The sequence below is a fragment of the Pollicipes pollicipes genome, unplaced genomic scaffold, assembly GCF_011947565.3.
Source record: "Pollicipes pollicipes isolate AB1234 unplaced genomic scaffold, Ppol_2.1 Scaffold_7231;HRSCAF=8579_pilon_pilon_pilon, whole genome shotgun sequence".
Lineage (NCBI taxonomy): Eukaryota > Metazoa > Arthropoda > Thecostraca > Pollicipedomorpha > Pollicipedidae > Pollicipes > Pollicipes pollicipes.
Window position 1 is genome coordinate 32,489,074 of NW_023597034.1, and position 50,878 is coordinate 32,539,951.

The 50,878-nt window shown below is 56.7% G+C and overlaps 4 protein-coding genes across 9 annotated transcripts; 2 read left to right on the top strand and 2 right to left on the bottom strand.

Moving 5' to 3' along the window:
- Positions 1-9,084: 9,084 nt before the first annotated feature.
- pyd3 (beta-ureidopropionase pyd3) lies at positions 9,085-22,616 on the bottom strand. 5 transcript variants are annotated; one of them, XM_037234042.1, is made up of 7 exons: positions 22,498-22,616; positions 18,684-18,796; positions 17,196-17,300; positions 16,407-16,561; positions 15,465-15,559; positions 12,931-13,137; positions 9,085-11,261 (listed from the first exon to the last, which is right to left on the bottom strand). In XM_037234042.1, exons 2-7 carry the CDS (start codon positions 18,782-18,784, stop codon positions 10,764-10,766), a joined length of 1,161 nt encoding a protein of 386 aa, XP_037089937.1. In that variant the 5' UTR covers positions 18,785-18,796; positions 22,498-22,616; the 3' UTR covers positions 9,085-10,763. The 5 variants fall into 5 exon arrangements, with proteins under 5 accessions (XP_037089937.1, XP_037089940.1, XP_037089939.1 ...); XM_037234045.1 differs by lacking the exon at positions 22,498-22,616 and adding an exon at positions 22,362-22,443; XM_037234044.1 differs by lacking the exon at positions 22,498-22,616 and adding an exon at positions 22,311-22,414.
- A 193-nt stretch (positions 22,617-22,809) lies between these two features.
- LOC119110018 (heterogeneous nuclear ribonucleoprotein L) lies at positions 22,810-27,931 on the top strand. Its single transcript, XM_037233766.1, has 3 exons — positions 22,810-22,956; positions 25,532-26,110; positions 26,181-27,931. The coding sequence occupies exons 2-3, from the start codon at positions 25,561-25,563 to the stop codon at positions 27,164-27,166; spliced, it is 1,536 nt and encodes a 511-aa protein (XP_037089661.1). The 5' UTR covers positions 22,810-22,956; positions 25,532-25,560; the 3' UTR covers positions 27,167-27,931.
- A 133-nt stretch (positions 27,932-28,064) lies between these two features.
- Positions 28,065-33,028, top strand: LOC119109078 (thioredoxin domain-containing protein 17). The gene is made up of 4 exons (XM_037232617.1): positions 28,065-30,864; positions 31,247-31,396; positions 31,883-31,964; positions 32,495-33,028. Exons 1-4 carry the CDS (start codon positions 30,783-30,785, stop codon positions 32,640-32,642), a joined length of 462 nt encoding a protein of 153 aa, XP_037088512.1. The 5' UTR covers positions 28,065-30,782; the 3' UTR covers positions 32,643-33,028.
- A 23-nt stretch (positions 33,029-33,051) lies between these two features.
- LOC119109076 (putative chitinase 2) lies at positions 33,052-47,696 on the bottom strand. Of its 2 annotated transcripts, XM_037232615.1 has the most exons (8): positions 47,579-47,696; positions 41,350-41,559; positions 40,536-40,695; positions 37,424-37,520; positions 36,549-36,577; positions 36,011-36,185; positions 34,395-34,709; positions 33,052-33,878 (listed from the first exon to the last, which is right to left on the bottom strand). In XM_037232615.1, exons 1-8 carry the CDS (start codon positions 47,637-47,639, stop codon positions 33,600-33,602), a joined length of 1,326 nt encoding a protein of 441 aa, XP_037088510.1. In that variant the 5' UTR covers positions 47,640-47,696; the 3' UTR covers positions 33,052-33,599. The 2 variants fall into 2 exon arrangements, with proteins under 2 accessions (XP_037088510.1, XP_037088511.1); XM_037232616.1 differs by lacking the exon at positions 36,549-36,577 and having other exon boundaries at positions 36,011-36,214.
- Between the last annotated feature and the right edge of the window lie 3,182 nt (positions 47,697-50,878).

Genomic DNA, 50,878 nt, shown 5'->3' on the forward strand with positions numbered 1-50,878 from the left:
GGGGATAACTGTCAGCCGGGTACAAGGCGGCGTGCAAATAGGGCATACTGTCCATCCCGCCGGCAGCCGCGGCTTTGCCATGTGCAACGATGCGGCTCGGTTTGGTGTTGATACGAAAACGTTGAATGCCTTAGCAACAGGACGGCAGACAGATGCGGGGGTTCGGAGACGGAAACGACAATGGAAAGGAGGGGCTTCCACGCCGAACGGTCAGATGGGGTCAGGCTGGGTCAGGCTATCGGTGCCCGCGTGACTCTACGAGCTGCTCCAACAATAACACCACCACGAGCAGGGGTGCTTTGATTCCAGTCGTGGATGTCGACTGCGAAGCGTAGCTGGCCGCCAGAACCATCCACAACCACCGGGACCATCCCACCACTACCGGGACCATCCCACCACCGCTGGGACCATCCCACCACCGCCGGGACCACCCCGCCACCACCGGGGCCATCCCATCACCACCGGGACCACCCAGCGCAGACGCCGGGACCATCTTCCCTCGGACGTGATTGCCTCTCCATTGATCGCAGTGGAAGCGTCTCGAGACTCACAAGTGCCGGGAAGATCTCACCAGAACGTCTCACCCCCGGCACTGGTCTCACCAGCGCCGGGACTGTCTCACACATAGGCGTGGGAACAAAGGGGCCGGGTGGACCATAGCCAACCCATATCTCTTGCGAGTTCGACATTAAAACCATCAAGTACAGTGACACACGAACGAAAAGAATGAGCTCCAGGGCGGTTGTTTGTCTGGCGCACCCCTCGGGCGGCGCCTGCTCTGCTGGTCTCCCCGGCGGCGGGCGAGGGCGATTCCGGCGCTGGCCGTCCCCAGCGCCTCTTTGTGTGGCGCCCGGGGAGCGGGCCGGTCTCATTACCGGACCGGTCGGGCGGGCTGCAGGCGAGCCACTGCAGGCGGTGGCGCCGCGCCGCCGCCGCCGCCGAGATCACCCCCGGTCGGCGCCGCGTCGGCCGCGGGCGCGCCGCGCGCGGAAGACGCCGCGTGCGCCCGGCACCGTTAGGGCTCTGCGGCGATGACGGCGATATCGCACTGCGCTTGGATTGGTGGCGCGCGCGGCGGCGACAGCGGGCGCGTCCGGTCAATGGTCGTCCGGGACGCTGGCGAGGTCGGGCAGGGCCGGGGCAGCGTCCAGCTGCAGACGCGGCCGCGAGAGACGCGAGAGACGCGGAGAGAGGAACTGGAACGCGTCAGGACAAATGCGATTCAGCGGGGCGGCCTGGCGGGTGGAGGGACTGTGAAACGCCTGCCTCGTCGCGGCTGTTGGTGACGGTGCGTGTTGACGGACGCGGCGGTGAAATCGAACGTCTGGCGGAGAAGGACGGACGGAGACGTTTTGAGACCTACTCATGACGGTCGGGAACGCACAGCCAAGCCTCGAGAATCAGCCACTGGCAGCTGCGTGGTAACAGTCGTGGCGTATCCGAATCCGGGGTGCGGTCCACAAATTTAGGATAGAGCCCTGTTTCCCCAGGTTCCGTTAGATTATAATGAGCCCCAAATGCCCGCATGAATAGCCTCAGGTGTGGAAAAGATGACCTGACGGGAGAGTGGGGGAGGAGGAGGGGGCGGCATAGCTCAGCTGTTTAATGCACGGGTTCATGACTGGGACACGTCGTGGCTTCCTACTTAGATACCGGACTACCGTTTTGCTACCCACTCCTACAATCGGCGGGAGAGGTTGGAATGCTTACAATCACAGCTATCTCACGCGTCGTACCAAAGCCAAGAACAGAAACTGACAGTGATGTTCCTATAAATAAGTACTTATATCTACATGGCAACGCATATTCATACATTTTTTTATGAAGATCCCGTCTTGGGTAGCACTTGGACTAGGGAAAGTGGAGGTATCGCCCCGAGGATCCTTGAAGAAAAGCTGACGTTCAGTGCCTACCCAAGAGAGAGCATCAAAGCGTGCCTGATGTGTTAACAATAGGGAGCAAGCGCGTATCATAATACAGAAGCGTCGACTGTCATGCAAGGTGGAAAAAACTGATGCTGTTGTCGTGCTGGATGTTCTTTGACTGCCCGCCTTTTGCTGTCTTCCCAGCATACGCCAGGCGTAATAAGAGCTAATCCATCCTCACGACAATTCCCAAAATGAATTGGCTGCGCGAATAGAAGAAATCACTCCGCATCACAAACGAGGCCGCAGAGCCTGCTAGCCTAAATGTCAACAAACCGGAATGTTGCAGCTTCAGCGGTGGAGCCGCCCCCCCCCCCCCCCTCCAGTTTCGCTTACGATGGTTCTGTATCTTTTTAGCCACCAGTGGCGCCGCGTTTAAGTCTCCAGAAGCCGGCGTCATCACCACAGTTCTTTAGAATTTGTACCGTACAACTCTGAGAGCGATTTGAACACGGGTCGTTAGATCAGGTGTATTTCTGCAACGTCGCGACGGTACCATAATCCAAAGTCCTCACGCGAATGGACGTGGGAAAGGTAAGCTTTCACATCAAAATTTTTGTGAAAAATTACTCCGTGCTCAGCTGCTTAGTCTTTTGAGCATCCGACCTGCGCTGCTCAAAAGACTGAGCAGCGCTGGTCGGCAGCAGGTCCGGATGTCGACAACGTAGAGATGAGATGGTGCCGCTCAGATGGGACCGCCACAGAATGGTGTCGACAACATAGAGGTGCCGCATAGATATGGGACTAACTGGCACTGACAGATTAGGAGGCGGAGAAGCGTGGAGCCAAAAGCGTGGATCAATGTGCACAGACTCTCACACGTGAGAGTCTGTGCACATTGTGAGCAACCCAACTCCGGCACGTCCGGGACGTTTTTAAGAATTGATATGGCGACCCGGCAGCATGAGCAGGTAAAGGCTTGAGACCGGCTGCGCGACGTAGACGGCGCACGGCTTACAAATCCGTTAGTGAAGCCAACACGGTCCGACCATGCACATGCCAGTCATAGCTCGTGATGCCAACAATAATGTCATCGTTTCCAGATCTGGACTCAAACACGATGCACCGCAGCCTAAGCGGGGACGGGTCATAGGCCATGTAAAATGCATAGGCGCGTAGTCCAGCGCATTGTGACCAATATCCTTCAAAATCTTGGCGTTGTTCCAATACTCTCGCCGCTGTTACCAAAACGGGAAAACGCTTCAAATGTATTCATATCGCCGATTTAAATTGTCAGGTTTTGGTTGGCAGAAGGCCAGCCAGTATTCCAGCCGTGTCACTCGGATGGTCAGCATCAGCGCCAGCCATTATTCCAGCCACGTCACTCGGACGGTCAGCATCATGCCAGCCAATCCAGCCACGTCACTCGGATGTTCAGAATCGTGCCAGTCAGTATTCCAGCCAGGTCACCCGGACGGTCAGCATCAGTGCCAGCCAGTAATCCAGCCACGTCACTCGGACGGTCAGCATCATGCCAGCCAGTGATCCAGCCACGTCACTCGGACGGTCAGCATCAGTGCCAGCCAGTATTCCAGCCGCGTCACTCGGACGGTCAGCATCAGCGCCAGCCAGTATTCCAGCCACGTGCCAGCCAGTAATCCAGCCACGTCACTCGGATGGTCAGCATCATGCCAGCCAGTATTCCAGCCACGTCACTCGGACGGTCAGCATCAGCGCCAGCCAGTATTCCAGTCACGTCACTCGGACGGTCAGCATCAGTGCCAGCCACGGTTCCAGCCACGTCACTTCGACGGTCAGTATGAACACCTTTCCGCCTGCCTCACCAGACAGCAGGATATACAAATGCATCGATAGCTCTTATCAGATGGGTTTCTAGGAACGACAGGCTCCATCTGCCTAGGGTTCGGCTTCATCCGTACACTGATAAACATGCGTGCGATCCCCTCGCTTGCATCACTCTGCACAAGCGGTCTCATCGGTACATGATGAGATCCAGCACGACAGCATGCCATCTCCCAAAAGCGTCTGGTCGCCCATGCCGTACCTCACTTCCACAAACGTCTCCGTGCGATTCCGTGAAAGATCCGCGGACCGCTTCCTTGGCACCATTAACACCATGACATATTTCTCCTGACGTGAACTACTCGCGGACTTGACCTTTCAGGCTGCAAACATGTTTCTGGTGCGTTTCCAAGTATACCGGAGCAGCTTACACTGCTCCGAAAAAGAAGTCGGCTTAGTGTGCCAATTCCCCGCCGGATGGGTGACAACTTATCACTTACAGAGCACGATAGTTCACACAGGCTCTACTCCACCCAAGTGGAATCAGCTCACGCTCCGACCGGCATCGCTTGACTTGCCTGACTTGATTCCAACTCTGACTTCGAGCGGCCTAGCACAGTTCTAAGTCGATTACGGCTGTGACTCGATGAGATATGAATGAGATATGACTCGACCCCCACATCCATTCCGACGGAATTAAACCCGGCAGTTACAAGTTGCGGAGTTAGTGAGTTATGAAAACCTCCTTCAAACATGTGCTTTGATAACGCCCATTGTCGGCAAATGTGGTGTTTTGTTTACGGCCCATATGCGAGCTGTCGCAATAAGAATGCAAATTGTTAAACTTCATGTTTCAGCTGGCTTATCCACTGACCTGAGGATGACATGTCATCATATCATCTGACGGGTCAGCAGACAGCTGACCCAATTTCGACTCTTAGCCATTTTCAAACGAATTGATTTTCCTTCGACTGAACGAAACCTGAGTTGATTTCTGAGCCGATTCAAACGCCATCTGGGTCAAACTCGTTCTGTTAAATATTTCCTTGCTATCTAGAGGCCAGGACGCAGAACTGAAACGGAAAGGCCACTGGCTGGTTCGATAAAACTGTATGGGGCTATCGTCAATGGACATCAGTGCCACGGGACCTTTGGCTGGTCAAATGACGGAAACGAAATGCAGGTGGTGAACGTAGACACCTGCTTTATCTTAAGAACTCTGTGTGCTCTTACGACGGGAAACACATCGTGTTTATTCCTCGGCGAACTGCATCGGCTGCCGATAGAAACCCATCTGTCGATATGACCTGTGACATGTCAAATCAGGCCGTTCAGGCGCAAGCCAAGTCTGCACAGATCGCATTCCACTGTCTCAAGAGCTGAGACTGGCACGATGGTAGCAAAACATGAAGCTGGATGACGCTTGTCGAGCTTTTCAATATCTAAGCGGCCTGACGTGCAAAATCAAGTAAAAGCTTCAAACTCAGAATACTTTTAAGTCAAATCACACATCGCACGCCACAAAAGTAAAATATTATTGCCCAGTGATTTCTGAATTTTGCACATTTGACCTACGCATGCTTCGACCCCGAATAAGCTGACCTGGCTGGTCGAACCTGCGCTCAGTGGGGCAAGCGTTGACCTCTTGTGTGAGGTCATTCACGTAGCCGGCGGGGAGCGCCATCAGGGTCAGGAATAGCCACTGCAGATGTCAGTTTAAGGCCAGGCAGGCGCCTTGTCGAAGCGACGCTCGGGTCTCGCACGTCTTCCGACCCACCCTGACCCGTCACGGTTCGTGACGGGCTGATAACCAAGACGGGCCGGCGCTGAGTGGCTGAGTCATTCGCCTCCAACCGCAGGTCTGCTCGCAGTTCCATTTCATAGGATTCCTTCAACTCCCACCGTGATAAGATAGGAGAAATCAGACCGCTTTAGCAGGAGTGTCTTACGGAGAACTCACGCTATCAGTCCCCCGAGAACGAAATGCAACAGCCATGAGTTCGATGAAGTGGTGATCTCTGGGGACCCACCTGAGACTGCGCCTTAAATTGTTGCTGAGATATACGATTATTGTATGCCGGACTGTGACAAATTTTAGCGCGTTTGGTGGTTCAAAAGTTATTCCCGCAAGCTCCTCGCAGGGAGCTCTGAGGCCAGTTTTCAGAAGAAAAAAAATGCTTGAAACATTGCACGTGCCAGTGCCTACAAGTTTGACTTACACGTTGGGATTTTGTTGTTCTCAGAAAAAGCGAGCCATTGTGATCTCAAAGAGCACCTTTTCAGCCCCACACATCCGGGGTGCATGGGCGCAGCAATAAGGGCGGAAAGCCCCTAAATTTATGAAAACTTGGCGGCAGCAATATGGGCAATGACCGCAAAAACTAACCAAAATGGTTAGCATTCCTTCCCCAACTTTTGATGACTTCTGTTCTTCCTGCCAGCACAGAAAGATATTGCTTCCGCTACTCTTCGTCTCAGATCGTACAGCTACGAACCACAACGGTACCTGAAGCTTAACTACTAACTACGCATTGCTAACTACGAGCTGAAAGAGCCGTTATGACGTCCATGGGGTCCATATTGAGGTCAACATTCTAAATAAGGATCACCGCGGAGTAAACTCACGTCAAAAGAAAGATACCGCATGATCAGGGGAGTGTGCCACAGCTTCTCACACAGTGCATTGCAAAACGCCCTTCCTGGTAGCCCCAATCCACCAGACAGTAGATTGTGGTGTAGCCGGAATCTCGCCCAAGAGGGACCAGCTCGCGTCGCACGGTGGCCACTCGGCAAAGAACTTTAGGAGGCTCAGGCTTTAGGACGTTTCAAGCTCTTCGTCGCTATGAGAGCCTATTTATTTCGAAAACCTTCGTATGCTCGAAATCCTATTTTGATGCCTCGGCGGTCGGTATTTATCGGCGGCGGTCGGTCATTCCTCCGGGTACTTTAAACTGCCAGAAGGTATAAGATATTTCGGCAACATGGGCCCACGTTACCTCCAGGGGAACGGGGAGGGGGCATGGCCTCAAAGGCCATCTATTTCGTTATGCCACTAACAGTACACATAAATCAATGCCGCATGGCTGTGCAGTAGAGTGCTAGAATACCTAGCATCACTATAGGGAGCACTGCGCGGTGGGCTGCACGTGACTGAATTACGAGTGTGGTGCAGATTTTGTACATGTTGGCCAATTGAGGACGCAATGAGCAGCCTCACGCAATCCCAAGTACGCCCTAACATAATTTAACATCGAGCTTCTATGGACTATGACGCAGAGGCAAAACTCGCAAATGTCACAGCTACATACACCTTACACCACGAATGCTTAAACCGCAGGGAAAGTGTCACAGTCGCCACGGTCGCATACTGTATGTGTCACAGCCGCATACTGTAGCAAAAGCGCACGGATCGCTGACGCACGTGGGTCGGCGCGCGAAGCGGCGAAAGTCCTTCCGCTCTGACAGCCAGCTGACGCCCACGTGGCAGCAGCGGCGCGACCCGCGCGCCTGGGCCGAGGGCCGTGCTCTGGTACAGACCTGCGCCCAAGTCACATGGCAACGGAGCCGATCGCAGGCTGAGGAAAAAACTACACCGCCTCCCGTGACGTCACAGGCTGTCGCCTCATCATGCAGTCACGATCGCTGCACCGCAGCCGACAGACACGGCTCCCTTCCGGGGAATTGGGGCTTATCTCCACTCCAGCAATGCCGCCCGCGTGCCTTATTCGGGCTTTCCAGCCAGCCTATGGCGTGCTCGTGGAGCTGCACCGCGAGCACACAGTTGACTGAAGTAGTGCATACAACGTAAGGTGCAGTTGATTGTTGAATAGCATGCGGCGCGAGCCACTGATAGTTCCTTCGCTGGAGTGGACACTGATTGATCTGGCTGGAACGATCACGCATGGCTGCCTCGCGGTGGCGATCGCTCATGACTTCCTTACTGATGCAATCACTCATGATTCCCTCATTGGAGCAATTGCTATGTATCTTGCATTGACAGATCATGTCTTCACCGCTGGGGCAACAATGGCTCCCCCTCTGGAGCGATCATGACTCAATTGATGAAACGATTGTTTCCTTACTAGGGCGACCACTCATGACTCCCTTGCTGCAAATATTATCATGACCCCCATCGCTGCAGCAGCCCGTGATGACTCCCTCACTAGTACAATAACCAATCCCGCATTGTATCCAGAGCATACGGCTTCCTCGCTGTAGCGATCATGACTCCCTCTCCAGGGCCTTCACTCATGATTCCCTTGCTGGAGCAATCACTCATGACTCCATTGCTGCAGCGATCACACGCGACTCCCTCGGTGCAACGATCACATGTGACTCCCTCAATGCAGAGGGCACTCATGACTCCCTCACTGCAGCGATCACATGTGACTCCCTCGCTGCAGCGATCACACGTGACTCCCTCGCTGTAGCGAACCTCACCACGTGCCGACGTAGACAGATTTAGAGATTCTGAAAGCTTATCGTAGCAGGCACTACCACTCGTAACGATCAGAAACGGCCTCCCATGTGAAATGCGCTGGTGCATTCCCGAATGCAGCATAACTGTGCTCCGACGTTGCACCAGTATCGCTCGCTGTGGAGCGACTTCACGTGTCACCCGTCATTATGAGCCTGGAGCAAGAGCAGGTTATTGGGAAATGCCTCGCCGGCTGGCCTTCGCTTTCAATTAAGTATGAAGACGGATGCGGATGCCAGCCTTTCATCGCGCTTAGTCCACCGCCGCAATCCTCCACAAACAAGGCAGAATGTGTTTTTACAGATTATCCACAACCCTCGCTCGCGCCGTGGTTGTGATCAAATAACAGCTCACTGGAAGCAAAACATGCGAGACTTTTTGTCGTCGCGTCCGCCTTCACGCGGAGTCACGAACGGGAGCGACACCGCCAGAGGAGCGAGCCCAGCGCCCCTAGCGGGCCAAGCGGTAATGTACCGGTCCGCTCCCGACGCCGGCGCACCTTACAGCGACGCCTGGGACGGACCTAGCCCGCTGCGCCAGCGAGACGCCTCTCCATCGAGGCAGACATGGGAGCCCGTACCCAGGACCGGTCCGGTCGATGCGAGACTGTGCCTGACACAGGCCCCCGCTGACCGCCGCCTCAGCACGCAGTGGTCAGCGAACACGGCGCACGACTCTGCCCGGCTTGATCCCCTTGCACTAAGCCGCATACATGCCATGACCCCGTTACGATTACGGGACCGCCAGTGTACCTCAGCCGGGGTCGTCGCCGGCCCCGCACACGGAGCGCCGGTGTGCTGGGTCCCGCCCCCGTCAGCAGGACGACGGGCCGCGCCGGGAGGGGGAGGTCAGAGACCCCGGTCCGCGAGAGGCCCGGACCCAGGACCGGTCAGCCACTCACGCCAGGAGGGCCCCAAGCGCGACTCAGACCGGCTCTGCCTGGCGCGTCAGTGTATTGGTCACACGCGCGCGTCCGCAGCAGGGCGAGAAGGTACTCGTTACCGCACTGCGGCGGACAGAAACAAAGCCTCAGTTGGTTCTGGTGAGTATTAGTAAGCGCGCTTGACAGCATTACAACGAGCAAAAGCACATCGTAATGCGCCGAATGTGAGCAGCGCTAACACCCATCACAGGTTTACACCAGAACATGGCCCCAAAACGCCTTCGAAGTGTAAATACTTATCTGAGTAAACAAACCGCGTACAAGAATATACCGTAGATATACATCTCTCGCAATCTAACATACTACACAGGTTAACTGAGTGCCCAAACACAGCCGAATACTAGCTTCAGATCCCGGCAAGACTACATAAACGTCGTACATCACCACTGACGGAGATTCGTGTTCGCTGGACAGCGCGATTGGCAAACGCCCCAAACTAGTCCTGTTACGCTAGCGCCCGTGCCACAGCCGGCCACGGGACATCCCCGCGCACCGCAGCAGCACGTGCAGGATAGCCATTAATCCCGCCATGCACCCCACCCACTAACTGCCCACAGCCAGCGGCGACAACACAGGCCCCCGCTCATGAATACGCGGCGAGATTACCCCGTTGTACGAGTGCCGCCAGCCCATTGATAGGCACCGCGCCCGGCACGCCACATCGAACATGAGCACAGGACTCCACACGAAGACGCCTGTCACAGACGGAAGACGAGCCCAGTCCGAAGCCGGAGACGACCTCCGAGGACCTGAGGTATCCTTTTGTGGCACTGCGCACCTGTACTGGCCGGAGGTGGATGCCGACGCATACGGACTCCACATTCCGCAGGTGCCGGCGGGAATGTCGGGTCAGGTACTTTGACACACGTTACCCTGAAGTAGCGAACAAGACGGATTCTTACATCACTCGCCGTTAGTGGTCCCGTTGTTGTCACCGTTTGATAGTTCGAAGGCCCCCCGCCCCGGCAGTGTGGATTCCCGCCAGAAGTCAGCCGCGGCGTCGCACATGTCCAGCATCCGCGGCGTGCCGCCGGTGACCTCGGCCAGCCAGGTGACGGGCGGTCAGTCGTCCCCGCTGCCGGCCGTCCGGACCAGTCCGGCTCGCCGTCACCTGCTGCTGCCACCCAGCAGCTGCACCCGGCACATCCGTCACGGCGTTCGGGCAGCCGAACCGTCCTTCGCAGCGGCTCCCAGCCCGCAGCACGTCCTTGTCTCCCCCCCCCCCCCCTACCAGCGCAGAGCGGTACCACGCAGCCGGCAGGTCGCTCAGCTGCAGGTCACGCCGTCCAGTCGATACTCTGACCCGTCGCCCGATTCGCTGTCTGATATGGCCGACCAGCCAGTCGGAAGTGTTGTGGTGACGTCACGTTCGTCAGCCGGCTTAACGGCGCAGCGACCGAGTGATGAAATCGTCTCTTGGCGCACCGATCGGCAGGTTGCGAACGGTCGGTGACTGGTCTGTCTGTCCCGGCCCCCTCTCCGTAGACCCAGCGGGTCCCCTGGCCCTGCCCTCCCACACCGCTGCGGTCGGTGATCAGTCAGTCAGAGGTCGGTCCGTCTCCGTCCCAGCCGGTCCAGCTCCGTCCACACGTCACGCCGTTCGTCGGTCAGTCAGTCATCCGGCCAGCAGGCCCGTCCGTCCGTCCGCGGCAGCCGAGCCGCCGCCGCCGGCCGCTCAGTCGGCGCGGTCCGGCACCACCTGCGGCCGGAAGTCGGGGCGCGCCGCCGCCGCCAGCGTCTCGGCGTACAGGCCCAGCCGCTGGTTCATGCGCAGACACCAGCGATCGCGCACCTGGCGGCACAGGTTCAGGTCGAGCTCGGCCACCAGCAGGCCGTCGGCGACGCGCGACAGCCCCGGCGAACGGCTCGCGTCCGGCGCCGCCACGTAGCTCGACCCGTAGAAGTGGCCGAAGTCGCGGTGCGCCGGCCGCCCGTCCGCCGACGTAAACTCGTTCGGGAAGCGCTCCGTGCCGACGCGGTTGATTGCGCACGTGAAGTACGAGTTGGCGATGGCGGCGCAGCGCGCCTCCACGCCCCACATGGGCTCGCTGAGCGCGCCCACCGTCGCCGACGGGTTGAAGACGATCTCGGCGCCGTTCAGACCGAACGCCATCCAGTTCTGCGGCATGTGGCGGCCGTAGCAGATGTTGACGGCGATCCGGCCGAACTCGGTCTGCCGACGGAGCAGGCGCCCGGCGTCAGCAGGGTAACACCGGATGCGGCCATCGGCGTGGCCACGCTCCGAGACCGGCGGGCGGGGAAGGGCTGGAGCGGATCTGGAGCGATCTAGTCTGAAATGGTGTTTGAAACAAACCCATTGGGGAAACGGGAATTCACGATCAATGTCGGGGTTGAGTGGAGCCAATGGATCATCCCCACGATTTTTTTGGGGGGAGGGGCGTACATGGTCCGCAGCTTCCGCCGGCTTCACTCGTCAATAAGACCGGGCAAGCGTCGCAGATATCCCGGCTCGGCAATGCTCAACAAACGAGGCGCGAGAAACAAACAGGGTTCAGAGTGACCATCAGCCGGCGAATCTCGGAAAACGTGACCATTCCCGCATGGATCCTCCAGCCCACCACACCGCCAGTCAGGGAACACTTGTCGGGCTGCCAGTTGCTTAAATACGGCCATATCCACACGGCACAGGTGCCCCTGTCCCCCCTCCCCCCCCATTGTTTTCCCACAGCCACCGGCTGAAAAGGGGCCCGGATGTAGTGGTAGAATCCGACGCACATCAGGACGCCATAATAACGGGGACCGTTGACCGATACACATGAACAGCAGCCCGAGGCGGCCTGACAGCTGCTCACTCGTAACGAGCGATTCAGTCAACCAATTTCACATAGGGAAGATGTTAAGGCCTGGCCACTTAACAGCGTGAAAAGCTCGATGCGCCGTACGTCAGACCAGCCATGGGGACGAAGCCACGCTCCTGGCTTCGAAGCTGAATCCCATGCCAAGACAAGGACATGCAGCCGAAGTTGAACGCCGAGCCGGTGGTTTCCAAGTTTGGAACTGCGAAGCCGAAACCGAAGCCAGAAACTCAGCATTCCAAAAACGCGAGGCCGAAGCCGAAGCCAATGACCTAGAGCTTTGCACACGCAAAGTTCGCCACACCCAGGAGAAGGAACTGGCCGGCTCCGTCCCCCTGCCTGCATCAGACCACGTCTAGTTCCGAACCTCGCTACCCACAGCTTTTCCACCCAGCATGCTGAAGGACGGTCGCTGTTGGTAAACGTCATGAGACAAACGCTACCTGCTCGTAACCTGGATGTGGATGTGTGTGGTCGATGTGTCCGAACATTGGCGTAGCTAGGTGCGCATCTTCGGTAACTTTTTTTTTTGGGGGGGGGGGGTTATGAAACACCCCGTTTCAGCTGACACCAAAGAGCTCATTACACAAAGCAATGACTAGCCCAGGCTGGCGATCCGCCAACCGGACCACCCCGAAGGATTTTAGCACGGAAAATCACACCGGCCACGTCAACGCCAGTGAGCATTGAGCGGGCAAAGCCTGTCCAGTAACATAAGCCGGCAATCCACAAGAAGCGGCACCCACTAACACCGGCTGAAACTTGGCCAAATTCACCCACACTCTTAAGTTATCAAACTGGCTTTCGTTAATAAATCGGCACATACGAAAATTACAAACTGCGACTGCGGAACAGGACCCTCCTGGCAACCCCACAACACGCAGGACACCATCTGGCACCGACGTGCGCACGCCTCGCCAACAACGCATCGCGTAGCACGGAAGCCACCACGCAGCCCCAGCGTGCCAGACCAGTCCGGCACGGATCCGGGCGGATGTAGACCGGGCGCAGCGCGTCGGCACCCACCTCGAACACGGGGTGGCCCAACGTGCCCTCCATGTAGTAGGTGGACTCGTTGAAGTCGCCGACGCGCGGGATGTGGTTCTTGCGCGTCTTGCCGATGACGTGGCCGCGGTTGGAGATGATGACGGCCGTGTTCCAGAGCACGTCGCCGCGCGCGGTCTCGCGCTCCAGGATCGGCGACACGATCACCATGTTGTACTGCGTCGCCAGCTGTCGGCACAGACCACACCGGGCTATGACACGACCCGGACCGAGGTGGGCACGACTGGGCCGGGCCGGGGGCGCAGACGGCTCATTTTCGGCCCCGGGCACGCATGGGGCACGGTTGGAGCTCGTGCTGAGCAGGGACACGGCCCTCCCTGGACCGGGCCGGGGTGCTGCCGGGGCTCGGACGGGGCCTGGCTCGGGCCGGACCAGAGCGTCGCTGGGGAGGAGCACGGCGAGCCGGACGCGGACTGGACCGCAGACTATGACGCCACCGGGGACGGGTGTCGTGTGCAGTGGCAGGGCGGAACACAATTTAAGCAGCGGTTTGCTATGGATACGTAAATGACACAGCTGGTAGATAGACAGTTATCATGTACGACCGTGAGATTTAGTCACAACCGCATCCTATATTTATCAGGGAATGAAAACGGCGCCGCCGCCATATACGTTAATGGCGTCTGAACGAGATGGGTCTTCCCTCCAAAGATTCACCAAATCATCACACGTGACTATCTTTTCCAGAGGCGCGCAAACATTACAGCGCCCCATGCTCCGGGACGGAGAAGGCCGGGGAGGGGAAGCAGAAGTGGAAGCGGAGGGGAGGGGGCGAGACCAAGGCTGGCCGTCCAACGTCTCTGAAACAATCGACAGTGACCCTACGACGCGATGTGACAGGGAACCCCAGTAAAAGCGGCGTTCACCATCCACGCACTCCACAGGTCACCGTAGATAGATGTGACATACGCTGCACCTAAAATGCGTATGATATGGTCCTCATAGAAACCAGCTGCGGAAATACGCATCTCGAACCGGCGCATTGATCTTCCGTCAAGTTAGTTCCCACAAACTCTATGGTAGTTACACAGAATTTGAATTTGAATTCATTATCTTCGATGATTCTGTCCCGCCCTGCTACCTGAAAAATGCCATCAACACATTTTCTTCCAAAAGATGCACTTAAAAGTATTTATCACTTGGGGCCACATTGACCATTCAGTACACTTTGTACCTGAATTTTCTTGTCACTACAAAGGGAATTCGGTCACGTGGCCACCATCCGGGTGGCGAATTCCTCGGCCCATTCTCAAACTGCCCGACCGGTCGCCAGCGACGTACAGCCACCGTCACACTTGAAGCGAGCTGGTGCTGTTTGTGGCCATGACCGGCTTTTGTACTTGGTGAGGCTGATTCAAACTGGATTGGCTGTTGCAAGCCTTTGACGACGTAGGTTCACCTTCTGTGGCCAGTTTCCCAAAACAGGAATTCGAAGATTTTTTGAGTAAAATCGTGTAATCCAGTTCCTCAAAGCGAAACATATACGACTTACAACTACAATCCACGACACTCCAAAAATACGCAGAGAGTATGCAATCTACGACACAAATATGCACAAAACAATCTTGCAAGTTTCTCAAAACCAAAAACTAATGTACGACAGAGCTTAATTTTGATAAGTCCTTGACGAATTTGACAATGAAATGAACGTGAGCATTTAGGTCGTAGATCATAAAACTGACCTTAGGGTTGCTACTCATTGACAGACAGTGCTGAAGTGGCAAGCCTAAACATGCAACAGCTGCATAGCACTTGCATAGAACATAGAACTTGAGTGTGAGCAAGTAATAGTGAGTATTCCAATCTTGTCAGTCAGATTGTACTTTCGCTTTGAGAAATGGGCTACTGGTATTATTTACACACAGTGACAGCCAGAACCGCGCATCCAGTGAGGATTTTCCGTTTTTGCGATGAACCCCGGCGTGATGTTCAACCTACAGCGAAACATTCCGCGAAAGCGACGCACTCTGACTAAATCTAAGGCACGCAAGAGAGACGGCTGCAGCCACTAATGTTTATTTCATGCAAATATATTTCGACTAATTGTAGATCAACGGCGCCGGCTTCGACTCTGAAAAGCACTTCCGTCAAATCGTCACAAAATCTGACAACCTGATACCATTGCTGGATCCATCCTGGCGACACGGCCGATTCCAATACCCCGTGTCAGGTAACGTCTCATCAGCAGCTAAAGCAAACACACTCAACCTTGCGCGTCCGACACACACATCCGTGGCAGCGCTCACAGATACAGCACGACCGGGGCGCGCGGGGGCGTACCCGACGTTTCGGACGACAGCACCGCTCCCCGGCCCCCTCCCCCATCCCGTCCCGTCCCGTCCCGTCCCGTCCCGTCCCGTCCCGTCCCGTCCCGTCCCGTCCCGTCCCGTCCCCGTCCCGCCCCGCCCCGCCCCGCCCCGCCCCCGCCCCGCCCCGCCCCGCCCCGCCCCGCCCCGCCCCGCCCCGCGTGGCGTCCCGTCCCGCGAACCACTCACGTCCAGCAGGAACCTGGTGGTGGGACCGTCCTCGGCGCTCTCGGCGAACTCGCACCACGGCCGCTTCTCGCGCGTGCAGAAGGCGAACGGCATCGCTGGAGGCGGGCGGAGCAGCCGTGAGTGTGACGCCCTGCTGCCGGACGCCGTGACAGCAGGGCCACGGACGCCTCTGGGGGCGCGCGCCGCTCTTGCGAGCCGTGCAAGTCGTTGATAGAAAGGTTTTCGTGATCAAATGCTGGCACGTGAATACAAACGCGCCGCAGAAGCCATCGCACATCCATGCAACTCGTTGATAGGAAGGTTTTCGTGATCAAATGATAGCACGTGAATACAAACGCGTCATAGAAGCCATCGCGCAGAAATTATTCCATGTGATGTCAAGCCCATTATAAGTCAAGCAAGCAGAATCTTAGGGGCCTACTCGATCAGTCTGAGACGGCAGCGGCGCACACGTTCCGAGCACTTCAAGGCGAAAGAGCACGAGCATGCGGATCGTGAGGCGGGTATGTGAGCATGAAGTACGCGAGTACATGACGGAAACATACGTCAGTCAGTAATTCAATATCTCAAGTTACGGTATGCCATAACATCGAATCCAAGGCCGATTGATAAAAATCACGACATCTGTTTCAAAATACACAACAGTCAATAATATTGCAGCGGACCAAATCAAACTCGAAGTACACAAATTTCTACGTCGCGTGATCTCAAATACATGTTATGACAATCTACACTAATGGAACGCACCCCATTTGTTTACCTGCATTTCCCCAAGGCTCATTTGCTCACACGCCATAAAGAAGTTCGCCGATCAACCACTTTTCATTACAACCATGCTTCGATCCACACCTCTGATTCACAGATTCCTTCACGTTCCGAGCGGTCCAATGCTCGAGACGGTCCCCTGCCGCCCCGCAGCCGGCGCGGCCCGCCCCGACTCACTCCAGGCCTCCTGGAAGCAGACGACGTTGACGCCGCACTGCGCCGCCGCCTTCACCATCTGGGCGACGCGCGCCCAGAGCGCCTCACGCTGGGCCGTCACCGGCGCCGTGGTTGGCAGCACGATCTGGTTCTGGATCAGGCCCACACGCACCACCCTGCGGACGGGGGCGACGTCGGTCAAAGGGCCGGGGGCTGGAAGGCACGTCACACGCGCTACGAGGCACGCAGAGGCGATGCAGGTCAAATCAACCATTTTGCAGATCGAATGCAGCTCATGTATCAATCAGCGCCATATATGAGGGGTTCAATGCCACCACATCAAGTGTTCATGACTAACAAACCATCAACAAAATCCAAAGTTCAATAAAAGTGGAACAGGTTGAATCGTGATGTGAATAGCATGCACATTCGTGTAGAAGGGGGTAAAATCGCAACAGTGATCAACATTTCACCTGCCTCTGAGTGTAAAGCCCGTGCATGACCAACAAATAAACCAAATCAGATAAACCAATGGCACGTTATCTCACGCTTCAAAACCGAGCAACCACCTGTTGCCAGCCCGTGATCAGTCCAACTCAGTCCAACTACCATCCACTTTCAGCTCCAGAAGTTTCTTTCAGTCTTTCAATAGACTTTCTTCACATTCAGCACAGCACCGTCTTGTCACCATAACGCACCCGCCCGAACGCCGCACCAGCTAAACGGCGCCCCCACGCCGGTGACCACGACCGCAGCGAGCGGCTGCCGCGTGCCGCCGCGCGGGACGGGACCGCCAGGCCGATCTCTCACCTGGGCGGACGCGTCTCCTCGGCATCGGCGGTGAACTTGTACCCGGCCAGCTCAAACGAGGCACCAGCGGCGGCGTCCCGGGCCTCCTTCGGCAGGTCCAGCGCACTGGCGGACACACAGGGGGCCGGTGAAGAGACACAGCAACCATTGGAGCGACACGCCAGCCGCTGGAGCGACATGAACCGCCAGAGCGACACGTCAAGCGACACGGCAACCACTGGAGCGACACGTCAGCCGCTGGAGCGACACGTCAGCTACTGGAGCGACATGTCAACCGCTGGAGCGACACGGCAACCACTGGAGCGACATGTCAGCCACTGGAGCGACACGTCAGTCACTTAAGCGACACGCCAACCGCTGGAGCGACACGTCAACCGTTGCAGCGACACGTCAGCCACTGAAGCGACACGTCAGCTGCTGGAACGATAGCCCCTGGAGCGACGACCGCTGGAGCGACAAGTCAGCCGGTGGAGCGACAACCGCTGGAGCGACATGTCAGCCACTGGAGCGACATGCTAAACGCCGGAGCAACACGTCAACCTCTGGAGCGATGCGTCAGTCACTGAAGCGACACGCCAGCTGCTGGAGCGACACGTCAGCCGCTGGCGGCAATCGGATCGCATTTGATTGCCTCGCGGTGTCGCTGGCAGCTCGTGGCTGGTAAGCTGGCATAAGCCGGACGTTATTTGGGAGCTTCACAATATTGGGATCAGTGGACCGCTGACAGCGGCTTTTAGCGGCAAAAGACGAGCTGATCAGCTTACACCGATAACTTCGTCGTTTAGGATTTATGCACGCCACTGTTCTACGGGTGGGAAAATAGCATACGTTGCTGCTATTCGAGGAAAGTTTTGGGATGCATACCCCAGTCAAGGGAATACCTTCAGCTGCTCAAAGCATGCATGAGCTCGGCCCAAAGGGTGAGCATGCGCTCGGCGTAACAATAACGCTAGGGCGTGGAAAGAAACACTTCGGTAAGGCCATCCACCCGACCAGATCGCATGCTGCCATTTCCCACAAGATGGGGACGGGGTGAGACACCACACCACACCACAGGCCAGACACCACAGCGCGGTGCCTGGCGCCGCCTCTGCTCGGCCGTCCTCGCCGCGGGCTATGAGAGGCGAGGCAGGGCTGGCCGTCGCGCCAAATACAGTCCTTATCGGGAGGACTGCGTGTTTACTCCACGGACCGCACGCTCTCAAACCACAAGGAGACATTCCCAACACAAACAACACATTCAGATAACAATGAGAGCCCGATTTCATCCCGTCAACCTCGTTTGAGCACCCAAATGTCACTTGCATTGTACCCACTTTTTTACCCACAACAAAGCACCGAGCCGATTGGGGGGGGGGGGGGGGGAGAGGAACAGGGCCATCGTCCAGCAAAGGAGAAGATTCTTCGTAGGCCTGGAATAGGGAATTACGTATTTGTGCAGGACACATAGCATCGATACAAAACCAATCACAAAGTGACACTACATACCTTGTCTCCTTTCCAAACAGAATTCGCTTTACTTCAGAGAGCTCATTTCCTTCCAGTCTGCTCTCCAGGATAGATTCGACGCTTTTGATTTCTTCACCCATTTTGGCACACAACTGTAAAAAAGACGAGCATTGGACATATAGACCATGGACCTCATATCTCCAAACCAGCGGCGCCTGAAAACCACACAAATACATGTGGCAAAGCTGAAGATCTCAAACACCCGCCCTCATAACAAAATGACGGACTTAATTACTACCTCCTGACTGCCGAGATAGCAGAGCAGAATATATCACTTATCAGTAGATGAGCCACCAAGCTTGACCAAGAAACACGTCCACGCGCGCTTGGCGACGGACAGAAGGAGCCAGTCAGACGAAGGACACAGGTTTCATTTCCCAAATTTTTAACTTTTCCAAACCTTTTCACTGCCGGCTTCAATTGAACGGAACTAAATTTTGCAAAAATTTTGCACCCTGACGTTATTACCGACCGCCGCCGCGGCAAACCCGCGCCACCACACTCCAGCGCAGGCGCGAGGCCTTCAGTTCGCCCGCGCCGCGCCGCGCCGCGCCGATCACCGCGCTCCTCAGCCCGAGGGTGAAGGGCCGCCCGCACACCGTACCGTACGTGACTGGTCCATCCCGGAGTCCAGCCCCTCTTTGGCTCACGGGCCGAGCTCCGCCCACCGAGATTGTGTCACCGATGCGCGCCAATGGGGAGCGCCTGAAGTTCCAAACGTGGGCAGAATCAGCTGACCAAACCCAATGGAGACAAAAAGCGCGTAGGAGTGGCACGCTTGAATATTATAAGGATGAGTCGGAGACGTCACCGGAAACATTCACTGGGATCCCTCGCAGACGGCCACGCTATGGGTGAAATTTTCCGCCTTTTCTCGGGGTTGCCTCGGAGGTGTTTCCGCTCTTCGGGCTCTGCGATGCGTGATTGGCTATTGGATGGCGTGGAGCGGCGCCAATGCCTGCGTCGTTAGTGGACTGTCCATCTGTTCTGAAAAATGCGCACGAAAGCGGAAAGTGGCCAATGATGCTGCGCATCACTCAAGGTTTTGCCGTCTTATCTGAAACCGAATATGGTAGGCCTGAAAGAAGGGGAAGCCCATGCTGATAGGCAGTTTCTCACCGCAAGGAGCCAGTGGAGAGGAAAGATTACAGAACGCGAGCTGTGGAACGCGAGGCGCCTTGGAATCACTGCAGGTACGTTACGGTCGGTGCTTGTGCCTTCGTGTACATGGCTGAAGACACACGTGCCGATTTGTATCCCTTTGTGAGGGCCCTCTCCCCCCACCCCCACCAACACTGCATTGGGCCCCCACTGATGGCTTGGCGCCCCATAATTTTGAATGTAATACTGCAAAAACATAAGAAAGATGGCCAACACACAAAGACCATCCTCTTGGATCCTTCGGCGTACCGGCGTCGCCATGAAAGATGCACCCGGTAACTTGACCTGGCAATCTCACACTTACTGCCTCCTTAAATAAGGGGCAACTTTACATCTTGGGCATAAGCTACTTTATGTTTGAGCTTTTGGTCGTCAAACGTACGACCAGGCGCTTTCCCCCGTAACCTAAACATGACATTGACTCCACTGATTCGCCAGTCTCGTGGACTCGTTTATGCCAAGCGATATTTGGTCTTCTACCCATGGTGGGCTCCGAACCCAAATTTGTTTTACTTTAAGTTGAGGCCCGAATGACTTTGTTGTAAGGGGCCATGACAAAACCAAATTGAGTAGCATATTTTTGGCACGGCGTCATTGGTTCAAATTATAGGTCAAGTTCAGCTACTAAATGAAAACCAGTACGGAAAACGAGAAATTTGCTGAGACCGAATTTTAAACTGGTTCAGTGTTGAACATATTTGTTGCGCTCCGAGCCAACCATCTCATTGTTCAAACGCATGAGCAGCACGTGCATTTTGCCCCGGTCTCGTTAAAAACTATTTTCGTCAAAAGATCATGTATCACTTGACCTAGAAAGGAGTCAAACATAGTTCAGCTCAGATAAATGCATGCCTCCATGAATATGAACAGCGGTATTCTTCTGGGCATCCCTTACGTGCCTCGGAACAATATTGGCAGAAAGGTTTTGAGTTTCATCTAGTATTCTGTGACCGATGAGTTTTCAAATTTTAGCTGTGCTCTTTTACCATGGTAGGGAATTAAACAATTCAACAATGAATTCAACTTTCAGACTGCAAGGGAGAAATGCATTGCCATGTACAGAAGAGACTACCATTTCTTGTATTCACAGTGCATTTGTCTGTACCTAACTGAAGCAGCAAAAGAACAATAGCATAGCTTGTGTAATATGACCAGGTGGATTGACACTGAACCCAATAACTAGATCTGTTCATGCAGTCAGATGCTTACTGCAACATAAATACAAAACATTTGTTTGTCCACAGAGCAGTACACCTACCAACACCAGAATATCCCTCCTCTCATTAAACAGTTGTCTTCACTCCCACCACCCTACAAAAATCATAACCACTAAGCGGAAAAATGAAGCAATAAACTTAAAACACCTAGAGCCTAAGATGTGCACAGGTCTGAGTGGTTGAAATGAAAAGCTCTGGAGTATGGGAATGACCTAAGCCCACAACCAACCTCATCTCCATTGTGGCTGCCATAGAAGAGGGCTTCTGGCACCCTGAGACAGTCTTTAGAGAGTCTCCTTTCTTTCTGATCAAAAGGGATGTATACATACAGTGTTTTCCCCCCTAATCTGTCAATGCATGACTGCTATGCTGCTTAAAGGAAAAACTATTTTTATGATAAAATTCAAAATACAAACTGCCCATCATCAAAACAAAGTGGGCAGGAGTTGTCTGGAAGCCAACTGATGGGAGCAGGTAGTTGGGCCTTCAGCTCCAGCCCCCAGTCATTTGACGGGAGAAGGCAATTGGGCCCCCAGCTCCAGCCCCAGTTATTTACAAAAATTGACAATGTGGCTGAATATTTATCTGCATATTTTTTTAGGAGACATTGGGATTTTGGGCACTGGATGGCAATAGATACCTAAGCTGTGTGAGCCCACATATGCCAGGACAGGAAGCTCACAGAAGGGAGCAGAAATGTCTTAATTTGAGGCATATAAGTGCCACAATTTTAGAAACAAATATTTTGTCTGCTTCACCCACGAATGGACACACACACACAAACACTATTAGCCATCAAACCATATTAACACCTTCACTTAATCATAGATGGGTGAATGAATATTGGCATCATAGACGAAGACTGGGACAGATCATTAGGAACATTGGCAACATGACGAGGGTGCAGACCCGCACAACAATCTGGCAAAACAGGCAGACTGGGAAACATACATGGTAGACTAGCATAGCTCTGACACCCCAATGACAGATTCAGCCATGCACACTTTAAATCTATGCAGATGATTTCAAGACAGTCAGAAAGGTTTTGGAGAATACCCAATATTTCTAAAAAATTGAGTACTTCTAGGGGTCTTAAAAAGCACTCATTTCAAAGAAAACTGAATGGGAGCTTTAGAAGACTTCAGCCTGGCTTGCTTTCATGTCATGCAGTCTCCAAATTCAGCACACTGAAACCACAAACACAAAGTGCGGTGCAGTGGACAGTTACCGCAGACTGGGGAGGGGGCAGCTGAATTGTGAGCAGGAAAAATGTCTTAACCTGAACTCAAAATACGCTAGATGTGTTCTTCACCGCATTTGATACTCTTCATCACACCATACTGGCATGAAGCTTTCCTACATAAAAAGGATGCGTCATCCCTGCATGGTTCGGCGACATACCCACCAGTACTTGCCTTTTCATCAACACCAAGACCCTTGCAGTCACCCGCGCAAAACACGGAAGCAAATTGGCGATGTATGGCGCACTTCTTTACTTTTCGTATTATGCAGCTCCTCACGTGTTGAAACAGGTATTTACTTAGAACTACAGTAACACGCGTTTTTTGTTTAAAACAATATCATGATGATATAAAATTATATTTGCAAACTACAAAATTACCAAATATTCATTTCTTACCAAATACTATCGTACTATTTTGTTTTAGTTTTGCTTTATCACATGACCTGTAGCGTGTGGATCAGGTATTTATAGTAAACGGAAGTGACGCATTTTCCGACTCCGGTTCTTGCTCTACCGCGGAGTGGCGTGAGGAGGCGTCGGGTTTGTGTAACGGATTTAGGGCTGCCTGGTCCGCCGAAGAATATTCTTTCACGAAGATCACTGAATCAAAACTTCTCAGAAGATCCAAGAGGTGAGTAGCGATTTCGTATGATGCATACGCGCATCAACTGGGATTCAAGTGCTTGTGGGCTAGGAGCCCGCCATTTTTCTGTTGGTCGGTAAGAAATTTATCCACTGCGCCCGACGGCTCGTGGGCATGGTGCGCTGGACTTCACCCTCACATGTGCTGAACTCAGGCCAGGACCAAACCTTCGAAGTGCTGTTTTGTGATTTTTCAGTGCCGGCATGAAGTTACTTCTGCAGCATCGTATCTCCTTAACATCGGTTTATTGGTGGTTCCCATGCTCCAAACCGCACGCTTTGACTTACATAGTACACATGCTGAAAGCTGAAACTTTTGTTGCCAGTTGCAGCTTGGTTGCTATGCCATACATGTTTAGCATAACATTTCTTTTCAGTTTGGATGTTGGAAGGTTTCACACATGAAGATGTTGAAGTAAACAGCACCTCTAATGGAACAGGCTCACTCATTCAACTGTTGAGTTACTTTTTAGTTGTTAAATGAATTGCTCCCCTGCATGTCATAGTTTGATCATCATCATGCTTTTCACAACATTGATTGAGAGTCAATTGACTGCAATTATTTTTGGAAATTGCATTTGCAATCTCCAGGAATAAACACTACATTTCTTAGCTGTAGTCACTGCTTGGCTTGTGGAATGACAGGATTCAAATTGTTTTATTACAACATGATAAGTGCTAATGTGACTGAAATACTCATCCTGAAATACCTTACCCCACTTTTGTAGGCATGTAGCCCCAAAACTAGAGGGGCTTGGATCTTAAAATGGGCAGGACTGTGAACAGTACTTAAAGGTCTTCAAGATGGCCATTTCAGTTGTAAACCATATACAAATATGGAACGCTTCCTTTAAATGGGGTGCTAGTTCTCACCGCTAAGTCTTTTCACTGCAATGGATGCTGGGACCAACACTTCCATTGAGCCTGGCACATGTGGGTACCAAACTACAGCCAGTCCATAATGTGCTGAATTTTCAGTTTGGTCTTGCTTGACAAGTATTTTGCTGTGCTCCAAAATGAATGGTGGCTTTGCATCAGGCTATACACTCAAAAGTGGAAGGGGGCTGAGCTCTGAGCTTGGGCAGTGTACATCCCCAAAATTTGATGATTGTTGCATGTACTGGATTCCATACACTGCTGGAGTCATAGGTGGTAGGAAGTGCAAAAACTGCAGAAATTCCACTCATCCTGAATCAACACTTCACAACCAATAACTACCAAGGATATGAGAACGAGGTAGTGATCTGAGGATTGAGCAAATTTGAGACAGCTTGTGACATGATTGGTGAGACCTCTGGTTGATATGATTTGTTGAGATATGCTGTGATGCATGAGATACAGTCAATGATATTCCACCAAACGTATTTCCATTATTTGAACACCATGCAAGAGATCAATTCATTTCCTTTTAACCCGCTATGTTGTTTTCATGCAAGTGTGGAAATACAATGGTTTTCAGCATTAAAATTTACTTGCACAGAATGCATTTGCAGCTCCCCAATTTGGTAGCCAAGGTGGCTGATGTCTTTGTCTTGGCTTGGAATGCCAAAGGGCTGGTACAGGTTTTTGTTGGCTCTTGGTAACAATAAGCAACATGCTTGGTGCAGGAATTTTGTCATTACTATTTCAAGGAGAAAATATGAAATCTTGAGGGTGACATTGTGGAGACTGCATTGCAGTCACAATGTACACCATGGATGCAAAATTACTTTCTCATTTGGTGTGTCCAAAATGCTGATCACCTTCATAGATGGGGACACCACTTGAGATGTGGATGTACACAGTTCAATAGTGCTAGAATAAGGGCACTTGCCCTTTAACATAACTTTAGTGATACATTGTGAGTGATCCAATGCCTGATTTTGTCTCCACTGGCACTCCTAGATTAACACCTCTAAATCCCAGTATGAGCCTATTTTTGATTAGGTGAATATTGGGGACATGACATATAAAGGTAATGTTGCATTGTGTTGCCTGCACCCAATGCCTTACAGCTATAGCATCAGCTCTGCCAGCACAGGTGCTGAAGTAGAGCCTCATTGACATTTTCTCCATATTCTTGTCAGAGAGGTACCTTGGTGACGTGACCTTCATAGCCACAGGCCCATTATCTCCATTGGGTATGTCCGTTTCTGTGTGTTAGTGTGCTGGGTCTATGTGTGCCCTCAGTCAGTGTTTTACCTGCTGGTGACAAAAGTAGAGGGAGGACGCGATGGACCATCGACATGACACAGATGTGGACATATTCCACACAGACCCTGACGCGCGCCGTGTCGACCCCTCCCCCCCCCCCCCCCCATTGGCGAAAGTCCGCGCTCATCACGGAATGCACGTGTGTATTCGTAGACGTGCAGTTGCCTCGTCCTCCATCTTTATCCGCCGCTCCAGCTGGTGTTGGGCGGTAGTCGGCCGGCCGACGCCAGGTGGCGCCGCCACCGGCGCCCGAGCGGTGCCGGCGGGTGGAGCCGACAGGCGCCGACGCCGGCTCGGCCGTTGTCTGGAGCTCGGCTGGACGCGGCCGGCCTCGGCAGAGCGTGTCTCGACCGGATGATCCATCCTTGCAGATCGCCCGGCAGCCGGCCGCTCGCCTGCGATGAACGGCATGCACATGGAGGGACACCTGGGCAAGCGACATCGCAGCGACGACATGGGCAGCCACGCCGAGGGCGCACATGGCATGCAGGGACCGCCGCGCAAGCGCAAGGACTTCGAGCCGATGCCTCCCAACCACATCCTGCTATTCACCGTGCTGAACCCCGTGTACCCGATCACGGTGGAGATCCTACACACCATCTGCTCGACGCACGCGCGCGTCATCCGCATCGTCATCTTCCAGAAGAACGGCGTGCAGGCAATGATCGAGTTCGAGTCGGTGGAGGCGGCGTGCGCGGTGCGCGAGGCGCTGAACGGCGCCGACATCTACTCGGGCTGCTGCACGCTCAAGATCGAGTTCGCCAAGCCGACGCGGCTCAACGTGAATCGGAACGATTCGCGCAGCTGGGACTACACGCTGCCGGGGCCCGGCCAGGACATGGAGTCGCTGCCGGTCAAGAAGGCGCCGCTGCTGCCGGAGCCGCCGTCCTACCCGTCCATGGGCGGCGGCGGCGGCGGCGGCGTGGGCGGTGGCATGGGTGGCGGCATGGGTGGGGGCGGCGGCGGCGGGGGCGGCTACGCGCCCGAGCCGCGCCACGGTCCCGGCGACTGGCATGCGTAGCTCGCGCATGGCCGCTCCGATGTCGGACCGGTACTCGGGCGGCGGCGGCGGCGGCGGCAGCGCCGACCGCTACGGCATGGCGTCCGACCGCTACATGGGCGGCGGCGGCGGCGGCGACCGCTTCGGCGGCGGTGGCCAGGACTACGGCCGAGGCGACGGCTACGGCCACGGCCACGGCCAGGATTCGTACGGCCGTATGGGCGGGCGGCGCGGCGTCAGCGACGACCGCATGGGCGGTGGCGGCGGGCCCCAGCAGGGCTCCGTACTCATGGTCTACGACATGGATAAGAACCGCATGAACCCCGAGAGACTTTTCAACATCTTCTGTCAGTACGGCAACGTGGTGCGCGTCAAGTTCCTGAAGAGCAAAGAGGGCTGCGCCATGATCCAGCTGGAGGACGGTCTGGCCGTGGAGCGCGCGCTCAACAACCTCAACAGCCTCGAGTTCTTCGGCTGCCGCATGCAGCTGAGCTACAGCAAGCAACCGTACCTGAACGAAGTGCAGCAGCCGCACACCCTGCCCGACGGCACGTCCAGCTTCGCCGACTTCACGCGCAACCGCAACAACCGCTTCCTGGACCCGGCCAAGGCGAGCAAGAACCGCATCCAGGCGCCATCGCGCATCATCCACTTCTACAACATGCCGCCCGGCATGGCCACCGAGGAGATCAACGAGATCTTCACCAGCCACGAGGTGACGCCGCCGGAGAGCATCAAGATGTTCCCGGCGCGCTCCGAGCGCAGCTGCTCCGGCCTGATGGAGTTCGGCTCGACGGCCGAGGCCGTGGAGGCGCTGGCCGTATGTAACCACGTGCCGGTGCCGCACGCCAGCAGCAAGTTCCCGTACACGCTGAAGCTCTGCTTCTCGTCGACGCGCTCGGGCGGGCCTCGCGGCGGCGGTGGCGGAGGCGGAGGCGGCGGCGGCGGCGGTGGAGGCGGCGGCGGCGGCGGCGGTGGAGAGGAGGGCGGCGACCAGTACTACTAGACCAGGTCCGGTCTCCGCGCGCACGCGCCCCGCGCCACTCACGCCATTCGATTTCACCGTTCATACTGGGTGTTGCTGTTTAGAATAGCGGTAGGTTGTCTGTCCCGTAGACAGTCGGTGTTGTTTTCGTTCACGAGGTCCCCCCGGGGAGGGCAGGCACCGTTTCTAGGGGAGTTCCCTGACGAAACAGCAGAGCGATGAGCCTGCGCTCTTCCCAACATCGCATAATTGACTTCTTCCGCCCCAAACGTGACGGGTCTCCCGACAGTATTTCTTTCCGACTCCGTTTTACTTTTTGACAGCATCCGTTTGACTCCCGCCCCAAAAACATCTCAGGTGTAACGTGGCTTGCTGTCGTCTCCATCCCCGCAGAAAGACTGCCGCATCCGCCACCGGGTGCCCCGAACCCATGTCCGTTGGCGGCAAGGCTTGGCCGTTTGCTCTCCGGCTTATCGCGCGGTGTCCGTAGCGCAGACCTTATCAGGGCTGCGCCCTCGCATGTGGAGAGGGAGGGAGGGAGGGGTCACGCATGCGCCCTCGCATTTTTCAGCAGTGCCCTATGCGCTACACTCTGCGGGCGAACGCAGCGCCGCCGCCCGCGCCACACTTTCAGAGCCTTTTCTCGTGCTCGGGCCTGTACGTGCTTGTGTGACGCGCCAACTCGGGGCGCGCGCATCCGGCCGGCGCCGCGCCGCCGTGCCTGTACCATACCTGTGGCACACCTCTGTATGTAACGGTGAGGTTCAGTACACTCTCTTTGGACTCGGAGATGTTTGGCGGCGCCGGCCGCTCTCCGGTCGCGAGACCGCGGCGCGGCCGCGGGACGCGCAGGTGGCATCAAGCGGTGTCGTGCCGCGCCGCACCGGCGGCCGGCCCACCTCCATGCCAGCCGTCGCGCACATGATGCGACTTGACCCGTTCACGCACCGTGTCAGTGTCGGCGATCCTGTGGGTGCGGCTCTCGCAAGATCGCGATGTTTTAGCGATCGAAGACCCAGATCACCGAGCGTGGGCGCGGCTGCTGGTGGTGGGTGCGGCTGATACCGTGCCGGGACGCCGTGGCCGCTCCTATCCCAGTGGCGTCGCGTGTGGTTCCTGCCGCACGCTGCACGGCCGTGTGTCGGCCCTGGCGACTCAAGCGCCTGGAACCGGTGGCGGCGCCCATTCCCTACAGCGTCGGTTTGCTCCCGTAATCGTGCCCGCCTGGCGGTGCACGACAAATCCGAATCCAGACATCCCGCGGGACTTGGCCCAAGCGGCCCGCCACCGCCACGGGGCGTCTCCCCCGGCCGTGACGGTGAAGGCGCCGCGCCCGCCGCCGACCGCCCCAGATCGCGGGTCTCGAGGCCGGGGCGGGCGCGGGGAGGCCGGTGGACGGACGAGCGGCTGTGTTTACGGCAGGACAGGCAGCGGGACGGGCGGGCCGCGGCACCGGCGACGCGCGTCCCTCGCGCCACCCGGAGCACAGAGCGCTCTGTTTATGCAGCGGGAGGCGCCGCCGGAAGCGCAGGCCGTCAGATGGTGCCATGACTTGGTGTGACGCTGCGCCCGTTCAACCGGCTACTTTTTGGACATCACACATTAAAGCTTACGGCGTGTTGTGGCGCACTTTGAAGCCCTTCGGTCGTGGTAATTAAAGGCTGATCGTGCATAAATACTCGTCCCTTTTTATCCCCCCCCCCCCAACCCTAATAATCAATTCATTTAGTGTAACAACATGCGACCGAGTGTACGTCACACCACAAGCAGCTACCATCGCATTGCACAGACGTGTCATGTACAGCTGAAATCTCAGGCTGCATCCGGGACGGTCCACTCCAGCTCGTGCCGCTGTAACCATCAGCTACTCTTCCACAGCTCATGACTGCCACAGGGCAGCGACACGCCCTTGCAAAGTCACGCCGCTCACCACATGGTGTCTCGAGCGCGCCGACCTGGTGATGTCACGCCATGAAGCCGAGGTTTGCGAACCACAGTCGCGTGCTCGGTGACTGGCTGGCTATCATGCCAGCGGAGGTGACTCATGCAGTGGAAGGCGAACGCCCAGTCACGCACGGAGCACGTGCCGTGCCGGCATGACTATGACCAGTGACCACTGACCCAGGACTCGCTAACTCGCCGAGCGAAACAGTTGGCAGACTATGTGAGGGATACTTGATCTGATATGCGGCGCCACATTTCAGCGGAGTTCAGTTACACGCTTGCAGCTCGTGCGACTGATCCCTGCTCGGATGCTTAAGGCGTTCCTCTGAGTTTATGAGGCACAATTAACGCGGTGCGAATTATCATGTCATTCAACAGCTCTCACTTGCGCCTTGCTTATACGGTGACACACGGACAGTAAAGCTAGAGTTGGGCTCAAATAACCGACGCAGTTGACGCGCCCTTAAAACTCAACAAGCTAAAACTAGAGCCTGGTTCGAAGGACGGCACCGACTCTGGACTTCACGGTGGACGCATGTTGAGACGCCGCCACAGAAGCGCCGGCGCGGCGCCGCTTTGGAATCCGAGAACCTGAGCATTTATTTCACTAACAACTCGAGCATGGAGCCCGTGTCACCATCCCCCACAGCACAAGACTGCCACTGGGTGTCCAGTGAGCAGAACCAGGGCGACACGCATCTCACAGCACAAGACAAATGTCACCAGGACATCCTGTGAGCAGAACCAGGGTGACACGCATCTCACAGCACAAGACAGGTCACCAGGACGTCCTGTGAGCAGAGCCGGGGTGACACGCATCTCACAGCACAAGACAAATGTCACCAGGACATCCTGTGAGCAGAACCAGGGTGACACGCATCTCACAGCACAAGACAAATGTCACCAGGACATCCTGCGAGCAGAAGCCGGGGTGACACGCATCTCACAGCACAAGACAAATGTCACCAGGACATCCTGTGAGCAGAGCCGGGGTGACACGCATCTCACAGCACAAGACAGGTCACCAGGACGTCCTGTGAGCAGAACCAGAGAGACATCTCATAGTACAAGACCACCACGAATGATTCCGTGCTCAGGACCTGAGTGCACCGAGCCATTCGATGCGAGTGTCACCGGTGCCGTCGGTGTACAATGCGCAGAACCTGGCTGACACACGCTCTCACAGCACGCGACCGCCACGCATGCTCCAGTGCCCACAGCCACGCGGTGTCGCTCACGAGTGCTCGCGGTGCGCGTAGCGCGTCCGGTCGCGGCGACACTCGCCATGGCACAAGATCGCGCCACGAGCGCGCCAGTGTCCGAGCCGAACTGCGGGAACACGCAGCGTGGCTGCCACGTGGTGCGGGCGACACGCACTGACGGTGAGCTGACAGTGCGCTGACGCAGAAGCCAGCCGTCCGGCGGGAGGTCGGGCGCGACAGACGACAGGCCACGCCAACAGTGCAACAGCGACCATCCACGTACAGCACCAGCCAACGGTAACGCATACGTCTCGGGACAAGATCGTGTCACCCACTCATAACGCCATGGCACGTTGCCCGCGAGCGCACGCGACCGGTGCCGCCGGCGGCCGCACGTGCCACTCCCACGTACAGCACGCGGCGCTGGACGTGCCGGTAGCAAGATCACGTGTCGCCACGTACAGTACCGACAGCGCCCCGGCCACACGTGCATGGCATACAGCACGGCACACCAGGAGCACCACGAACAGCACCGACAGGACACCACTGGCCCGAACGCGCACGCCACCCCAGGTAGGAGGACACGCCGTGTCGTGTGCCCCTGTATCGCATTGCCACTAGCCCCGTGCGTAGCCTGTCGCCCGCGGGCGCGCCCGCACGCGCGCCGCCGGAGGCGCACCAGAATACACCGCCGGCCCCACGGCTGTTCGCTCTCCGCATGTTCCATCAGGTCACATTCACGTCCACAGTCAGTCTGTCACGTGGTTCAGTAACGCGCCCCGGCCGTACTCCGCCCGCCACTGTACTCGCATCTCCGCACTGAGCGTCGCGCCGGCGGCGAGGCCGCCTGCTCTGCCGGCTCGCGCTGCCTGTGCCCTGACGCCCGGCGCCGCTCCGCTGCGGCCCGCGCGTACCGTGCCGCCCTCGGGCGCTGACCGGCCGGGCCGCGTTGCAGCGATGGTGCAGCGACGACGCGCCGAGGGCTTCGCCCAGTTCGAGCAGCTGCACGCCGAGCTGAGCGGCGCCGGCTGCGACGTGTTCATGCTCTTCAGCGGCGCCGAGGACCCGGCCACCGGGCACAGCTGGTGTCCCGACTGCGTGGCAGGTCAGTCAGTCAGTCGCCGGCTCGGCTCGCCGGCCCTGGTCGCGGGTGTTGGGACGCTGAGTGGGAGGGGAGCTAGGGGGATGTCGGCGCACGGGCTTCGGCCCCGGGCCGTTATATGTTGACGACTGTTCGCGCGGTGCTGCGATTTTGACGATCGCCGCTGGAAGCATCTGAGAGGGAAGCTGAAGAAAATTCATGTGTGATGCAGCTGTCGGATGGCATGCTTCGGACCGCGACGCCGATCACGAACATGACGCGTTTGAATTTTGAAAACTGACACCGCCTTGTCTCTCACAATAATCGCGTCGAGACAAAACGCACGAGTCCGCTCTCCGGCTCGCCTGTTGTGCTCGCCGGCGCCGGACAGCTTCAGTAAGGACGTGCTCGCCGGAGTCGTGTGCTGTTGTGCGCGTGTGGCGGCCTGGCGGCCGTGCGCGCGCCGGCCCCGCGGCCCGTGCTGACCCGGCGTCCCGGCCCGCGCCGCAGCCGAGCCGGTGGTGGAGAAGGCGCTGGCGGCGGCGCCCGATGACGCCGTGTTCGTGCACGTCAGCGTTGGATCGCGCGACTTGTGAGTGAACGGCGGCCCGCGCGCGCTGTGTGGCGCGCTGCGGCTGCGCGCTGCAGCTTCCAGGAATGAGCGCGGAGCAGCGGAGTTTTGCGCCGCATTTTGGCTAGCGGACTGTGATCGGGTCGAGCCGCCGCACCTAGTTCATGTCATTATCAGATTTCGGTGCGATTGCCCTAACGTAGACCAATGTTACGGTTTAGCCGCGAATACGGTTGTATGATTGCAATGGTCTTGGACGATGGATTGTCTGAGTTATTCGCTCCGTTGTCTCACTAACATGATTTCATTCACTGTCTCACCCCTCATGTACTTTCTGGTGTAACGTGTGGATAAATCCAATTGATGCGCCCTATATCGTCTAACATGTCTCACTCCCACTCACTCACTCGCTCGACCCGAATCCACCTCGCGTCGTGCCCGTGTCATTGGCACCCCACCCCAAAACTGCCGTCACCCCTGCGCCACTGCGTACCCCACGCCGTCTTCGCCCCGCCGCTCGCCGCCTGACCGGCGCCCGTCGCCGCCGGCAGCTGGAAGGACCCGGCCTGCGTGTTCCGCACGGACCCGCGCACGCGGCTCAAGTCGGTGCCCACGCTGCTGAAGCTCGGCTCGCCGGAGCGGCTGCAGGAGAATCAGCTGCTCGACGCCTCGCTCGTCGAGATGCTCTTCTCCGACTAGCGGCCGCCGCGGCCGCTCCGGCGCCCGTGGGTCCAATTCGGCGTCCTCTGGGCGCGGCGGGCAGGCGGCGGAAGCTGAAGGCACTGCCGCGGCCGGTGCGCCGGCGGTTTGGTGGGGCCGGCGCCGCCCCGGTGGTACAGTGCCTGGTGCGGGCCGCCGCGCGCCCTTCCGGTGGGTGGGGGTAATTGCGGGAGAGCGCCGGGAGGCGTCCTGAACAGCGGCGCCAAGCGCCAGTGCTGTCTTACTATCCCAGTGATTGCGGTGCCCGGTCCTCGATCGGGCAACAGCGGAACAAAGACGGCAGTTGCGATGTTGTGTCAATTGTGTCGCGGATGTTTATCGTTGTCGTGCGCCATGTGATCGTTATGAATACAAGGGGAAATATCGTTTGCTGCGACTGCGGAACGTATCGGATTACGTGTATATTTATGAACCTTGCAAGCACACACCCAGTTTCAATCGTTCATCTCGCGCCCATCGCTGGCCCGGCCAGCCCGACTGTGGGCGCTCTCTCGCGTCGATGCCCCACTCCTCGCGGCAGCAGCCTCCCGCGGTCTGCCTCTTAACAAAACCTGGCTGGGCGCGGCCTGCAGGGCGCCGTGCGTTCCAGATGCCTCGTCCGCGGCTATCACAGCTTGGACGGCGGCCCGGTGTCCGCTCTAAGCCCCGCGGCGGCACTACGCACGGTGCGCGGCGCGCGGCGGCCGGCGCGTCGTGTTCCGGTCCGGACGGGCTCCCCTCTCGGCCCGGGCCGGCCGAGGCTCGGCGCCGTCAGTCACAACAGGCCACCATGCACCGCTCGGCGCTAGTGGCGCCGCGTGGTGGCAGGCGGGAGCAACTTCACCGCGGCGGCACGTCGCATCCCGCGCCCCTCGGAGTTGGCGCTAGGTCCGTGGAGGGGAAAGGCCTTGCATTGACCTAAGTAGAAAAAAGGGGAGGGCTTGTGCGCAGGCGCGCTCACACCCTGCCGGCGAGACCGAGAAGCGCGACTGCGAGCAGCGCCGCCAGGTGGCAGGGCAGGGCGACGGCAGCGGCCGAGTCGGGCGTGGTTGGCTCCGGCTCCGGTGTGGTGGGCGGCTCGGTGGGTGGCGGTTCCGTTCCGCGCCGCACCGTGGTAAGTGCCTGGTTGATGGTGCGCATCAGCTTGTACTTCTGGCCGCAATTTCCGCGGAAGTCATCCGTGTCGAGCGTCCAAACCATGGCACCGGCGAGTTCGTAACGCATCGCCAGCGCCACCTGATGGGGAACGGCGGGTCAGCGGGCGCCTGGGATCGTGGACGTGAACAGGTCATGGTGGGCTCTGCAGTCTCTAAAAGTATCCAACAAAGACCCTTCGTCTAGTTGTTCAGTTGGCTTTCTTGTGCGAGGCTGGTTACCGGTTGTTTTCTAAATGTTTGCTGACTCGGTTCTAAATACACTTGAACTGTAAAAAGTTCGATCAAGAGTAGGAGCGTCACCTTCACACGCTCCCCGCGGCGCGACGGGTCGTTAAGACGATTTACGGTCGGACTGGGCCGTTAACAACGTTAAGACGGCAAGAGGTGTCTCATAAGTTCCTAACGCGAGAGGCCCGCACTTCAAAGAATAAGACGTGCGAGCGGCAAGTCAATCCCGGCGGTCGTTCGGCCCGCTCGTACATAAGAACGCTCCGGGTACGACCGACCGCACAACAGCAGCATTCTCTCAGCCACGCACCCCGCAGCTCCCCCCCCCCCCCCGCAAGCGTCACGCCCCTCCACCCGCTTCGCGTACCTTGTTGGTGATGGACTGCTCGTCGTCCAGGCTGACCCACATGCTCTGGTGGAAGATGTAGGGCACCTTGGCCTCGTCGTCCCAGCGCGCGGTCCACTGGATCGGCGCCGCGTGCCGCATCTCGCACATCTCGTTGTAGCCGAGGAAGCCGTCCTCGCGCGTGTACGGGCCCTTGAAGGCCTTCTCGGCGGCCGGGTCGCCCACGTCATGCTCGTCCACGCTGACCAGCTTGAAGGTGCGTCCGTACAGAGGGACGCCCAGCACCAGCTTGGCGGGGTCGGCGCCCAACTCCAGGTAGTTGGTCAGCGTGGCGTTCTGCGGCGCAGGGAGGTGGGGGTAGGGCACGAGCGGTGTTCTGCGGCACGGAGAGATAGGGTAGGGCACGAGCAGTGTTCTGCGGCACGGAGAGGTAGGGTAGGGCACGAGCAGTGTTCTGCGGCACGGAGAGGTAGGGTAGGGTACGAGCGGTGTTCTGCGGCACAGGGAGGTGGGGGTAGGGCACGAGCGGTGTTCTGCGGCACGGAGAGGTAGGGTAGGGCACGAGCAGTGTTCTGCGGCACGGAGAGGTAGGGTAGGGCACGAGCGGTGTTCTGCGGCACGGGGAGATATAGCAGGGAATGAGCGGTGCTCTGCGGCATGGCACCTAAGGTGCGAGCACACGGGGCAGGTGTTCTGCGGCGCGTGGATCGAGCTTTGGGATGTTCGGAGGACATAACGCTACTGGAGGAGAGGACCAGGTGTAGCTTTTCTTAACGACAGAGAGGCTGTGGCGGTAACCGGCGGCAGACGCTGTCAGCATGACGAGCACAGGCGACAGGCCCGGTCTAGCAATATATTTGCCCTGATTACACAAAACCAACAACACAACACCGTTGTGTCTGTCAATACACAAATGAAGTGGTAGGAACTGTAGCGCTTGGTTGTAGGAGGAGGTTATTTTTGAAAGTGAAGTTATAATAAATAGGATGCACATGGAAAGAAAAATGAAAATGTATTCAATGAAAGCAAACGCAGAAACCAGTAGCTTAGCACAAGCTCAATCGTTGGGAATTGCACCCACGACTGCTGTACTTGGCATGTTCATCACACCAACTCAGTGGTCCAAAGCATTATCCATGTATGAAGGAATTGCTGGAAGGATCCGAGCGCACACAAGTCAGCTACGTGGAAAATACCATGCAAATCCGCTCGGTTCCCAAATTTCAAGGGATTATTTCAAGGGATGCTCTCATGTCGTGTTGAATGGCATGCACATATCTGGCGCTTTAGCTCCATGTTCTCTCGCGTCCCTGCTGCTCGAAGACACTCGCCAGTAGCTACGTCTTTTTGTTGAGTTGCATTACCAACTACCGATACGCTTCCTATTTTACCCACAGCGGTGATTTTAGCAAGTCCAAAAAATTGATGCTTTTTGACGAAGCCATTCCGCATAAAAAGCAATTCGAGCTTGTTCACCACAACGGAAACCATCGGTAACTTATTCGGCATGCAACTATAATACTCCTCTGAATTTCTCCTCCAATCCTCACAAGTCCTATTCAGGCAAACCGCCTCAAATCGGTGATCGCTCGGAACCCAGTCCACCATTGTCCCCGGCCTCACACCACGCGACTTACCACGCTGAGCCCCTCGCCGGTGAGCGGCGCGTTGTGGCCGGTGACCTGGTCCCACTTGCCGTGGTAGTCGTACGACATGATGTGCATGTAGTCGAGCAGGGCCGACAGGCGGGGCACGTCGTAGGACACGGCAATGATGTCCTGGGGCGCCGCCACCGCCGCCGTTAGCAGCCAGCCGCGGGGCTCGTAAGCTGCCCTCAGCTCCTGCCGGCGGGGGGGGGGGGGGCGTCAGCACGTCATCAGCCAGCCGCAGGGCTCGTATGCCGCCCCCAGCTCCTGCCGGCGGGGAGGGGGGAGGACGTCAGCACGTCATCAGCCAGCCGCGGGGCTCGTATGCTGCCCTCAGCTCCTGCCGGCGGGCGAGGGGGGGAGGACGTCAGCACGTCATCAGCCAGCCGCGGGGTTCGTATGCCGCCCTCAGCTCCTGCCAGCGGGGGGGGGGGGGGACGTCAGCACGTCATCAGCCAGCCGCGGGGTTCGTAAGCTGCCCTCAGCCCCTGCCGGCGAGGGGGGGGGACGTCAGCACGTCATCAGCCAGCCGCGGGGCTCGTATGCTGCCCTCAGCTCCTGCCAGCGGGGGGGGGGGACGTCAGTACGTCATCAGCGATCGCTCGCTCGCTTGCGTGGGTGTGACACCACAAGAGCCATTCTCGACCCACTCTGGTAAAAGGGCTGGGCTCGTACTCCTGTCGCGCAGAAGGCCGATACAGGCTGCAGCTCGGAGGCAAGGGGGGCTTTACGGGCGCGCCGTCCGAGCACGCCGAGAACGCCGCTCGCTGCACGCCAACTGCGCGGTAAGCCAGTCATGGATGACCTTTGCAGCCGGGTCTGCAAACTCAGAGCAGCCGCAGCAGGTGACCTATGTGAGCCAGCCGGGTCTACAGCCTAAGAGCAGCCGCAGCAGGTGACCTATGTGAGCCAGCCGGCCGGCTTCGGCCCCAACGTCAGGAGATGGGGACGGAGCGAGCGCGGGATCAGGCGCCTGACATGGCGGCGCGCAGCTGGCAGAGAGCTCCGGTCCTGTCTTAGCTCCTGTCCTGTCTTAGCTCCGGTCCTGTCTGAGCTCCGGTCCTGTCTTGCATTGCGATCCGTACACGCCATCCGGTCCGGCCTGCCTCCTCCAAACTGGATAACCCCAGCGCAGAGAGGACTATAAACCGGCTCGCTCAGGTAGTCGCATGTGGAGAGCGATCCGTGGGCAGCACTTTTCAAGTCGCCAACAGGGCATATTTGGCGTCAGATAGGTGCAAGCACCTACTCAGGGGTGAGTGTGTCCCAAGCATGCCCACACTCCTTGTCCAGACCGAACCTCAGCCCTACCGTTCATGCCGTCACGTCACTTCGCCCAGCCTCGACCTCACCTCGACCTCACCTCGACCCCGACCCTTCCGCGACCTCAGCCTCAGCTCTGACCTTGACGAGCTCGACGAAGTTCTGCTTGTCCTCGGGGACCCCGTCGCGCCTCGCTGGGTACTCCCAGTCCAAGTCCAGACCGTCGAAGCCGTGCGTGCTGGAAGGTGGCAGGGTCGTGTCAGTGCTGTCTCAATGCGGGGGGGGGGCAATGCTAGCTTGGAAGTAAAGCAGTAAATTAAAGTAAATTTGGTGTCGAACGTGCCAAACACAAGCGAAAAAGGCACAGGTTGAGCTCGCTTGTACGGTACAGTACAGTCGAGTGGGTAGTGCCGGTCAAATCGCAGCAATTGCTTCAGGTGAAGACGTATCCTCGGGTATTTCGGGGACCAGTACGAAGTATGATATATGTCCCCATTATTCCCGCGGGACGTCAAAGTGCTAGTGCCATAAATTTCTGACGATCTCAGATGTAGCTGACAGCCCTGACTGCATCCTCTCAGTATTGACACTGAGTCTTCCCTGGAGGGGGGGGGGGGGGGGAAAGAGGGGGGGGGAGAGGTAATGGGGCAGCTTTCCCCGCATCCCCTACTCCAGCGCTGCCATCACATCGCTGGCCCCTTTGGAAGCCGTGTGATGCGCCACTCAGCACTGCTTTTCTACGACCAGCGCATCGAGACCTATCACAACGTCGTCCATAGCGCCCTTGTGTTTACCTTTCCTCACTAATCACGCTCAGTCTAATGGAGCATGGATCTTTTCGGGCACAAAGGTGTGCCTAAACAACTGTCAAAAACTTCTCTTGCACACTGGCCTGCCGGTAGCGAAGGTCATCGCGCTCATACCAACGTGATTTTCGGTATGGGTTTAAATTTCTGTTTTGCCTCAACGCGTCCCAAACGGACATGGCCCCCTATGTAAAGCAAATCTACCCAGTTTTGGGCCGTATCTCCGTTCCGCCACATTTCGAGGTTTTCGGTAATTAGTATTCAGCAATTTACTTGATGTTATATTTTTGACGGTATATCTCTGCGCTTAGTGGTGTGCATTTGTCCCTCACACTCAAAGGCTAAAGTCTTGCCTTATACCGCTAAGTCCATCGCGATAAAAGCGAGCACTTAAGATTACTTTTTACTACGAGTGCATTTCACTCCACTTTAGCAATCGCTGACAAGTAACATAATAATTTACGGGCCAGTTTCCTAGTCATGAGGTATGTGCTGGTAACACCAAAATGAATACTGAATAAATTGGTGGGCCTTTTATACTGCTGCGTGCAAGCAGGCTGCCTAAAGTACAAACGATGGTCTGTTCTCAGCTTTCAGTTGGTCATCGCCGAACCTTCTTTTGCATGCCCGAAATTTTAAACCAGCCGTGATGTCTGCATCACCATCGACATATTTTTCACGATCTCATCCCCGTACGTTTTCGATGCAGCATAATTTGATATTGGTCCACTTTGCACTCCCGCCAACTGACGGATGGGGGACACCCACTCCTGCAACCTTTTCAATAGGTAAACCATTTCTAAACTCGTGGTCTACCTATGTAGTCCCTGCACTTATCTCATGAATCTGCGAGCGCATTTTGATCGAGCGGCGCTATTCACATTAACTGGAATGCTCCTACAAATTGATATCCCCAACTCATCGTGCTCCGGGTACATAGCGAATAGGTCTGGACGACTAACTGCTGGGCAGCTTCCTCCACGCACGTTTACGATGGATATCAACCCTATAGGTCTAAATGCGAGTCTTCTGACACGCGCTACGCTGGCACCTACGCTGGCTACGCCGCCCCCTCCCCATCAACTTAGGTTTCAGCCCACTGAGTTTGAGGAGGCCGCGGGCAAAAGCCGGGGAGAAACCCGTTTGGTGACATTTGGCGGTGAAGATTGTGTATTTTTTACTGTTCATCTCTCCCGCCCCTTCCCAAGTTATTCCGCGAAACCACACCCCTGGACAGACAGGCACGGAGCTATTTTCCATAATCCGCATATACTTTGGATCCTTCCTACCGTCTTGGGAGGATCTAAGGCTAGAGGCGTGTGTAAGGGGCAAGGCCCGGGGGTACATGCCCCCGAAACTCAATGTTTTACGTGCATTGATAGGCATGCATGTGAATAAAAGCCAACGGCAAAACAAAAAAGAGCAAACAAACAATAAAATGAAGGTAGACGTGTAAAAATAAGTACAGTGAAACCGTATGATATTGCTACGCGCCTTACCAAAAAAAAAAAAACTGCTGCGTGCATGTGGCGTGCTAAAATGGTTTCGGGATGGGACGAAAATTTTGAGACGCTCCCACCATTGCGAAACCCCGCCTGCGCCCCTGGCCACGTACCCACTGGCCTGCCGTGGCCCCGCCCTCGGCCGGTCACGAGGCAGCCGCAGGAGCCGGAGGTCCGGCGGCGGCGGCCGGCGCTGGACAACGGCAGTCCGCCCCCACACCGGCTCATCTCCAGCCGCCCGCAGGATTCGGAGGAGCCCCGGGCCTCGCCCGGATCACGTGCGAGGCCGCTGGTGACCCGCAAGGAGCGTGCTGCTCGGATCGAGCGGCTGGCGGTAGTATGCCAAGGCCGCATTGATGATGCCTCGAGGGTGAGATCGTCTGCTTTCCATTGCACCCCCCCCCCCCCCCCCAAGGCCTGCCAGGGCTAAGCGACTGAGATGCAGCCGCCGCGCGGGTGTTTGGATCGCGTCTTATTCCGTGTTGGTGCCTTGTTCTGGGCCTTGAGCAACACGCGGCCCGGCTGCGGTCCGGCGTGCTTGGGCAGAGGGCGCGGGCAGGGAGCTCCCAGCCCCCGTTAAGGGGGGGGGGGGGCAACAGGCAGGCCAGGTGCAGGTGGGCTCTTTGGCGCTCCTACCCCTATGCAGCCGGCTGCTGACCACTGGTAGAGGTCAGGCGTTTTCGTTGTAGGGCTTCACGGACTTCACTCTGGCAGCGGTAAAATAGCGAGCTTGCCAGACAACCGTCTGTCCTAACCAGAAAAAAACGGAAACACCTAGCGAAGTAGTTACATCAGCTACGGTTGAATTGCATTTTATCTCATAATTCGCTTGTTCAAGCGTCCGTTATCGACGAACAACGAAATAATTATTTGTCTCGCTCTAGGGCACACCACACTGGCATCAAGGTGTGACGGTCATTGCCAAAAGACCCACTGAATACTAACGTGATGAAGTCAATGGTGCTGTTGATAAAGGTGGCCCTCTTCGCTGGGTCCATAGCCATGTTGGAGTATTTCTTGGAGCCTTCGACCCAACCGCCGATGGCAATCGTCACCTTCAACCTCGGGTTCAGCCTCTTCAACTGGACGAACTTCTTGTAGTAGTCTGCGGTCACAGACACGCGTGAGCTGAAGTCCACACACTGAGCTGGCCATCTTTGAGCGCAGGAGTCAGTTAAACGCGGGAGCCCTCATCAATGAAAGCACGGATTCTTACAGATAGCTCGTGCGCTCGCAGCAATGGAGAAACTGAGCACCGTAATTATTGGCACGATCTATTTGAGGAAAGGAATGCACTTTATCGCACAGTTTATCAAACGCTCCGCACAAAATACTCAGACATGTTAACCAGTTTTGGCTTTTCAGTAAAACGACAAGATTCACGCTTTAATCAAGAACAGATCACAGCGGCAAGCCGTACTAATCTCCGAGAGGTTGAAAAAAAAACATTTAGCCTTGTCTGAAAACAAAAGTAAAGATAAAGCGACGTCTGGCAGCATGCAGCCTCACCCATGGCGCAAATAACCACTGAAACTGACGCGCCCTTTAAACACGATGACTAACTCACTACAGCCTCGGCCATCAGCTTCGGCCGGGCTCAGTTGAAGCTCGGCGAGCGCAACCTTCTCACCAGGAGGGACGCAGGCGGGACACAGCGGTGCTCAAACCCAGGTTGATGTCGGGAGGTACTAACCTCTTCCTCCAGCGGCGTCCAGGTCCAGTTTAGGAGGGGGGGGGGGAGGGGCGGGAGGGCACTGACCTTTCCCCCCGCCGGCGGCCAGGTCCAGGTTAGGGTCGAGCGAGCGGATCTTGTGGCTGGTCTCGTCCAGGCCGGCAAAGGCGTAGACGACGTGCGTGCAGAGCTGCGGGTCCACGTCATCCACCGTGAACTTGCCCTCCTCGGGCCTGTAGTAGGCCCACGAGCCCACGTAGCAGACCACCACCCGGTCGTGTGACGTCACATCTTGACCTGGAGCAGCCGGGGTCAGCTCGTGAGGGAGCGTCGGCAGCTCGTGCCCGCGGCTGGAGATGGCGCTTCGCCGTCTTGAGTGCAAGCAGCCATTACGGTTCGTGATCTGTATGGGTCAGCGCAATGGATGGATTGCCATGTAGGGTAACAGGAAAGTTGGTCCACTTTGCATGCACCGTTACCAAATCGTCCACAATATTTTTGCTGCGGCATCGATGTGCGGAAAGGAAGGGAAAACTTAACTTGTAGACACGCAAGCTCCCTATCTAGAGCTAAAGGGGGGCCTTCAGGAATAAAAACAGTGCTGTCATGCTTGAGCATTGGTGGAAGCGTATAAAACGCCTGGTCATGGTTTGGGTTTTCATGTCAGTTAGCCGTAAATTAATGAGACCCACCAAGGTCTTCCAGTTTTATTGTGATGCAGACAAAGATACCGTCAACAAACAATCATACAGGCCGACGAGTCGTCTCAGAATCAGCCTCGAATCCCGAGTAACACCTCTTCTGCTAAAGTACGGAATTCGCTTCGCCCAAGTTCCCCGTGCCGACTGAACCCCTTTGTGGACATTCACTTTGCATTTTGCAACCAGCACGATGCGTCAGCACCGCATCAAGGATTCTCCGAAAGATCGGAGCCAGCCTGAGCGGAACTGACTGCAGGGAATGCCCGCTAGCATTGTGACGTCACTGTCTGTAGCAGTGCCTCGGGTGTGCGGACGAGGCAGGGGCGGATCTAAGAGCGAGGGCAGAGGGGTCCCTGCCGCGCCCAGCGCGGTAGAAGACACCCGAAGCCGCACAATTTTTGCTCGATTTTAGTGTCGTTGGTATCAAATTTTGGATTTGGCCCCTGAACAGACTTCTCGCCCCCCCCCCCCTCCGATCCAATGCTGAGTCCGTCCCTGCGACAGTCTCTCGTACATCTTGGACGCGTGTCTGGGGTGTGTCATTAGCACCGGTCTAAATGAGGAACTAAAATTACTCTGATAACGACTGTGCCCGAGGGCTTCAAGGACATCAGGTAACATCAGGCGATCAAGGGAAGAGATGGAAGAGATGCATGCCTAATATGACTTCTACGATGTGGGTCATGACAGCTACTGAGGACCGGCGCGTCCCGAATACTTCACTTCGTCGACTAGGTCTGACTTTTAGCGCACGCAGGGGGCGGCCGCCCTCGAACGTCACGCTTCGTCACGCCATACGTCACACAGTGGTAACGAGCAGTGATGAGGCTACTCCTCCCGAAAAGCTAATGACGGGGACCACAACCGACGAGCGGTTTCAATGTCAGGAGTGCGGGCGGAGCAAGTGGGCAATGCAGCGTCCGGCAGACGGACGTCCCTCGGATGGTTGGTCGGTCGGGCCTCCAAACACCGCGCACCGCCACCGAGATGTCGGCAGAGCCAGCGTCGCCTAAAGTTCCGACTCTGCTGGACCTGGCTTCCACGCTGGAGCTGGAGCTGCTGGAGCCTTCCACAAGGCGTAGGTCACATTCACCCGAACGTTACACAGCTGGGGCGCGCCCTGAGGCGGCTACAATCTGAGCATGAGCGTGACTTGGCTTCCTCATGAGGAGCTAACACCAGCTCGTGCGCGGTGTGCTCTGCGCCGTCAGCTGTACAGTCACATCCTGTGTGCGCTTGCTCCTGCAGGCCTGAAAGTCGCGTTCAACCGAACCTCGCCGCAGACGTAGTCGCAGCATTGCGACCGCTCCGCCTCGAGCTGGCTCTCGTGGCAGCCAGCCTTGGACGACCGTAGTCGGCCTGCCGCTTTAACGTGGTCGCATTATTCCCTCCTCTGAAAAGCCTCTGTCCTCTTGTTATCATGACAACAGGGGCTTGCGGCAGACCTGTGCCTGATCCCAGGTGGACCACAACTCGATCCCAGAATCGACACAATAGCCGCTCAGTTGAGGTGGGTTCCATTCAATTGAAAATTTGCGAGTCAAAGTCTGTTCCGTCGTCTGCACCAGGTGAAACCGCCATCTATTCACCTACATGAAGTCAAAATATATCAGAGCGTTTACTCAAACTGGATGTGCCGCAAATAAAGCGCCAGGTGCAGTGCTTCCTAAGAAACCAAGCACAGATATTTCATGGACTGTTAATACCTCATGGAGCAAAAACACTTTTTTGTCGCAAACGCACTTCTCACCGCAACCGACTCGACCAGAATCGATGCCGGAATCAACTCCACCAGAATCGATACCGGAATCAGCTCTACCGGAATCGATACCGGAATCAACTCTACCGGAATCGATACCGGAATCAACTCCACCAGAATCGAAGCCGGAATTAATCCACCGGAATCGATACTGGAGTCAACTCCACCGGAATCGATACTGGAATCCAGCGGTATATCTTTTGGGGTGGAATTCGCCATCTCGGCTCAATCGATTGAAGCGCGTACCTCCGAACCCACCCGCGACGAGGTGGCTGGGTTCGAGTGGCTGCGCGAGTTCGTTCTTTACCCCGACTAAGGTGACCTGGTACCGGTGGCACGGGCCATTCAAGGTCAGATGAGTTCAGAGGTCGGGACGGAACATGCCGAGCATTGCGGCACGTCAAACATTCGTCGTAAAGTTTCGTCGTTGGGTTGAAACTTCACGATCGGATGCTAGGAATCACACAACCAGCGCTTCTTATCGTGAGCTCTGGTACGAAACATCTATGAAATATAAAAGCTCGAGCTAAATTTTGTAAGATAGAATGGGGGGGGATATATACTAAAAATTGTGCTGTGTTCTGCTTCCAATATGGAGGCACCTTGGACATTGCGATTCGGAGACAGAATCAATCCTGCGAAATCAGATTAGGAACAGACAACTGAGTAGGGAGCTGTGTTCTTGCATACTGCTCTGACCTTTGATGCGGACAGAGAATGGCTCAAGCAAGCCTCACAAATTGTTGTGCCTAGTCAGGTAGATTACACTTCAACTGATCACTCTTTTCGTTGAATTTAGACATACGCATTGGTAAATACCAGACCCATGTACCTTCGGACCCACGCACCAGCACGTAATCACGCACCTTCAGACCAACGCACCAGTATATACCGGACTCACGCAGCTTCAGACCCACGCATCAGTAAATACCAGACCCACGCACCTTCAGACCAACGCATCAGTAAATACCAAACCAATGCACCCTCAGACCTATGCATCAGTCAATACCAGACCCACGCACCTTCAGACCCACGCATCAGTAAATACCAGACACACGCACTTTCAGACCAACGCATCAGTGAATACCAGATCAAGGCACCTTCAGACCTACTCATCAGTCAATACCAGACCCACGCACCTTCAGACCCACGCATTAGTCAATACCAGACCCACGCACCTTCAGACCTATGCATCAGTCAATACCAGACCCACGCACTTTCAGACCCACGCATCGGTCAATACCAGACCCACGCACCTTCAGACCTACGCATCAGCCAATACCGGACCCACGTATCTTCGAACCTACGCATCAGTAAATACCAGACCCACGCACCTTCAGACCAACACATCAATAAACACCAGAGCAATGCACATTCAGACCTACGCATCAGTAAATACCAGACCAATGGACCTTCAGACCTACGCATCAGTCGATACCAGACCAATACACCTTCAGACCTACGCATCAGTCATAGCGCCAAACCAGAGCGCAACATCATGGAGTTCCCACGTCGCATGCGCGAGCCGACAAAGCTGTCTAACGCTCCACAGCCTTATTAGGAGAACCCGTTGTTGGCGTCAGCTGGTCGGTCCACCACTTTTCACTAATCAGCGGGGCTGGGCCCGCTCACGGGCGGGCTTGACAGCCACCGGGCCTTCACTACCCATAAGCCGGTGGAGCGTGACCACGAACACGACACCTGGCGCTCGTGCGATGGTCTCCTGCTGCTGGCTCGCGCTGGTGTCCATACACCTGTTCTGCGGACGTCTCAGGGTCTGTGTGCGCGAGTGAGGTGCGTCGCAGGGCCGGCCACATTGGCGATGAGTTCGTTTCAGAGCCCCCCGTGTCCACGCCAGGTGCGGAGGATCAGAACCTTCGTGTCTCGTCATGTAAGCCTCAGAGCCGCTGTGCTTCTCAAAGCCTCCGTGCTGCCCAGAGCCGCCGTGCTTCCCGGAGCTTTCGTGTTTCTCGGATCCTCCGTGCGCGGCCAAGCAGGCATCAGAGCCCGCCGGGTCCGTCTCGCATGCGTCTCGAAACCAGCACGCCCACGACAGGCGTTCTCAGAGCCGCTTCGGCCGGCACTGACGGCCGGCTCGAGAGTCAGCGGCCGGTGACGTCATCACAGTCGCGGAAGTCGCCCCGCCCGGCGCTGGCCGAGGCCGGCGAGGGCGCCGCCTCTCTTCCGTCCCGGACGGTCCGGGCCTGTCGGCCGCTGCACATGGAAAGTAGCGGCGCGACCTTGAGCCGTCGCCGCCCTGGCCGTCACCGGTCCAGCCGGACCACAGCGGCGGCGCTGCGCCGGCGGCACGCGGCCGCACGCGGACGCTACCGCAGCCAGCGGCGGCGGCGGCGGCGGCGGTGGCGGTCCCTGGCGCGAGGCGGCACGGCCGCCGGCCTCGGCCGCGCCGTAAAAATGCGCACGAGGCGTCCGAGCCGCTGGAAAGCCGGCGCGGCCGCGACTCGTTTTTGCCCGATTCGCGCCCTTGGGTCTGACTCCCACCCGAAACGGCCAGCCAGCCCGGTGGCGCCTGCGAAATCGGTGTGGCCGTGCCAGGCTGGCGGCGCCGACTCAGCCCAAGTGATCCGAGCGTCAGTCAGTCCACCTGCAGGTTCCGCGGGCGGGCAGAGCTGCGCGCTCAGCGCGAGACGCACCGCGCTCCTACCGGCTCAGCCAGCTGGGGACCGGAGCTCACTCCGCCTGCCCTCACCAGCCTCCGGCGTCTCTGGGAGGAGCCCGGCTCGTCGCCACAGCGGCGTGACGACCGACGCCGGCGGGGTGTCGCGTGCCAGGCGCCCACCCGGAGAAAGCTGCACGGCGCGGCGTGGGGGAAACCCGCGTGGAGCCTCCGGACCGGAGCGACGCGACCGTTTGTCTCTGCCTCTGAACGCAGGGCTGATGCGGCCTCGGGAGGCACGGAGCGGCTGTGAGAAGCGTCGGCGAGGAGGGACACCAGCGACCGGCGGGTCTGGAAAGCGGCGACGCGCTCGCCCGGGCACGCCCGTCTCTTCGCTTCACGGGGATCAGAAACGGTCGTTTCGGCCTTGCAAACCGAGGTCATTCCGGTAGAGCCCGCTACGTCACAGGCGACGTCCCCCGGCCGCACTTTCGCTGCTCTGCGGGCGCGCATGTGGGCCCACGACGGCCGAAAAGCCGACCGACCAGTCCGACCAACCCAAGGCTGCTGACCAGCTCTCCGAACGGCGGCGACCGGTCGGGACGGCGGTCTGCCCGGTGGGCCGTGACCTGCGCGCGGCCGTTCGCGTGCGGTCGAGCCCCACGCGCCCCGAAAGACAAAGGCGCGTGAATCAGCGCCCCCCTTCGTGCCGCCTGGACGCACGCTGACAGGCTTGCGCAACGTGGCCGGGCCGGTGTCCGACGTGGGCGCTCTCCGACGCCATGCTCGGCCGCCGCGGTGAGCTCGCCCCGGGGAGAGCCGCGGCCTGTCCGCTGAGCGCCGCCCCTCTGTACGGAGGCGGACGTGTCCTGTCAGACACTGCCTGTCGGCGGGAATTGTCTGTCGTCGGACACTGTCTGTCGAACACTGTCTGAGATCGGACACTGTCTGCCGTCGGACACTGTCGTCAGATACTGTCCGTTTGTCGGCGGACAGGCGTGTCCAGCCCCGGGGGTGTAAAAACGTCATACAAGTAGTCGTGTCGACCCCTGTTTCAAGTCGGTTCCACCTTAGCGTTCTTGCTACAGCTCCACGTACACTGGGAGGAAGACCATCCCCCGCTCACGCCACAGCCGGACATCGAAGCCGTCTCGCCCATTCTCAGGTGGCCGTGTGCAGTCGGCCAGGCGGACCCAGCTGCGTGCCGCAGCCGCGGAGTCGGCGACGATGTCCACTCACCTGCCGCAGGCCCGGCTGCCAGCGTCGCCAGCAGCGCGACCACAGCTCCGGCGCCGACCATCACTCTATCGTCAGCCCGACGCGCGCGCGGCGGCGGTCTCGGCGCTGCGCGGGCCAAGGCACTGACGGCGGCGCGCGCCGGTCGCCGCCGGCCGCTCGGCCGCGCCGTACCCAGCACCGCAGCGGCGGCGCCACGCGCGCAGGGGCGGCGCCAGGCGCACGACCAGGGAGGCGGGGAGGCGGCGGGGTGGCGGCCGCGGCTGGACGGCGGCGAGGTGCGGCGAGCGCGTGCTTGGTGGGCGGGATCGTCGTGGTGGCGGTGTGACGGCTCATGTCAGCCATCACATGGAAGACTTCTGCGCTCTACTCGGCTGACAGGGATAAGGGCGGCGGCGCCGATGCTTCCGCAGCGGATTGGGGTCGCACTTGCCGAACATCGATGCACGTATCGACCGCCAACGCCCCCGAGTCAGCGATGCAACAGAGCGCCGGCATGACACCAAACTCGTCGCGGTGCATGTCGTTGGTCTCGACCTGCGGCAGGCTGCACGCACCGCGCCGCGACACTGTGAGCAGGTGGGGGAGCAGAGCTGTCGGCGTTGCACGATTGGTCGGTCAGAGGACTCAGCTCAGTAACCAGCTGGGGACCGCTGCCTACACAGTGCGGCTCAGATTCGGAGAAGGCGGCGGTCGCCAGCGGCCCGGCTTCCTTTAGTCTCCCAAACCCGGGAGTTCATCCTCCTCCGCGTTGCACCAGTCATTCGGTTCACAAGTGACAAGGCACACCCGCAGAGTTTTCAGTCTCGGCGTTTTCGAGACCGAACTGGCTACACGACGCTCACTCAGGCTCCAACAAATTCTTAAAGGGCTTAAATCCTGTGTCTACAACTAGGAGAACCGACAGTGGGTGCACCTTTGCTTATCATTAGTGATGCAGCTGAACCGTGATATTTCGGAGATTTCTTAGAGGTCTGCGGCGTTGCAAGATGTGAATGAACAAATCAATTCCATTTGGATTCCCGATGTTCTTTTTTGTCATGTTTTCGTTCCTGAACTTGGGGGTCACCATCCCGTCCCAGCACTTGCAACGGTACAGCTGCATACCTATGCATGCTGAAATGCTTCGTAGTCTAACGGATTTTCCATGTGACAAGTGCTTTCTTGCAGTGGTGAATCGCGAACTACTCGGGGTGGTCAACAAAACGCGCAATTGCAGACAATAATCGTAAACACCTAGCATGCACACAATTTCTCTTTAACCACGCACAAACGAATATCCGTGTTCATTCAATGTGCTTCTTTCCTGCCTACCAAACTCCACCACCTCACTTCCTTTCTGCGCATCTTTCTAGCCCTCTGATGGGCTGTGGTCGTGCAGTCTCTCCTCCCGTTTGATTGCCTCCCGCCCTCAGGCTCCAACTCGAGCGATGTTTCACAGATTACCAAGTTTATTTCATTTTATTTTCGTTTTGGAATTACGGCGTGAAGTGGGTGCTGCTGAAAATAATGAAAAGTGAATTATTTCATGCTTTTATTCACTTCAAGTCACGCGTGCATTAAGAAGGCTCACTGGTTACTTTCCTGCGCGGCACATGGGGAACAGCAGCTTTAGTGTTAGCTTCATGGTCTTTTTTGCAGTCCCCTGGCGCGGAAACGAGTTAGCCGGCCTGCTGTGTTTCTCAGGCAGTCCGGTGAACTATGAATGGTGGATCCCGCAGGATTGTTGGCGGAACTTAGTAGAATTCTGAATTAGAACGCGCGCCTAAACGTGTCCGAATTTTAAAGCCATGGGTCGTTTTTATCCGTGCATTAACACGCGCTGGGGTGGGGTAAGGTCAATTTGATCCCCCCACCCCGAAGGTTTTCCAGAATGATTTCCGAACGGCGCAGAATAGCCGCGCGAAAGTTTGGAAAGCTGTAGGAAATTTAACAGCACATCTTTTGGTATAAAACTATATGTACCTTGTAAGGTGGCTGACCTATGGCAGGTTAAAGTCAGGCCCTCGCTGTTAGCAAAGGTCAGTTCCAGGGATTCGTTCAATCTGATGTGACAACGGAGTGTGAGACGAAGCCATGCATCTGTAAAGTAGTTTCTTAGGAAACATACCGACTGAATTTAGAAGAAAACAGCGAATTCCATTGACCTAAGGTCAGGCATGAAGGCCAGACTGAAGTCAAAACCAACCTCGAGAGCTTGCTTCATGGGGTAGTTTTTGGTGCTCATTTCAAATTCATTGATCACAGGGACTGCAATGTACTTGTTCTATTGACTTTAAACGGTCAGATTAGGTCACTGACCTGAAGTGATCCAGGCCAACATTTAGGGACATACCGCGAGCGTATTCCCTGACGCTTTATTCAATGGAAAAACAACAATATCATAGCTTTTTGGTCACCTTGACCTTTAACGGGGCAAAAAAGGTCACTGACCTTTCATGAACACTGTTGACCCTTTTCTTGGAACATATCTCTAGGTTTGCGGTGGTTGCGTAAGGTCTCGGGGCACTTTGGACACCAATCTGTAGTTTGACCTGGTTTAACCTTATTTGACCCCAAGGTCATGATCTAGTAGCGCCAAATTTGAACACAAGTAAGTTCACATGCATATTAAACCACCTTGTGAGTTTGGTGTCGCTAGCTGTCTTATTTTTTGATATCTCAGGGGTTAAATTGACCCCCGAGTGAAGGGTTGGCACCCGGGTGCGTGTCAACTTTCTACACGTTATCGGGCGCTGTGTAAAAGTATCCGCCCGTTATCCCAGTCAGTGCTCTCAGTGATTTCCTCAATTTTCATGATGGCTGTCTGATACGTGACCAGGGCGTTGGGTCGCAAATTCCAGACCATGAAATGGTCTTATAGCAATTATATTCAAGGATCTCGCGGTGTCGCACGAGCGCTCACGTGCACACGCACCCTTACCACGGGTGCATGGCTCCGCCTCCGGCATCGGTCGAAGTCAGCCGGCGTTTCGGTGCCGGTGAGCTACGACACCACAGCTCCCCCGCTGAATAGGAACAGGAATGATCCCAACCAAACGATGCTATTGCAAATCGTTTGAATTGTGCCACTGCGAGCGCATCGGATAAGTGGAACAGAAAACTGCGACGAACGCGCGATGTAGCCCGAATCCGGCACATATCTCACTCCCAGGATTTCAGCATATTTAGCTAGATGAGTAAGGCTACAATAAATCACAGATGTGATTTAACTCTCGCTCACCTTCACAACTATCCCAAGCGCTGGACCAGTTCCAGTCAGTTACGCCCTGGTGTCACAGAGCAAAAAGCCGGGCCACAGCA

What these genes read in the sequence shown, in the direction of transcription:
- pyd3 (XM_037234042.1), bottom strand. Translation starts at nt 18,784, where the DNA reads ATGGGTGAAGAAATCAAAAGCGTCGAATCTATCCTGGAGAGCAGACTG. An exon ending in CTGTTTGGAAAGGAGACAAG is followed by an intron (nt 17,301 to 18,683) that starts GTATGTAGTGTC and finishes TGTGTCCGCCAG; the next exon opens with TGCGCTGGACCTGCCGAAGG. An exon ending in CCACCAGGTTCCTGCTGGAC is followed by an intron (nt 13,138 to 15,464) that starts GTGAGTGGTTCG and finishes CTGTGCCGACAG; the next exon opens with CTGGCGACGCAGTACAACAT.
- LOC119110018 (XM_037233766.1), top strand. Translation starts at nt 25,561, where the DNA reads ATGAACGGCATGCACATGGAGGGACACCTGGGCAAGCGACATCGCAGC. An exon ending in TGGCATGGGTGGCGGCATGG is followed by an intron (nt 26,111 to 26,180) that starts GTGGGGGCGGCG and finishes CTGGCATGCGTA; the next exon opens with GCTCGCGCATGGCCGCTCCG.
- LOC119109078 (XM_037232617.1), top strand. Translation starts at nt 30,783, where the DNA reads ATGGCATACAGCACGGCACACCAGGAGCACCACGAACAGCACCGACAG. An exon ending in GTGTCCCGACTGCGTGGCAG is followed by an intron (nt 31,397 to 31,882) that starts GTCAGTCAGTCA and finishes CCCGCGCCGCAG; the next exon opens with CCGAGCCGGTGGTGGAGAAG. An exon ending in AGCGTTGGATCGCGCGACTT is followed by an intron (nt 31,965 to 32,494) that starts GTGAGTGAACGG and finishes CGCCGCCGGCAG; the next exon opens with CTGGAAGGACCCGGCCTGCG.
- LOC119109076 (XM_037232616.1), bottom strand. Translation starts at nt 47,639, where the DNA reads ATGGTCGGCGCCGGAGCTGTGGTCGCGCTGCTGGCGACGCTGGCAGCC. An exon ending in ACTTCGTCGAGCTCGTCAAG is followed by an intron (nt 36,215 to 37,423) that starts GTCAGAGCTGAG and finishes CCCCGCCGGCAG; the next exon opens with GAGCTGAGGGCAGCTTACGA. An exon ending in CCGGCGAGGGGCTCAGCGTG is followed by an intron (nt 34,710 to 36,010) that starts GTAAGTCGCGTG and finishes CCTGCGCCGCAG; the next exon opens with AACGCCACGCTGACCAACTA.